Consider the following 72,089-nt stretch of genomic DNA (forward strand, 5'->3'; position numbering starts at 1 on the left):
TTTATTCGGTACATGTGTAACTGCAAAAGGTATTTTTATGTGCACTACCTCATCACGCACAAACTTTTACCCGCAGCAAGTCAATTTGACGGAAACATCTCTGGCGGAAAAATGTGCATATTTCTTTATGCCGATATTAGAATATTCACATGAATATCTGTCGTCAATTGGATGGAAACCTAGCTCGTGAGGGAGAAATTACTACCCCAGTGCATAAAGCAATTATCTCAGAGTAATCGTCCCACTCTGCTGAAAATGAGGTTGGATTGATGGCAGCTTATGATAGGGTAAAGTGGAGTGTGAAGTAATCAGGCATAAATCTAATGCCATCTGGACCATTATGTTCCAGTCAAACATTACATAGGCCTCAATGCACTAACTCAGTTTTTCCTAACTCCAGTTCTCAAGAATCCCCAACAGCACACATTTTTGTCGTGGCCCTGGACAAACACACTTGAATCCCTCAATGAGTTGAATCAAGTTTCAATGTCACGTGCACAAGTACAGTGAAATGCCTTTCTTTCAAGCACTAAACCCAACAATGCAGTAATTAGTAAATGTAATACAAAACAATTACATAAGGTAAAACAAAAGCACACAAAAAAATAAGAACAGGAGAAAGTAAGTAAGTATACTATATACAGGGTCAGTTCCAGTAGCATATTTACAATGTGCAGGGATACTGGAGTGATAGAGGTAGATATGTATAGAGGTAAGGCTTGATGGTTAGTTGACAAGTGGAATCAGGTGTTTGTCAGGGCTAAAATGTGAATGTGTACTGTCTGGGGAGTTGGGAAACACTGGATTAGCTCACTGACAAATTTCATGGGCCAAGCACATGTTGTTCCAAAGGGTGAGAACCAAGCTGATTATGTAACCTCAAAACAGATCTGCCTCTTTCATTAGTATTTTCTGTAATAAGAACAGTAAGTACACCAGCATTGTTCCACTGTCCTGTTGTACATCACTGTGTATGTACTTGAGATTGTCTTAATTATGATAAAAACAACTATGAATCTGAAGCAAAGAGACTAGAGAGTAGTGGTGTTGTTTTGTAATGCTGCAAAACATGCTTTATTCAACACAAAATAATACATCAATGGTAAAAAGGAGGACAGAAGATGAGGAAAAATCACATCCTAACTGGAGTCTGACTCTCCCTCTGACACTGACCTGCAGCGGGGAAAGAGAGATTCTGTATTTGGATTCTAGTGTTTCTGTGCAAAAAGGAAAAGACATGTACTTCCAGCTCAAGCATTACAACACTACCGTAAGTTTTAATACACAGAAATATTACACACAGGAAATTGAGATGAGTGCAAAACGTGTAGTCTTTTTGACAGAGAAATAACTTGTAACATGCATTGTGGGAAACACTTCGAGGCAACAACAATATCTAATGCATGATCTTTAAGATAGTGTGCTCATGTTCAGAGTCTGTTTTGGTTACTGCAGGGCTGTGTGTATTATTCATACATTTATTCATACAGTACTCTCACAGTTTCATTCCTATAAAACATTTGTCATGTGCATTTCCAAAGTCCAGTTGACTGAAACATAAGGCACTGGCATCTTTGGCTATAAGACGTTAAAATCATTCTGACTGAGTAGTTAGGTTGCACACACACATGTACACACACCAGTTTGAAACCTCTTCTGGTAAGAAATTAACTTCAGGACATGAGGGGCACAAGGGTTGTCTGTAAAGTGAAACTGATGTCAGTATGCTGCTAACAGTATGGCTTCCTCCACTGTCCCTGTCCCCATACCAGGGGACTAGCAATCCTCTGCTCACAAACACACGTTTGACCTATGCAAAAGGATCATTTCAAGCAAGCTGTGGAGTGAGCTTACGCTACGTTCTTGACTCCGTTAAACAGTCACAAATGACTCTCAGGCATTACTTAATGTAACACTGATATCAGATATTCACCTCTGATGATTTCTGGTCATGGGCCCTCATAATAAAACACCAGTCAAGTACATTTTTGGGACCAAAAAGCAAATACATTTCACCATGTTCAGCGTCTTAAGGTACCTTTTCAACAGTCATTTAAATACATTAATACTTCTTCAAAGACATCTCTGGACCACAATAGTGTGTTTGGGATTCAAAGCTACAACAAAAGCAATGAGTGGTGAAACATCGCTACGGCAACAGCCAACAGCGACAACTTCCTGCGTTGAGTGGAGGGTACAGGAGTGATAAGAAAGAGTAGTGGGGTGTTTCTTCATCATCCCACCATGACCAAAGTGATCCTCACTCCAGTTACCTCATCTTGTCTCGCCTCATGTCCTCTCAAAGACCCACAGACATCTAGCCATTTGATCTGAGGAAAGTGGTTCTGTAGGGGTTTGGCCTTGACATTATTTTGCCATGGCAATGATATAGCTAGCATACACAGGGACACCAGTCAACCAGGCCGGTAGGAAGTAATGTAGATATGCTGTACTGTAGTGGCCATCAATGGTGCCCCTTACTAGGACACCAGTCAGTCTCTGGGTAGAGGAGGCAGTGGACAGTCTTAAATCTAGAGAGAGAGACAGAGGGCAGACGGAGGGAGAGAGGAGAGATGGAGCCAGAAAGAGATTGAGGGAGAGAGATATTGAGGGGAGGGAGAAAGAGAGAGAGAGGGCAGATGGAAGTAGAGAGAGGGGATACGGACGGGGAGAGAGAGGGAAATGGTATGACAAAGAAAAGAGTTGGTGGAGAGAGAGGGGATAACCATTCACATGTCACTCACAATTCAGCAGAGGTTAAGCAAACCAGTGTCATGTAATTTTCTTGTGCCAGACAATGTTGGGTAAATGTTCAATGGATGTTAGGTGGATGTTGGGAGAATGTGTGTTTACCGTGACGGGTCCTCCACCAGAGAGAAGGCTCCTCCAATGCTGATCACATTCCTCCTGTTCTCAAAACCCCCGTAGCTCAATGTGACCTAGACACACACACACAGTTTGTCTTTGATGACTGAAAACAATTGGGAGCTGTTGTATTTCTTTCTCTCTCTGTCTCCCTCTATTTCTCTCCCCACCCCTACCTGCTCCAGCACGGTGTCCGTGGGAAGCCTCTGCAGGTTCTCCAGGTGGGAGTGGAATAGGTGTGTGTGTGTCAGTGTCACCTCCAGCAGCGCCTCGATGATGTAACCCATGGTGCAGTCGTCAGGGAGACGGATCTTCTCCGCCGTGCTGATGAAGTTCCCCAGACTGGGGGGAGGAGGAGGGGAGAGGAAAAGAAAGGAGAGAGAGAAGGAGGGAAGAGGTAGTGAGTGAACTGCTCAAAACAGTTTGGCGTAATAGCTTAAAGGAAAGATTCCCCCATTTTGAATGTTGTAATATTTGTGTATCTCTGAGCGATGTTCTATCGATTCCCAAGGTCTTTTCATGTTTACTGTATCTACAGTATATGTAGCAACGGTTTTAACAACAATTCTAATGGATGCAGCAGTTGGAAACTACCCAACAGGGGGGTAAAAATATGACAAAAGCAGGTATACTGAGAAAGAGGCTTTGGAGGAAATGTTTTGGGAGTCAGACACAGATGCTGAGGGCGACCTGGACCAAGATTACTGACTCGGCTGAGAAAAATGTTTTCTAGAAGGATTGGATTCCGTTTTAGATCTGTAAGTAAATTATTTTGTAAACTTTCTATACTATATGTATTTAGTATGTTTTATATAGTTGTGGTCTGCTTATTTGTGCTTTGTATTTACAGTATAGCGGTGTCCTGTCCTGTGTATCCTATATCCTGTCTATCATTCCAAAGTACTTACATGTTTTATACACACTAATCGCTCAAAAGTTTGGGGTCACTTAGAAATGTCCTTGTTTTTGAAAGAAAAACAATTTTTTTGTCCATTAAAATAACTTCAAATTGGTCAGAAATACAGTGTACACATTGTTAATTTTGTACATTTTTATTATTTTTTATTTTACCTTTATTTAACTAGGCAAGTCAGTAAAGAACAAATTCTTATTTTCAATGACGGCCTAGGAGCAGTGGGTTAACTGCCTTGTTCAGGGGCAGAACGACAGATTTTTACCTTGTCAGCTCAGGGATTCGATCTTGCACCCTTTCAGTTACAAGTCCAACGCTCTAACCAATAGGCTACCTGCCGCCCCAAAATGACTATTGTAACTGGAAACGGCTGATTTTTTTAAATGGAATATCTACATAGGCGTACAGAGGCCCATTATCAGCAACCATCACTCCTGTATTCCAATGGCACGTTGTGTTAGCTAATCCAAGTTTATAATTTTAAAAGGCTAATTGATCATTAGAAACCCTTTTGCAATTATGTTAGCACAGCTGAAAACTGTTGTTCTGATTAAAGAAGCAATAAAACTGGCCTTCTTTACACTAGTTGAGTATCTGGAGCATCAGCATTTGTGTGTTCGATTACAGGCTCAAAATGACCAGAAACAAAGACCTTTCTTCTGAAACTCATCAGTCTATTCTTGTTCTGAGAAAGGAAGGCTATTCCATGCAAGAAATTGCCAAGAAACTGAAGATCTTGTACAACGCTGTGTACTACTCCCTCCACAGAACAGAGCAAACTGTCTCTAAACAGAATAGAAAGAGGAATGGGAGGCCCCGGTGCACAACTGAGCAAGAGGACAAGTACATTAGAGTGTCTAGTTTGAGAAGCAGATGCCTCACAAGTCCTCAACTGGCAGCTTCATAAATAGTACCCACAAAACACCAGTCTCAATGTTAACAGTGAAGTTGCGACTCCGGAATGCTGGCCTTCTAGGCTGCTAAAAGTTGGATATATTCTGTGTAACCAAATTCTCATGACCTTTGTTACTTTGTTTCTAAAGGTAGGCTACCTGTGTCCCACTGTTTGCTTTGTATAGGCTAGTATATTGCTTTTACAGAACAGTAATGTTGTTTTGTTATGGTCTACTTTTTGGTGTTTTGAACTGTATGTATAGCCTACACACAGTATAGGTCTATGTAACTGTGTCCTGTTTGTGCCATATAATTCAAATTAGTTTTCCACTAGGAGGCAGGGGAGTACTGTGCCCACCCCTGCCAGGCCCACCCAAACAGATTGAGCAAAAACACATTATTGATGGCTGAAAACAAAAATACTACTCTGCCTTGCCCCCCCCCCACACACTATTTGCATTGTGTCTGTGTGTGTTTCACACCTCTGTGTGAGGCACTTTCCAGACAGTGTCCAAATAATCTTATTCATTATGATCTAAAAAGCAAAACTGCTCCTAGATCAGCACTCCTACTCTGAGATACTTTGTGGACAGAGGTGAGCTTGCTGCACTCACCTGGCCAGTTGTGAAGGGCCAGTCTACAATCTCGCTGGCCTGTATACTGAAGAAGTTAGACATTTAGAGTTAGTCTCTGAGAGAGGGCTGTGAGATGCCAAAAGTCACCAGCAGGGAATGTGTAACACAGTTTAGGCTGGGTGTCATCTTTCAGTATATTGCTTTTATATTAGAATAATGCAGTTTTGTAAAATTTGTCAACTGCAATATTGATCCTATTATATTCCTGTATTTTATTCCCCACAGAGAGGATGATCAGGATGATGATGTTTGGGAGGTTGAAAGGACACTTGGATGTCCCCTGACACCACCACAATGTTTGGAAGAAGTTGATATGGTAGAAATGTTGTTTTTATACCTCTTATTAAAACATCTGTAAAGTTATAGCTGTTGTTTCTATCAATCACATTTGTTTCCCAGAAGTGTTTGACTTGTTGTGGAAGGCATCTGATGAGTTTCCATCTCTATTCATCAATCATTTACTTATAGCTTGTCCATGAAAGATTACATAAAAAAACACTAAAAAAACAGTTACTTTGTGTGTGCTTGATCTTGTGTGATCTGAACTGTGCCATTCCTATGTTCTGACCATGTCCTTATCAGGTGTGATACCAAGTTCATGCATGTCCTTATTTAACTGCTCATTAAAAGCAGTTACTTTTGGGTGTGTCTATTTAGGCGGAAATCTACATTTTTGCCTTTACATTTAATTAACCTTTAACAGCCACAATAATATGTGCATCTGAAGAACATTGAAAATGTTAAACTGTTAAAACTCACCTAGCCCATGGACTCATCTTGAGGGCCAGACCACGACTGATACAGAACCCTGCTCCTCCTGTAGCAAACCAGAACTTCACTGACACCTGGGAGAAGAAAACAAGGGTCAGAGAGAACGAGAGAGGGTCAGAGAGAATGAGAGGGTTAGAGAGAGACAGGAAGGGAGGTATAGACAGAACGACAGATGGAAGGAATGGAGAAAGAGACAAACGCACTGACACTGGATGTACTCACAGATCCGTCACTCTTGACCCTCTCTGCGGCCTCTATGGGGTGGTCGAGGCTGGGCCTGCCCAGGTAAACATCCTGCGTGTGATGGTAGGAGGACAGCAGCTTCAGCAGACTGGGTACAATCACATAGTTATCATCATCCATATGGCAGAACCACCTGGGGGGGGGGGTAGATGCAAGCCATTACATAAACAGTTATTATAAAGTTATAAAGTGTTACTGACACAGTGATGGTGTTCATCAAGTAACAAGTACAGGACATGGGACTGGAACAAATGTGTCCATGTTTTCAAATAATGCCTATGATTGGCAGAGGGATGTGGAGACATATAGTCCTATTCATCTGTTGGCCTCCTTAACCAACCACACAGAGAATCTAAGATATACACTACATGACCAAAAGTATGTGGACACCTGTTTGTCGAACATCTCATTGCAAAATCATGGCCATTAATATGGTTAGTCCCCCCTTTGCTTCTATAACAGCCTCCACTCTTCTGGGAAGGCTTTCCATTAGATTTTAAAACATTGCTGCGGGGACTTCAATTTCAGCCAAAAGTGCATTAGAGCACTGATGTTGGGCGATTAGGCCTGGCGCACAGTCAGTGTTACAATTCATCCTAAAGGTGTTTGACGGGGTTGAGGTCAGGGCTCTGTGCAGGCCAGTAAAGTTCTTCCACACCTATTTGTATGGACCTCGCTTTGTGTGCGGAGGCATTATCATGCTGAAACAGGAAAGGGCCTTCCCCAAACTGTTGTCACAAAGTTGGAAGCACAGAATGGCCTAGAATGTCATTGTATGCTATAGCGTTAACATTTCCCTTCACTGGAACTAAGGGGCCTAGCCCGAACCTTGAAAATCAGCCCCAGACCATTATTCCTCCTCCACCAAACTCTACAGTTGGCAATATGCATTGGGGCAGGTAGTGTTCTCCTGTCATCCGCCAAACCCAGTTTCCACTGCTCCAGAGTCCAATGGCGTCAAGCTTTACACCACTCCAGCCGACGCATGGTGAACTTAGTTAGGCTTGTGTGCAGCTGCTCAGCCATGGAAACCCATTTCACGAAGCTGCCAACAAACAATTCTTGTGCTGACGCTGCTTCCAGAAGCAGTTTGGAACTCAGTAGAGTGTTGCAACCGAGGACAGACTAATTGTATGCGCTAAGCACTACAGCAGTCAGCGGTCCTGTTCTGTAAGCTTCTGTGGCCTACCACTTTGCGGCTGAGCCATTGTTGCTCCTAGATGTTTCCACTTCACAATAACAGCACTTATAGTTGACTGGGGCAGCTCTAGCAGGGCAGAAATTTGACGAACTGACTTGTTAGAAAGGTGGCATCCTATGACGGTGCCATGTTGAAAATCACTGAGCTCTTCAGTACGGCCATTCTACTGCCAATGTTTGTCAATGGAGATTGCATGGCTGTGTGCTCTATTTTATACACCTGTCAGCAACGGATATGGCTGAAATATCCGAATCCACTAATTTGAAGGGGTGGCCAAATACTTTTCTATATACAGTACTGGTCAAAGGTTTGGACACACCTACTAATTTAAGGGTTTTTCTTTATTTTTACTATTTTGTACAGTGTAGAATAATAGTGAAGACAAACCCTATTAAATAACATAAATTAAATCATGTAGTAACCAAAAAAGTGTTAAACAAATCAAAATATATTTTATATTTGAGATTCTTCAAAGTAGCCAGCCACCCTTTGCCTTGATGACAGCGTTGGACACTCTCGGCATTCTCTCAACCAGCTTTACCTGGAATGCTTTTCCAACAGTCTTGGAGTTCCCACATTTGATTTCATATGCTGAGCACTTGGCTGCTTTTCCTTCACTCTGCGGTCCAACTCATCCCAAACCATTTCAATTGGGTTGAGGTCAGGTTATTGTGGAGGCCATGTCATCTGATGCAGTGCTCCATCACTCTCCTTCTTGGTCAAATAGCCCTTTACAGCCTGAAGGTGTGTTGTGTCATTGTCCTGATGAAAAACTAATTATAGTCCCACTAAGCACAAACCAGATGTGATGGTGTGTCGCTGCAGAATGCTGTGGTAGCCATGCTGGTTAAGTGTGTTTTGAATTCTTAATATATCACAGACAGTGTCACCAGCAAAGCACCCCCACAACATCACACCACCTCCTCCATGCTTCACGATGGGAACCACACATGTGGAGATCATCCGGTCACCTACTCTGCGTCTCACAATGACACGGCGGTTGGAACCAAAAATCTCACATTTGGACTCATCAGACCAAAGGACAGATTTCCACCGGCTAATGTCCATTGCTCATGTTTCTTGACCCAAGTAAGTCTCTTCTGATTATTGGTGTCCTTTAGTAGTGGTTTCTTTGCAGCAATTCAACCATGAAGGCCTGATTCACGCACTCTCTGAACAGTTGGTGTGGAGATGTGTCTTGTTACTTGAACTCTGTGAAGCATTTATTTGGGCTGCAATTTCTGAGGCTGGTAACTCTAATGATCTTATCCTCTGCAGCAGAGGTAAGTCTGGGTCTTCCTTTCCTGTGGCAGTCCTCATGAGAGCCAGTTTCATTATAGCGCTTGATGGTTTTTGTGATTGCACTTGAAGAAACTTTCAAATTTGTTAACATTTTGCAGATTGACTGACCTTCATGTCTTAAAGTAATGATGGACTGTAATTTCTCTTTGCTTATTTGAGCTGTTCTTGCCATAATATGGACTTGGTATTTTACCAAATAGGGCTATCTTCTGTATTCCAACCCTACCTCGTCACAACACAACTGATTGGCTCAAACGCATTAAGAAGTAAAGAAAATCCACAAATTAACTTTTATCAAGGCACACCTGTTAATTGAAATGCATTCCAGGTGACTACCTCAAAGCTGGTTGAGAGAATGCCAAGAGTGGGCAAAGCTGTCATCAAGGCAAAGGGTGGCTACTTTGAAGAAATATATTTTGATTTGCTTAACACTTTTTTTAGTTACTACATGATTCCATGTGTTATTTCATAGTTCTGATGTCTTCACTATTATTCTACAATGTAGAAAATAGTAAAAATAAAGAAAAACCCTGGAATTACATTTTAGTCATTTAGCAGACGCTCTTATCCAGAGCGACTTACAGTAGTGAATGCATACATTTCATACATATCATACATTTTTTTCTCCGTACTGGTCCCCTGTGGGAATCGAACCCACAACCCTGGCGTTGCAAACACCATATTCTACCAACTGAGCCACACGGGACCACGGGAATGAGTAGATGTGTCAAAACTCAAAATAGGCCTTTTCTCAGCATTAAAGAAAGAGACGTATTTCTTTACATTAGACAGGCAGTCTCCTGAAACTAGGGGGGCTCAGTACTCTTCACAAAGGCAGCAGGATTAAAGGCCCAATGCAGCCGTTTCCCAATATGAAATCATTTCTGGGTAACAATTAAGTACCTTACTGTGATTGTTTTCAATTAAAATCTTCAAAAGGAAACAAGAATAGCTTCTTACCAAGGAGACATTTCTCAAGCAAGAATGTTGCTAGGGCTGTCTAGAATCGGTCAGAGTGGGGAGAGGAAAACTGAAAACAAGCTGTTATTGGTGGCAGGTAGCCTAGTGGTTAGAGCGTTGGGCCAGCAACTGAAAGGTTGCAAGATCGAATCCCCGAGCTGACAAGGTAAGAATCTGTCGTTCTGCCTCTGAACAAGGCAGTTAACCCACTGTTCCTAGGCCGTCATTGTAAATAAGAATTTATTTATCTGACTTGCCTAGATAAATAAAGGTTAAATAAATAAATTGGCAGAGAGCTTTAGAACACTTTTTATTGGTCTATTAACTAATTTACTGCCTGGAATGTCACCAGTCAGGCCAAAACTCCATCCCTCCAAAACAAGCTGAAACTTCAGGTGGTCTTTTCAAACAGCTCATCATTATGTATGGAAATACAATAAATATAAAACACCGGAAAATCATGTTCTGACTGCACTGGGCTTTAAACACAAAGCAAGTGGGACTTCTTCAGGTCTCTGATCAAGGCAGGAGTAAAAATGAACTTCTTCTGAATTGGCTTCTTATTGGCCAATTATAATGAATGACTTAATCTATAGTTAAGTTGTTAGCATGTGATGGGGAATAACAGGTGTAGCAGGCATGGCTACTCATGCTCACGTAATGAGGTAGACTCGCCTGCGAGATCAAAATCAGTGTCAGCCCAAAAGGGAATTTCCTCTTGGTGTTATGGTCAAGACGTGGGTTTCTCCCGTGAGAGACCTGGGTTCAAATCCCACCGGTTACACAGGCAGTAAGGTAAAGTGTGACTGAACACTCACTTCCTCTGTGACTCGATGAACTTGTCGTATTCCACAGACATCTTACAGCACAGCGCCTGCCGTGTGTGTGCTGCTGAACAGTTAGTGTTGATGACGTTAGCCCCTGACAGAGAGAATAAGAAAGGGTGTTGAGCCTACTTATCTTACTACTGAGACAGTTATAACGGAGTATCAAATACACATATCCCTGATAACATATTATGAGCCTCTCTAAGAACATCAATCACAAAGGTACAGTGACACAATAATTGCTCTCCTATTTGTACTTCCATTGTCCACCTTTGGAAGAGTGTATCGTCTTACCTGCTCTCCTCCTCAGCTCCTGATCCTCCCCATCTGTGAATATAAAGGTCTTGAGGACACAAACACAGAGAAAGAGAGATGGTGTTAAAGGAACTCAATATAAAGGTCTTGAGGACACAAACACAGAGAAAGAGAGATGGTGTTAAAGGAACTCAATATAAAGGTCTTGAGGACACAAACACAGAGAAAGAGAGATGGTGTTAAAGGAACTCAATATAAAGGTCTTGAGGACACAAACACACACAGAGAGAGAGAGAGAGAGAGAGAGAGAGGTGGTGGTGGTAACGGAACTCAAACGTACAACCTTGAATTTGGGCAGAAACACCTGGAAAGGATTCTTACTGCTAAAGACTGCCAAGGACTACCTAGCAACACAACAACCAGCAGGCAAAGACTGCTAAGGACTACCCAGCAACACAACAACCAGCAGGCAAAGACTGCTAAGGACTACCCAGCAACACAACAACCAGCAGGCAAAGACTGCTAAGGACTACCCAGCAACACAACAACCAGGGGATAAAGCCTGCCAAGGACTACCCAGCAACACAACAACCAGCAGATAAAGACTGCCAAGGACTACCCAGCAACACAACAACCAGCAGATAAAGACTGCCAAGGACTACCCAGCAACACAACAACCAGCAGATAAAGACTGCCAAGGACTACCCAGCAACACAACAACCAGCAGATAAAGACTGCCAAGGACTACCCAGCAACCAGCAGGTAAAGACTGCCAAGGACTACCCAGCAACCAGCAGGTAAAGACTGCCAAGGACTACCCAGCAACCAGCAGGTAAAGACTGCCAAGGACTACCCAGCAACACAACAACCAGCAGATAAAGACTGCCAAGGACTACCCAGCAACCAGCAGGTAAAGACTGCCAAGGACTACCCAGCAACCAGCAGGTAAAGACTGCCAAGGACTACCCAGCAACACAACAACCAGGAGGTAAAGACTGCCAAGGACTACCCAGCAACACAACAACCAGGGGATAAAGACTGCCAAGGACTACCCAGCAACACAACAACCAGGGGATAAAGCCTGCCAAGGACTACCCAGCAACACAACAACCAGCAGATAAAGACTGCTAAGGACTAACCAGCAACCAGCAGAAAAAGCACAGCAAAAACCTAAATACCACCCAACCTACAACTGATTGAGTAGATTTCCAATCTGTAGCTACTTCCCAGGCCAATAATTAATTGAACAATATTACAATCATCTCTAGAGATTTTACTAGAAGATACGGTATTTTACTATATGAAGGCTCAAATGCTTAGTTGGGACAGGACAGACGTCCCGGCAGCAATTTCAATTTAACGGAGGTGTGAAGTGAGAGTTGCTAATGCCCTTAAATACAACAATGGCAGCAGAGCACCACAGCCTCCTCAACCCAAATGAACAGGCCTCACACCCCTACGCAGAGGCCACACCACTATGCAGAGGCCACATCCCTATGCAGAGGCCACATCCCTACGCAGAGGCCACATCCCTACGCAGAGGCCACATCCCTACGCAGAGGCCACATCCCTACGCAGAGGCCACATCCCTACGCAGAGGCCACATCCCTACGCAGAGGCCACATCCCTACGCAGAGGCCACATCCCTACGCAGAGGCCACATCCCTACGCAGAGGCCATCAAAGTACAGTTCACGCCAGAATTTAAAAATTATCCTGCATGTAAAAAGTACAAATAGAAGCTCCACAAGGAATATCCAGAGACACTATTTGCTAAACAACCTCATCTTCCACACCGACCAGTCCCTGGCACGGCACAGGGCCATAAGAGCACACTACCCCTCTGTCAAGAGAGAGGGTATTAATTCAGGGTGGAACTCAGAATACTGGACATTGAGGACACCGAGACAGCCTGTTTCAACCTGTACAAGTCTGGAACAGTTATGGTGCAGGGAAACCTCAAACCGTTTCAGCAGGACTTTCACAGGATCAAAGAGAGAGAACAGCAGGAGAAGCTCAATTGTGGTGACGAACCCACCATCCCGAGCGAGTCGGATCACACCCGCTCCTCAAACAGCCCCGCAGACGAGCAGCCCCAAGAGGAGAGCCAAAACATGCAAGCCGAGATCAACCACTCAGATTTCTTTTTACATGACTTAAAAAAACATAAGCCTATGCAACATTAACCAATTAAAAAAAGTTCTGTAGCAATGAGGTTTGTGCAGTAGGCTATAGGCCCATTATCACTGCATATTGGCTATGCTTGAATTGCCCTGCCTGTTTTTTTAGGAGAGAGTGGTCAGCTCAAGATATTTTGATTGACTGTTCTGGTTGCCTAGTGATGGACTTAAGTCCTGCTTCAGAAGTTCTTTACAGGCAAGTAAAATGTCAGTTAAAATTACGAGAGAAGGTTTTGTGTCGGCATTTAAAAAAAAAAAGTAGTGTAGCCTACCCTAACAGACAGACAGACAAACATGCCATAGCGCTTTCAAGGGGCCACATTCCATTATGTCTGAAAAGCGTAATTGATACAGGCTACCGGTAGCCTACTGTAATTTCATACGATGCTAAAATGAGGGTCACAATTCCAGCAGCTGTCGCACGCTGGGTCTGCACATAGTCAATGGTAGGCTTCAATAGGACTCATACAGTAGGTACACCAGACTATAGCTCATCTTTTGGCAGTAGTGCTGGAGACTACTTTATCACTGACCTCAACCCAGAGTCTCAGAGCGTTCAAGGTCAGCCAACTGACACCTATCAGACCACAGCAAAATCACAACCTACCGAAAAACTATTGGCCAACAACAAATCCAATCCCTCCTAGACAACTTCCTGGACAAAATGTTTCCCTGCTATAGTGAAGGAGTAAACTTAGCAGTAGGAAGCCTGAACAGTATATTTGACCTATCAGCTAACATATCACATTTAAATATTCAAGCAGAAAACCTAAGAAAACTAACAACAATTAAAAATGGTTTGCTGAAGAATGCTTCAAACAAAACATTTTGAAAACTATCCAACCAACTACCCAGAAAAACATAGCTTAGTCCTTCACTATGGTGAAGCACTAGAACAGGCCAGAAATACACTAAGAAAGAACAAGGAACAACATGACAGATAACAGCTCAATGTGACTGAAGAAAAAAAACTACGAAGAGCTACAGTGAGGGGAAAAAAGTATTTGATCCCCTGCTGATTTTGTACGTTTGCCCACTGATAAAGAAATGATCAGTCTATAATTTTAATGGTAGGTTTACTTGAACAGTGAGAGACAGAATAACAACAAAAATATCCAGAAAAACGCATGTCAAAAGTGTTATAAATTGATTTGCATTTTAATGAGGGAAATAAGTATTTGACCCCCTGTCAATCAGAAAGATTTCTGGCTCCCAGGTGTCTTTTATACAGGTAATGAGCTGAGATTAGGAGCACACTCTTAAAGGGAGTGCTCCTAACCGCAGCTTGTTACCTGTAAAAAAAGACACCTGTCCACAGAAGCAATCAATCAATCAGATTCCAAACTCTCAACCATGGCCAAGACCAAAGAGCTCTCCAAGGATGTCAGGACAAGATTGTAGACCTACACAAGGCTGGAATGGGCTACAAGACCATCGCCAAGCAGCTTGGTGATAAGGTGACAACATTTGGTGCGATTATTCACAAATGGAAGAAACACAAAAGAACTGTCAACATCCCTCGGCCTGGGGCTCCATGCAAGATCTCACCTCGTGGGGTTCCAATGATTATGAGAACGGTGAGGAATCAGCCCAGAACTACACAGCAGGATCTTGTCAATGATCTCAAGGCAGCTGGGACCATAGTCACCAAGAAAACAATTGGTAACACACTACGCCGTGAAGGACTGAAATCCTGCAGCGCCCGCAAGGTCCCCCTGCTCAAGAATACATATACATGCCCTTCTGAAGTTTGCCAATGAACATCTGAATGATTCAGAGGACAACTGGTGAAAGTGTTGTGGTCAGATGAGACCAAAATGGAGCTCTTTGGCATCAACTCAACTCACCGTGTTTGTAAGAGGAGGAATGCTGCTTATGACCCCAAGAACACACTCCCCACCGTCAAACATGGAGGTGGAAACATTATGCTTTGGGGGTGTTTTTCTGCTAAGGGGTCAGGACAACTTCACCCCATCAAAGGGACGATGGACGGGGCCATGTACCGTCAAATCTTGGGTGAGAACCTCCTTCCCTCAGCCAGGGCATTGAAAATGGGTCGTGGATGGGTATTCCAGCATGACAATGACCCAAAACACACGGCCAAGGCAACAAAGGAGTGGCTCAAGAAGAAGCACATTAAGGTCCTGGAGTGGCCTAGCCAGTCTCCAGACCTTAATCCCATAGAAAATCTGTGGAGGGAGCTGAAGGTTCGAGTTGCCAAACGTCAGCCTCGAAACCTTAATGACTTGGAGAAGATCTGCAAAGAGGAGTGGGACAAAATCCCTCCTGAGATGTGTGCAAACCTGGTGGCCAACTACAATAAACGTCTGACCTCTGTGATTGCCAACAAGGGTTTTGCCACCAAGTACTAAGTCATGTTTTGCAGAGGGGTCAAATACTTATTTCCCTCATTAAAATGCAAATCATTTTATAACATTTTTGACATGTGTTTTTCTGGATTTTTTAGTTGTTATTCTGTCTCTCACTGTTCAAATAAACCTACCATTAAAATGATAGACTGATCATTTCTTTGTATGTGGGCAAACGTACAAAATCAGCAAGGGATCAAATACTTTTCCCCCCCACTGTACCTATCCAAAATGGAGATGTACGGAAAAACCCCTTCTCCAACCCTTTCAGCCACATAACAAAGAACCAAGAACAAAAGCATATAAATGATAATTTACTAAACTTAGAATCAGTAATTAAAGACTACGAAAACAAACTGGATTCTCTAATTGCATTGAATGAGCTACAGGATAAAATACAAACCCTCCAACCCCAAAAGTCCTGTGGTGTTGATGGTAACCTAAACAAAATGAGAAAATATAGAGACCACAAATTCAAATTGGCTATTCTTAAACTCTTCAACATTATCCTCAGCTCTGGCATCTTCCCCAATATTTGAACCAAGGTCTGGTCACCCAAATGAGGAAATGTTGGAGTCTGCTGTTGATGATACTGCAAAGGATTATTCCGAGATTGGAATCTGTATCAACAGCACTGTCACTATTGGGATCAAATTTGTCTCAACTTTGTTTGGAATTTGTGGTTTGTATATTTTCCTATTTAATTGAGTTTACCATCAACACCACAGACCTTTTTGGGTTGGAGAGTTTGTATTTTGTCCTGTCCTGTTGTAAATACTTGTACAGTCGCCAGTTTATCTTCACGTTTGCTTATAAAAAACACATCTTCCTCATATTGGCTCCTCACTGTTCCAATCCAAACGCATGGCCAACCTCACACTGTACGACAGAGCACGTATACACCCTGCACACCCTTATTGACTAACAAACAAAAGCAAAGACTTCTCATGCTTTGTTGATTAAAAAAATAAGTTGACTCCATTTGGCATGAGGTTCTGCTATACAAATTGACACAAACAACAAGTGAGCAGTTAAAATGGCAATAAACACAGGGGGTGAGACAGAGACGCAGCTTGAGCCCCACCCTCTTCAACATATACACTGCGTGTACAAAACATTAGGAACACCTTCATAATATTGAGTTGCACTCCCTTTTTCCCTCAGAACAGGCTCAATTCATCAGGGCTTGGACTACAAGGTGTTGAAAGCGTTCCACGGGGATGCTGGCCCATGATGACTCCAATGCTTCCCACAGTTGTGTCAAGCTGGCTGGATGTCTTTTGGGTGGGGGACCATTCTTGGTACACACAGGAAACTGTTGAGCGTCAAAAACCCAGCAGCATTGCAGTTCTTGACACATTCAAACCAGTGCACCTGCCACCTACTACCATACCCCATTCAAAGGCACTTAAATATTTTGTCTTGCCCATTCACCCTCTAAATGGCACACATACACAATCCATGTCTCAATTCTCTCAAGGCTTAAAAATCCTTCAATAACCTGTCTCTTCCCCTTCATCTACACTGACCTCAATAAGGAATCATAGCTTTCACCTGGATTCACCTGCTCAGTCTTGTCATGTTTTGTACACTCAGTGTATATCAACGAATTGGCAAGGGCACTAGAACAGTCTTCAGCATCTGGCCTCACCCTACTGGACTCAGAAATCACATGTCTACTGTTTGCAGATGATCTAGTGCTTCTGTCCCCAACCAAGGAGGGCCTACAGCAGCACCTAGATCTTCTGCACAGATTATGTCAGACAAATCTCAGTAAGACAAAAATAATGGTGTTCCAAAAAAGGTCCAGTGGCCAGGATAACAAATACAAATGATAGAGACACCGTTGCCCTAGAGCACACAAAGAATTATACCTACCTCAACACCACAGGTAACTTCCACAAGGCTGTGAACGATCTAAGAGACAAGGCAAGAAGGGCCTTCTATGCCATCACAAGGAACATAAAACTCGACATCCCAATTAGGAACTGGCAAAAAATTGCTTCAATCAGTTATAGAACCCATTGTCCTTTATGGTTGTGAGGTCTGGGGTCCGCTCGCCAACCAATAATTCACAAAATAGGACAAACACCCAATTGAGACTCTGCATGCAGAATATACAAAAATATACTTTGTGTACTACGCAAAACCCCAAATACATGCAGCGCAGAATTAGGACTATACCCACTTGTTATCAAAATCCAGAAAATATTCGTTAAATTCTACAACCACCTAAAAGGAAGCAATTCCCAAACGTTCCATAACAAAGCCATCACCTACAGAGAGATTAACCTAGAGAACAGTCCCCTCAGTCAGCTGGTTCTGGGGCTCAGTTCTAGGGCTCACAAAAACAAACAGACCCCACAGAGCCCCAGGACAGCAACATAATTACACCCAACCAAATCATGAGAAAACAAAAAGACAACTATTTGACAAACTGGAAAGGGTCAACTAAAAAAACAGGGCAAACTAGAATGCTATTTGGCCCTAAACAGAGAGTACACAGTGGCAGAATACCTGACCACTGTGACTGACACACAATTAAAGAAATCCTTGACTATGTACAGACTCAGTGAGCATAGCCTTGCTATAGAGAAAGGTCGCCGTAGGCAGACCTGGCTCTCAAGAGAAGACAGGATATGTGCACACTGTCCACAAAATGAGGTGGAAACTGAGCTGCACTTCCTGACCTCTTACCAAATGTATGACCATATTAGAGACACATTTCCCACAGATCCACAAAGAATTTGAAAACAAATCAAACACTGATAAATTCCCATTTCTGTTTGGTGAAATACCACAATGTGCAATCACAGCAGCACGATTTGTGGCCTGTTGCAATGAGGAAAGGGCAACTACTGGAGCACAAACAACAATGTAAATACCGCCAATATCTATCTGTTTATCTTCCCCCACAATTCGTACTACAACTATTTGCACATTTCTAAAACACTGTACATAGCTGATAATAGAACACTTGAAATGGCTATCTTTTTCAACCTTTTAGAGAGAGAGAGGAGAGAGGAGAAATGTGGCTTGCACAACCATGTCCTAGACCTGCTGATTCATGGGTCAAACAATACCCAGACTATTCTAAGTCAGACAACACTGGCCCCTTTCTCTCTCTCTCCTTTACCCTGCTAGCCTCAACCATGTCTCTCTCTCTCTCTCCTTTACCCTGCTAGCCTCAACCATGTCTCTCTCTCTCTCCTTTACCCTGCTAGCCTCAACCATCTCTCTCTCTCTCCTTTACCCTGCTAGCCTCAACCATGTCTCTCTCTCTCCTTTACCCTGCTAGTCTCAACCATGTCTCTCTCTCTCCTTTACCCTGCTAGCCTCAACCATCTCTCTCTCTCTCCTTTACCCTGCTAGCCTCAACCATGTCTCTCTCTCTCCTTTACCCTGCTAGTCTCAACCATGTCTCTCTCTCTCCTTTACCCTGCTAGCCTCAACCATCTCTCTCTCTCTCCTTTACCCTGCTAGCCTCAACCATCTCTCTCTCTCTCCTTTACCCTGCTAGCCTCAACCATGTCTCTCTCTCTCCTTTACCCTGCTAGCCTCAACCATCTCTCTCTCTCCTTTACCCTGCTAGCCTCAACCATGTCTCTCTCTCTCCTTTACCCTGCTAGCCTCAACCATCTCTCTCTCTCCTTTACCCTGCTAGCCTCAACCATCTCTCTCTCTCTCCTTTACCCTGCTAGCCTCAACCATGTCTCTCTCTCTCCTTTACCCTGCTAGCCTCAACCATGTCTCTCTCTCCTTTACCCTGCTAGCCTCAAGCATGTCTCTCTCGCTCCTTTAGCCTGAACCATGGTTCCTCTTTCCTTTCCTCCTCCCTCTCTCTCCTTATTGTCCCTTACCCCTTCCTACTGTCATTTATTCTTCCCTCCCTCCCTCTTCTCAGTCATCTTCCCTTCATCCTGTCCCTCATCCCCCCTTCTTTTATAATTCAGTTGTCTCATCTCTGCCTCGGCTCAGAGGCATGCCCTCTTTTTCCTGTGTGCCCTGAGAGACGGAACTGGTGGAAAACTACACAGGACACCACAGGCACACACACAGGCACACACACACACACACACACACACACACACACACACACACACACACACACACGAGCCAGGCCTGGCCATGCCAGGCAAACAAAGGGATTTCACCATTAGGACAATGGTGGCTTTAAAACAGTAAAAGAGTTTAATGGCTGTCATAGGAAAAAAAACTGAAGATGGATCAACATTGGAGTTACTCCACAATTCTAACCTAATTGTCAGAGTGAACAGAAGAAAGCCTGCACAGAATACAATGATTCCAAAAGATGCATCCTGTTTGCAACAAGGCACTAAAGTAATACTGAAAAAAAAAAAAGTGTCAAAGCAATTAACTTTTTGTCCTGAATACAAGGTGTTATGTTTGGGGCAAATCCAATACAACACATTACTGAGTACCACTCTCCATATTTTCAAGCATAGTGGTGGCTGCATCATGTTATGGGTATGCTTGTAATCGTTAAGGACTGGGGAGTTTTTCAGGATTAAAAAAATAAACAGAATGGAACTAAGCACAGGCAAAATCCTAGAGGAAAACCTGGTTGTCTGCTTTCCACCAGACAGTGGGAGATTAAGTCACCTTCAGCAAGACAATAACCTAAAACACAAGGCCAAATCTACGCTGGCATTGCTTAGCAAGAAGACAGTGAATATTCCCACATAAAATTGAAATAATTCTTAAAACTATCATTATGGGGTATTGTGTGGAGATGGGTGATATATATATTTTTAAATCCATTCTGAATTCAGGCTGTAATAAAATGTGGAATAAGGGGTATGAATACTTTCTGAAGGCACTGTACATTCTCTGACAGGCTGTTGAAACAACTCACATGCACGCACCCACACACACACGTCTTTCAAAGTTGCTATACCGTGCAGGTGAAAGCTTCCAATCCCTTCATTCTACAGTAACTTTCATCCTTCTCTCAAGTCCTTTTCCACCAACTTTATTATGAACACTGTAGAAGGATTCCTAGAAAAAGTTTCCACATTTGAAAGACCCAGAGAGTAAAGCTGTGACTCAGTGTGGTTCCATTTCTCTTATTTCTTCAGGGAAACCCTCCCACTTATACAGAGAGAAGGTTAGCCTTGAGATTGTGTTCACTCAGCAAGATAGGGGCTGTAGAGAAATGGCTGCTCTCAATGGGTTTTAACAGGCCCAAATAAACCCAGCAGGCATCCTTTAAACGTTCTAGGTAGATATTGCCCATAGTCACAGATCTAGGATCAGCTTACCCACCATAAATCCTAACCTTAACCATTAGTGAGGAGAAACACAAAACATACCTTAGATCAGTGTCTTGTAGCAACTTCATACTACTCCATAAACCCTGCATGAGCCAGACTGACTGAAAGCTCCCTCTATAGATCCCACTACTCTTCAAACCATCTGGGTTTCCAAACAGTAAAACAACTGAAGAGCCTGACAGATCCACATGATCTACAAATTAGTAGAACAACCCAGCTGTTGCTCTTAACAGATGCTCCTAAAATTGCCTGTTGAGTGGCTCAACCTTGTTGACCTAAAGCCTATGAGAACTACACCAGTTTGAGCCAACAGTTAAAATGGTAGGTAGGTTGTCACACTTGGGCAACAAGACTTTTAGTCAATAGTTGTGCAGGTGGTTAGTAGACAGTAGACACACAGTGGGCCTTCAGCACAATGCAGTCTTTGAACAGTCATCTTCTGGGCTGTCCCAAATGGCATCCCTACGGCCCTGGTCAAAAGTAGTGCACTATAAAGGGAATAGGGTGCCATTTGGGACACACAGCTGGAGCATCCTGGGAGGTAGAACCTTTTTATGTCAACACAAAAGGAGCTGGTTAGAGACGGTGGTCCAACATCTGTGACGTTAGTTACTGAGCAAATTGGGCCACTGTGTTTGGTCCTGTTAATGTGCAGCTGAACACTGGAGCTCTTTGTGTTGTAGGGCCTCACTGCTGATCTGTTTTATAGGCTCAGAACAGAACGGTGATATTAACCACAGTCACATTCTCTCTCTGACTCAAATGGTACCCTATTCCCTATATAGCGCACATGTAGTACATCAGGGTCCATATGGTGCTATTTGGGACGCACATCGGTTTCTGGTTGGTCCCTAAACTTCAGTGGCTGTGCTAACACCCCTGCTGTTTACTCAAGCAGTGCAAAAGTGTGCTGGCATAAAAAGGTAGCATAGGTGTGAAGCAGAGTACTTTATGTGCGTTTCAAGATGCAGTGTGTTTAAAGTGTTCTGGGTGTGAAATAACCATAAGTGTGAAAGTGTGTTTTAATGTGACTTATGTTGGCTATGGAAAGAGTATGAAGTAGCCCTTCACTCCTTTCTCTTCAAGTTAATCAGAACGGACAAATGGGAACCCATTCCAACTTTAAACACAACTCTACGCTACACACCATTTAACACATGGGAATCTTTCATTCATGGAAAACTTCTGGATCTACCCCATGACACAGTTCTGGATCTACCCCATGACACAGTTCTGGATCTACCCCATGACACAGTTCTGGATCTACCCCGTGACACAGTTCTGGATCTACCCCGTGACACAGTTCTGGATCTACCCCGTGACACAGTTCTGGATCTACCCCATGACACAGTTCAGGATCTACATGACAAGTTAGATTACATGAAAGTTCAGGATCTACCCATGAAAGTTCAGGATCTACCCCATGAAAGAGGAACCCCATGACACAGTTCTGGATCTACCCCATGACACAGTTCTGGATCTACCCCGTGACACAGTTCTGGATCTACCCGTGACACAGTTCTGGATCTACCTGAAACACAGGATCTACCCGTGACACAGTTCAGGATCTACCCCGTGACACAGTTCAGGATCTACCCCGTGACACAGTTCTGGATCTACCCCGTGACACAGTTCTGGATCTACCCCGTGACACAGTTCTGGATCTACCCCTTGACACAGTTCAGGATCTACCCCTTGACACAGTTCTGGTTCTACCCCTTGACACAGTTCTGGTTCTACCCCATGACACAGTTCTGGTTCTACCCCTTGACACGGTTCTCCCCAGCTGTGCTCTTTAGCCTGTTGATATACACACCTATATGTACAAATTACCTTTACTAACCTGCACCCCTGCACATTTACTCGGTACCGGGCTCCCTGTATATAGCCTCGTTATTGTAATTCTACTGTGTTACTTTTACTTTATTTAGTAAATATTTTCTTAACTCTATTTCTTGAACTGCACTGTTGGATAAGGGCTTGTAAGTAAGCACTTCACAGTTGTATTCCTGTTGTATTCGGCGCATGTGACAAATACAATTTGATACAGTACCAATCAAAACTTTGGACACACCTACTCATTTAAGGGTTTTTCTTTGTTTTTACTATTCTCTACATTGTAGAATAATAGTGAAGACATCAAAACTACGAAATAACACATATTGGAATAATATAGTAACCAAAAAAAGTGTTAAACAAATCAAAATATATTTTAGATTCTTCAAAGTAGTCACACTTTGCCTTGACAGCTTTTCACACTCTTGGCATTCTCTCAACCAGCTTTACCTGGAATGCTTTTCCAACAAGGAGTTCTCACATATGCAGAGCATTGTTGGCTGCTTTTCCTTCACTCTGTGGTCCAACTCATCCCAAACCATCTCAATTGGGTTTAGGTCGGGTGATTGTGGAGGCCAGGTCATTTGATGAATGGATCCCTGGGTGTGGACCGCTGATATATAATATATTCTACAGCCTCCTATAGATCCCTGGGTGGGGACCGCTGATATATAATATATTCTATTCTTCCTGCCCCTATCCCAACCCCTTTACCTAAAGACATGTCCCCTCTCCCCAACCCGTCCAGCACCCTCTCCCCCTCCCTTCCCAGTTCACCCACCCAACCCTTCTCCCACAGATTCCCAATGCACCCCTATCATCTGAAGTGGAGGTGGGGGTGGTGGAGGAGGAGGGGGGCAGATTCCTGTAGAGTGAGAGAACAAACACAGCAGTGTGTTCCTCCTACTCACGTCTCCTGCTCTCCTCTAGTTGCTCAGGAACTTCCTCCCTCTGGGAACCCAGGGTCTACCACCACACACACATGCTTCCCAACCCTACTGAGACACACCCAGGGCATACAACCAGCAGCTGCCATGCCTTTCCACCATTCCTACACATACACAAGCTGTCATGTGCTTAACCTTTCCATATCCCCTGCCAGCCATGGTTCCTCACACACACACACACACACACACACACACACACACACACACACACACACACACACACACACACACACACACACACACACACACACACACACACACACACACACACACACACACACTTCAGATCCTATGGCCACTGAGCCACCGTTCAGTAGAACATCTGTCCTTCTATACCATCTCTACTCCAACATCTGTTCTGTCCTTCTGTACCTCTCTACTACTGTCTACTCCAACATCTGTTCCTTCCTTCTATACCATCTCTACTACTGTCTACTCCAACATCTGTTCTGTCCGTCTGTACCACCTCTACTACTGTCTACTCCAACATCTGTTCTGTCCTTCTATACCACCTCTACTACTGTCTACTCCAATATCTGTTCTGTCCTTCTGTACCATCTCTACTCCAACATCTGTTCTGTTCTTCTATACCATCATGTGGTTTGCTAGAAGTTATAGAACCAGATCCAAAGAGTCAATTGATTCCAAATGGCCTCTATGCTCTTGACGCGCTTATTTTCGTTCTGAACCACATGAGCCGATACTCTTGGCAATGGGCAAGTCCATGTCAACAGAATTATGCTGACTCAAAAATGTATACCAAACAAAAATAACCTCTATATGATATGTTCTATATGATACAGTATGTTCTATATGATACAGTATGTTCTATATGATACAGTATGTTCTTTATAATACAGTATGTTCTATATAATGTGTTCTATATGAGACAGTATGTTCTATATGATATGTTCTATATGATACAGTATGTTCTATATAATGTGTTCTATATAATACAGTATGTTCTAAATGATACAGTATGTTCTATATGATACAGTATGTTCTATATAATGTGTTCTATATAATACAGTATGTTCTAAATGATACAGTATGTTCTTTATAATACAGTATGTTCTATATAATGCAGTATGTTCTATATGATATGTTCTATATGATACAGTATGTTAAATATGATATGTTCTATATAATACAGTATGTTCTATATGATACAGTATGTTATATATGGTATGTTCTATATAATACAGTATGTTCTAAATTATACAGTATGTTCTTTATAATACAGTATGTTCTATATGATACACTATGTTCTATATATGTTCTAGATGCTACAGCATGTTCTCTATGATATGTTCTATATGATACAGCATGTTCTATATGATACATTCTATAATACAGTATGTTCTATATGATACAGTATGTTCTTTATAGTACAGTATGTTCTATATGATATGTTCTATATGATACAGCATGTTCTATATGATATGTTCTATATGATAGAGCATGTTCTATATGATACGTTCTATATAATACAGTATGTTCTAAATGATACAGTATGTTCTTTATAATACAGTATGTTCTATATGATATGTTCTATATGATACAGCATGTTCTAAATGATACGTTCTATATGATACAGTATGTTCTATATGATGTGTTCTATATGATACAGTATGTTCTGTATAATGTGTTCTATATAATACAGTATGTTCTAAATGATACAGTATGTTCTATATAATGTGTTCTATATAATACAGTATGTTCTAAATGATACAGTATGTTCTTTATAATACAGTATGTTCTATATAATACAGTATGTTCTATATGATATGTTCTATATGATACAGTATGTTAAATATGATATGTTCTATATAATACAGTATGTTCTAAATTATACAGTATGTTCTTTATAATACAGTATGTTCTACATAATACAGTGTGTTCTATATGATACAGCATGTTCTATATGACACAGTATGTTATATATGGTATGTTCTATATAATACAGTATGTTCTAAATTATACAGTATGTTCTTTATAATACAGTATGTTCTACATAATACAGTATGTTCTATATGATACACAATGTTCTATATATGTTCTAGATGCTACAGCATGTTCTATATGATATGTTATATATGATACAGCATGTTCTATATGATACATTCTTTATAATACAGTATGTTCTATATGATACAGTATGTTCTTTATAATACAGTATGTTCTATATGATATGTTCTATATGATACAGCATGTTCTATATGATACAGCATGTTCTATATGATACAGCATGTTCTATATAATACAGTATGTTCTATATGATACAGTATGTTCTTTATAATACAGTATGTTCTATATGATACGTTCTATATGATACGTTCTATATGATACAGTATGTTCTATATGATACGTTCTATATGATACGTTCTATATGATACAGTATGTTCTATATGATACGTTCTATATGATACGTTCTATATGATACAGTATGTTCTATATGATGTGTTCTATATGATACAGCATGTTCTATATGATATGTTCTATATGATACGTTCTATATGATACAGTATGTTCTATATGATGTGTTCTATATGATACAGTATGTTCTATATGATGTGTTCTATATGATACAGTATGTTCTATATGATACAGTATGTTCTTTATAATACGGTATGTTCTATATAATACAGTATGTTCTATATGATATGTTCTATATGATACAGTATGTTCTATATAATGTGTTCTATATAATACAGTATGTTCTAAATGATACAGTATGTTCTTTATAATACAGTATGTTCTATATGATATGTTCTATATGATACAGCATGTTCTATATGATACAGCATGTTCTATATGATACAGCATGTTCTATATGATACGTTCTATATAATACAGTATGTTCTATATGATACAGTATGTTCTTTATAATACAGTATGTTCTATATGATACGTTCTATATGATACGTTCTATATGATACAGTATGTTCTATATGATACGTTCTATCTGATACGTTCTATATGATACAGTATGTTCTATATGATACGTTCTATATGATACGTTCTATATGATACAGTATGTTCTATATGATGTGTTCTATATGATACAGCATGTTCTATATGATATGTTCTATATGATACGTTCTATATTATACAGTATGTTCTATATGATGTGTTCTATATGATACAGTATGTTCTATATGATACAGTATGTTCTTTATAATACGGTATGTTCTATATAATACAGTATGTTCTATATGATATGTTCTATATGATACAGTATGTTCTATATGATACAGTATGTTCTATATGATACAGTATGTTATATAATGTGTTCTATATAATACAGTATGTTCTAAATGATACAGTATGTTCTTTATAATACAGTATGTTCTATATGATATGTTCTATATGATACAGCATGTTCTATATGATACAGCATGTTCTATATGATACAGCATGTTCTATATGATACGTTCTATATAATACAGTATGTTCTATATGATACAGTATGTTCTTTATAATACAGTATGTTCTATATGATACGTTCTATATGATACAGTATGTTCTATATGATACGTTCTATATGATACGTTCTATATGATACAGTATGTTCTATATGATACGTTCTATATGATACGTTCTATATGATACAGTATGTTCTATATGATGTGTTCTATATGATACAGCATGTTCTATATGATATGTTCTATATGATACGTTCTATATGATACAGTATGTTCTATATGATACGTTCTATATGATACGTTCTATATGATACAGTATGTTCTATATGATACGTTCTATATGATACGTTCTATATGATACAGTATGTTCTATATGATGTGTTCTATATGATACAGCATGTTCTATATGATATGTTCTATATGATACGTTCTATATGATACAGTATGTTCTATATGATGTGTTCTATATGATACAGTATGTTCTATATGATACAGTATGTTCTTTATAATACGGTATGTTCTATATAATACAGTATGTTCTATATGATATGTTCTATATGATACAGTATGTTCTATATGATACAGTATGTTCTATATAATGTGTTCTATATAATACAGTATGTTCTAAATGATACAGTATGTTCTTTATAATACAGTATGTTCTATATGATATGTTCTATATGATACAGTATGTTCTATATGATATGTTCTATATGATACAGTATGTTAAATATGATATGTTCTATATAATACAGTATGTTCTATATGATACAGCATGTTCTATATGATACAGTATGTTATATATGGTATGTTCTATATAATACAGTATGTTCTAAATTATACAGTATGTTCTTTATAATACAGTATGTTCTACATAATACAGTATGTTCTACATAATACAGTATGTTCTATATATGTTCTAGATGCTACAGCATGTTCTATATGATATGTTCTATATGATAGAGCATGTTCTATATGATACGTTCTATATAATACAGTATGTTCTATATGATACAGTATGTTCTTTATAATACAGTATGTTCTATATGATATGTTCTATATGATATGTTCTATATGATAGAGCATGTTCTATATGATACGTTCTATATAATACAGTATGTTCTAAATGATACAGTATGTTCTTTATAATACAGTATGTCCTATATGATACAGCATGTTCTATATGATACGTTCTATATTATACAGTATGTTGTATATGATATGTTCTATATGATACAGTATGTTCTAAATTATGTGTTCTATATGATATGTTCTATATGAGGTATTCCCAAACTCGGGGGTACACGCAATGCCGTCGGGGGTACGCCAAATAAAAATGTGATTCACAAATTTTGTCAAAAATAAAATAAAAATCTTCACATTTTCAAGCAGTACATTGATACTTTCCAACGGAGCTATACATACAGGGTTTTTTTCTCGCCAGAGTAGCCTTGTTTCACTGCCAAAAATTATACCATCTAGTGTTCAGCGAAATAACAACACAATGTCAATTACAGGTAGCCTAGTCAAATAATTAACATCCAATCACATTAACCGTTACTCTCTCACGGAAACCTTCACTCTTGCACAGACATTTAGAAACGAAACATGACTGTTTGAAAATAAGCCACAGGAGTTTTTGGAGTGAGAATAAAGAAGACTTTCAAGTAGTAAGACATGTATAAAAGCATCAAATACCATTAATAATAAGGGGCTAGAAGCATCTTATATGGTGAGCTACCAAGTGGCTGAGAGAGGCAAGCCCCATACTATTATGGAGGACTTAATTCTTTCGGATATGGCTGGGACAATGCTGGGAGAAAAGACCAAAACAACTATACAGACAATGACTTCATCAAACAACACTGTTTCACGACGCATCAGTGCCATGGCAGGAGATGTTTTAAAACAATTACTGCTTCGCATACAAGCCAGTGAATTATAAGCGTTACAGCTGGATGAGTCAACAAACGTGGCGGGCCTGGCACAGCTCCTGGTATATGTCCGCTACGTTTATGGGGGGTCAATTTACATTTACATTTACGTCATTTAGCAGACGCTCTTATCCAGAGCGACTTACAAATTGGTGCATTCACCTTATGATAATTAAGGAAGACATCCTCTTCTGCAAACCACTAGAAACCAGGACAACATGAGAGGATATTTTTAAAGTACTGGGCAGCTTTGTGACATCCAATGGACTTTGGTGGTCAAGATGTGTTGTACTGTACTGATGGCGCAAAAACCATGACAGGAAGATATTGTGGAGTGGTAAAGCGCGTGCAAGCAGTTGCTCCAGACGCCACTTGGGTACACTGCAGCATTCACCGAGAGGCTCTTGCTGCCAAGGGAATGCCTGACAGCTTGAAAGATGTTTTGGACACTACAGTGAAAATGGTTAACTTTGTTAAAGCAAGGCCCCTGAACTCTTGTGTATTTTCTGCATTATGCAATGATACAGGCAGCGACCATGTAACACTTTAACAACATACAGAAGTGCGCTGGTTATAATGGTTATAATATTGGTTATTCTTCAGGATTGGTGGGTCCCCTGCGGGACGGTTGAGCTAACGTAGGCTAATGCGATTAGCATGAGGTTGTAAGTAACAAGACAATTTCCCAGGACATAGACATATCTGATATTGGCAGAAAGCTTAAATTCTTGTTAATCTAACTGCACTGTCCCATTTAGAGTAGCTATTACAGTGAAAGAATACCATGCTATTGTTTGAGGAGAGTGCACAATTTTGATCATGAAAAGTTATTCATAAACAAATTAGCCACATTTGGGCAGTCTTGATACAATATTTTGAACAGAAATGCAATGGTTCATTGGATCAGTCGAAAACTTTGCACATACACTGCTGCCATCTAGAATCTAAATTGCACCTGGGCTGGAATAATACATTATGGCCTCTCTCTTGCATTTCATAGAAGGTACAAAACAAAATACAAGAAAATGGTTGGTTGTTTCTTTGTATTATCTTTTACCAGATCAAAGGTGTTATATTATCCTACATTCCTTTCACATTTCCAAAAACTTCAAAGAGTTTCCTTTCAAATGGTACCAAGAATATGCATATCCTTGCTTCAGGGCCTGAGCTACAGGCAGTTAGATTTGGGTATGTCATTTTAGGCTAAATTGAAAAACAGGGTCCGATCCTTAAGAGGATTTATCAAGAGGTAAAGTACTGACACGTTTTTTAAATTGAGAGACAAGCTTAAAGTTCGCTTTACTGACAATCATTTTCACTTGTCTGACCGCTTGCATGATGACGAGTTTCTCAAACGACTGGCCTATCTGGGTGATGTTTTTTCTTGCCTGAATGATCTGAATCTAAGATTACAGGGACTCTTCGCAACTATAATCAATATGCGGGACAAAATTGAGGCTATGATTAAGAAGTTGGAGCTTTTTTCTGTCTGCATTAACAAGGACAACACACAGGTCTTTCCATCATTGTATGATTTTTTTGTGTGCAAATGAACTCAAGCTTACGGACAATGACAAATGTGATATAGTGACGCACCTGAGTGAGCTGGGTGCGCAATTAAGCAGGTACTTTCCCGAAATGGATGACACAAACAACTGGATTGGTTATCCCTTTCATGCCCTGCCTCCAGTCCATTTACCGATATCTGAACAAGAGAGCCTCATCGAAATTGCAACAAGTGGTTCTGTGAAAACTGAATTTAATCAGAAGTTATTGCCAGATTTCTGGATAGGGCTGCGCTCAGAGTTTCTTGCCTTGGCAAGTCGCGCTGTTAAGACACTGGTGCCCTTTGCAACCACGTACCTATGTGAGAGTGGATTCTCGGCCCTCACTAGCATGAAAACTAAATACAGGCACAGACTGTGTGTGGAAAATGATTTAAGACAGACTCTCTCCAATACAACCTAACATTACAACCTAACATGTCAAGCACACCCTTCTCATTAACCTGAGCAAAATTATTGATTATTATTTTATTATTATTTGTGCCCTGGTCCTATAAGAGCTCTTTGTCACTTCCCACGAGCCGGGTTGTGACAAAAACTCACACTCATTCTATGTTTAATAAATGTATGGTAGAGTGTGTGTGTGTGTGTGTGTAGCAGGCTTACAATGATGGCAAAAAACTACATTTGAGAGTGCGCTGACCCTGGTGCTAGAGGGGGTACGCAGCTGTAGGTTGAATGTTTGAAGGGGTACGGAACTATAAAGTTTGGGAACCACTATTCTACATGATGTGTTCTATATGATATGTTCTATATGATACAGAATGTTCTATATGATACAGTATGTTCTATATGATATATTATGATACAGTATGTTCTATATGATACAGTATATTCTATATGATATGTTCTATATGATACAGTATGTTCTATATGATTTGTTCTACATGATATGTTACATATGATACAGTATGTTATATATGATTTGTTCTACATGATACAGTATGTTCTGTATGATACAGTATGTTCTATATGATATGTTCTATATGATACAGTATGTTCTATATGATATGTTCTATATGATGCAGTATGTTCTATATGTGTTCTATATGATACAGTGTGTTCTATATGATGTTATATTATATATGATACAGTATGTTCTATATGATACAGTATGTTTTCAATGATTTGTTCTATATAATACAGTATGTTCTATATGATGTGTTCTACATGATGTGTTCTCTATGATTCAGTAGGTTCTATATGATAGTGTGTTTTATATGTGGTCTTTTTTTATTTAACTAGGCAAGTCAGTTAAAAACAAATTCTTATTTTCAATGACGGCCTACGAACAGTGGGTTAACTGCCTTGTTCTGGGGCAGAACGACTGATTTTTACCTTGTCAGCTCAGGGATTCAATCTTGCAACCTTTCGGTTCAGTCCAAAGCTCTAACCATTAGGCTACCTGCCAACCCATGATACAGTATATTCTATATGATGTGATCTATATGATACAGTATGTTCTATATAATATGATCTATATGGTAGAGTATGTTCTATATGATATGTTCTATATGATGTGTTCTATATGACAGACTATGTTCTATATGATGTGCTCTATATGACATGTTCTATACGATACAGTATGTTCTATATGATACAGCATATTTTACAGTTGAAGTCAGAAGTCTACATACACTTAGCTTGGAGTCATTAAAACTCATTTTTCAACCACTCCACAAATGTCTTGTTAACAAACTATAGTTGTGGCAAGTCGGTTAGGAGATCTACTTTGTGCATGACAGAAGTAATATTTCCAACAATTATTTCACTTATAATTCACTGTATCACAATTCCAGTGGGTCAGAAGTTTACATACACTAAGTTGACTGTGCCTTTAAACAGCTTGGAAAATTCCAGAAAATCATGTCATGGCTTTAGAAGCTTCTGATAGGCTAATTGACATCATTTGAGTCAATTGGAGGTGTACATGTGGATGTATTTCAAGGCCTACCTTCAAACTCAGTGCCTCTTTGCTTGACATCATGGGAAAATCAAAAGAAATCAGCCAAGACCTCAGAAAAGAAATTGTAGACCTCCACAAGTCTGGTTCATCCTTGGGAGCAATTTCCAAACGCCTGAAGGTACCACGTTCATCTGTACAAACAATAGCACGCAAGTATAAACACCATGGGACCACGCAGCCGTCATACCGCTCAGGAAGGAGATGCGTTCTGTCTCCTAGAGATGAACGTACTTTAGTGCGAAAAGTGCAAATCAATCCCAGAACAGCAGCAAAGGACCTTGTGAAAATGCTGGAGGAAACAGGTACAAAAGTATCTATATCCACAGTAAAATGAGTTCTATATCGACAACCTGAAAGGCCGCTCAGCAAGGAAGAAGCCACTGCTCCAAAACCCATAAACTATGGTCTGCAACTGCACACGGGGACAAAGATAGTACTTTTTGGAGAAATGTCCTCTGGTCTGATGACACAAAAATAGAACTGTTTGGCCATAATGACCATCATTACGTTTGGAGGAAAAAGGGGGAGGCTTGCAAGCCGAAGAACACCATCCCAACCGTGAAGCACGGGGGTGGCAGCATCATGTTGTGGGGATGCTTTGCTGCAGGAGGGACTGGTGCACGTCACAAAATAGATGGCATCATGAGGTAGGACGATTATGTTATTATGCAGCCGAGCGGAAATGGAGGAAAACTCGCCTCCCTGCGGACCTGGCATCCTTTCACTCACTCCTCTCTACATTCTCCTCTTCTGTCTCTGCTGCTAAAGCCACTTTCTACCACTCTAAATTCCAAGCATCTGCCTCTAACCCTAGGAAGCTCTTTGCTACCTTCTCCTCCCTCCTGAATCCTCCTCCCCCTCCCCCCCCTCCTCCCTCTCTGCGGATGACTTCGTCAACCATTTTGAAAAGAAGGTTGACGATATCCGATCCTCGTTTGCTAAGTCAAACGACACCGCTGGTCCTGCTCACACTGCCCTACCCTGTGCTTTGACCTCTTTCTCCCCTCTCTCTCCAGATGAAATCTCGCGTCTTGTGACGGCCGGCCGCCCAACAACCTGCCCACTTGACCCTATCCCATCCTCTCTTCTCCAGACCATTTCCGGAGACCTTCTCCCCTTCCTCACCTCGCTCATCAACTCATCCTTGACCGCTGGCTACGTCCCTTCCGTCTTCAAGAGAGCGAGAGTTGCACCCCTTCTGAAAAAACCTACACTCGATCCCTCCGATGTCAACAACTACAGACCAGTATCCCTTCTTTCTTTTGTCTCCAAAACTCTTGAACGTGCCGTCCTTGGCCAGCTCTCCTGCTATCTCTCTCAGAATGACCTTCTTGATCATAATCAGTCAGGTTTCAAGACTGGGCATTCAACTGAGACTGCTCTTCTCTGTGTCACGGAGGCTCTCCGCACTGCTAAAGCTAACTCTCTCTCCTCTGCTCTCATCCTTCTAGACCTATCTGCTGCCTTTGATACTGTGAACCATCAGATCCTCCTCTCCACCCTCTCCGAGTTGGGCATCTCCGGCGCGGCCCACGCTTGGATTGTGTCCTACCTGACAGGTCGCTCCTACCAGGTGGCGTGGCGAGAATCTGTCTCCGCACCATGCGCTCTCACCACTGGTGTCCCCCAGGGCTCTGTTCTAGGCCCTCTCCTATTCTCGCTATACACCACGTCACTTGGCTCTGTCATATCCTCACATGGTCTCTCCTATCATTGCTATGCAGACGACACACAATGAATCTTCTACTTTCCCCCTTCTGATAACCAGGCGGCGAATCGCATCTCTGCATGTCTGTCAGACATATCAGTATGGATGACGGATCACCAGCTCAAGCTGAACCTCGGCAAGACGGAGCTGCTCTTCCTCCCGAGGAAGGACTGCCCGTTCCATGATCTCGCCATCACGGTTGACAACTCCCTTGTGTCCTCCTCCCAGAGTGCTAAGAACCTTGGCGTGATCCTGGACAACACCCTGTCGTTCTCCACTAACATCAAGGCGGTGACCCGATCCTGTAGGTTCATGCTCTACAACATTCGCAGAGTACAACCCTGCCTCACACAGGAAGCGGCGCAGGTCCTAATCCAGGCACTTGTCATCTCCCGTCTGGATTACTGCAACTCGCTGTTGGCTGGGCTCCCTGCCTGTGCCATTAAACCCCTACAACTCATCCAGAACGCCGCAGCCCGTCTGGTGTTCAACCTTCCCAAGTTCTCTCACGTCACCCCGCTCCTCCGCTCTCTCCACTGGCTTCCAGTTGAAGCTCGCATCCGCTACAAGACCATGGTGATTGCATACGGAGCTGTGAAGGGAACGGCACCTCCATACCTTCAGGCTCTGATCAGGCCCTACACCCAAACAAGGGCACTGCGTTCATCCACCTCTGGCCTGCTGGCCCCCCTACCTCTGAGGAAGCACAGTTCCCGCTCAGCCCAGTCAAAACTGTTCGCTGCTCTGGCACCCCAATGGTGGAACAAGCTCCCTCACGACGCCAGGACAGCGGAGTCAATCACCACCTTCCGGAGACACCTGAAACCCCACCTCTTTAACCTGTTGGGTCTAGGGGGCAGCATTTGCACGTCTGGATAAAAAAAATGTACCCGATTTAATCTGGTTACTAATCCTACCCAGTAACTAGAATATGCATATACTTATTATATATGGATAGAAAACACTCTAAAGTTTCCAAAACTGTTTGAATGGTGTCTGTGAGTATAACAGAACTCATTTGGCAGGCAAAACCCTGAGACATTTTCTGACAGGAAGTGGATACCTGATGTGTTGTATTGACTTTAAACCTATCCCATTGAAAAACACAGGGGTTTAGGAATATTTTGGCACTTCCTATTGCTTCCACTAGATGTCACCAGCCTTTACAAAGTGTTTTGAGTCTTCTGGAGGGAGATCTGACCGAACAAGAGCCATGGAACGGTGATGTCCCATTAGACACCTGCGCGCTACTTCATGTTGGGTACCCTCGTTCCAATACGTTATAAAAGAGTATGCATTCGTCCACCTTGAATATTATTCATGTTCTGGTTAAAAAAGGCCCTAATGATTTATGCTATACAACGTTTGACATGTTTGAACGAACGGAAATATATTTTTCCCCTCGTTCATGACGAGAAGTCCGGCTGGCTTACATCATGTGCTAACGAGACGGAGATTTTTGGACATAAATGATGAGCTTTTTTGAACAAAACTACATTCGTTATGGACCTGTGATACCTGGAAGTGACATCTGATGAAGAGAATCAAAGGTAATGGATTATTTACATAGTATTTTCGATTTTAGATCTCCCCAACATGACGTCTAGTCTGTATCGCGAACGCGTATTTTTCTGGGCACAGTGCTCAGATTATTGCAAAGTGTGATTTCCCAGTAAGGTTATTTTTAAATCTGGCAAGTTGATTGCGTTCAAAAGATGTAAATCTATAATTCTTTAAATGACAATATAATATTTTACCAATGTTTTCTAATTTTAATTATTTAATTTGTGACGCTGACTTGACTGCCGGTTATTGGAGGGAAACGATTTCCTCAACATCAATGCCATAGTAAACGCTGTTTTTGGATATAAATATCAACTTGATAGAACTAAAAATGCATGCATTGTCTAACATAATGTCCTAGGAGTGTCATCTGATGGAGATTGTAAAAGGTTAGTGTATCATTTTAGCTGGTTTTATGGTTTTGGTGACCCTGTCTTTGACTTGACAAAACATTACACACAACTCTTGTAAATGTACTGTCCTAACATACTCTAAATTTATGCTTTCGCTGTAAAACCTTTTTGAAATCGTAAAACGTGGTTAGATTAAGGAGATGTTTATCTTTCAAATGGTGTAACATAGTTGTATTTTTGAAAAATTTGAATTTTGACATTTATTTGGATTCAAATTTGCCGCTCTTGAAATGCACCTGCTGTTGATGGAGTGCACCACGGGTGGCACGCTAGCGTCCCACCTAGCCCCAAGAGGTTAAGGAATACCTAGGATAGGATAAAGTAATCCTTCTAACCCCCCCCCCCATTAAAAGATTTAGATGCACTATTGTAAAGTGGTTGTTCCACTGGATATCATAAGGTGAATGCACCATTTTGTAAGTCGCTCTGGATAAGAGCGTCTGCTAAATGACTTAACCTCTTACATCTAGACGTTCCGCTAGCGGAACACCTGCTCCAATATCCAATGATGGGCGTGGCGCGAAATACAAACTCCTCTAAAATCTGAAAACGTCCATTTTTCAAACATATTACTATTTTACAGCATTTTAAAGACAAGACTCTCGTTAATCTAACCACACTGTCCGATTTCAAAAAGGCTTTACAGCGAAAGCAAAACATTACATTATGTCAGCAGAGTACCCAGCCAGAAATAATCAGACACCCATTTTTCAAGCTAGCATATAATGTCACAAAAAACAAAACCACAGCTAAATGCAGCACTAACCTTTGATGATCTTCATCAGATGACAACCCTAGGACATTATGTTATACAATGCATGCATGTTTTGTTCAATCAAGTTCATATTTATATCAAAAACCAGCTTTTTTACATTAGCATGTGACGTTCAGAACTAGCATACCCCCCGCAAACATCCGTTGAATTTACTAAATTACTCACGATAAACGTTCACAAAAAACATAACAATTATAGATACAGAACTCCTCTATGCACTCGATATGTCCGATTTTAAAATAGCTTTTCGGTGAAAGCACATTTTGCAATATTCTCAGTAGATAGCCCAGACATCACGGCTAGCCATTTAGACACCGACCAAGCTTAGCCCTGACCAAACTCTGATTTACTATTACAAAAGTTTGATTACCTTTGTTGTCTTCGTCAGAATGCACTCCCAGGACTGCTACTTCAATAACAAATGTTGGTTTGGTCCAAAATAATCCATCGTTATATCCAAATAGCGGCGTTTTGTTCGTGCGTTCTAGACACTATCCTAAAGGGTAAATAAGGGTGACGAGCATGGCGCAATTCGTGACAAAAGATTTCTAAATATTCCATTACCGTACTTCGAAGCATGTCAACCGCTGTTTAAAATCAATTTTTATGCCATTTTTCTCGTAAAGAAGCGATAATATTCCGACCGGGAATCTGCGTTTAGGTGAACAGAGGAAAGAAAACAAAGCATTCGGTCGACGCGGGCACGCGCCTGAGTCTCACAGTACTGTAACCAGCCACTACCCAAACGCGCTACTTTGTTTCAACTAGAGCCTGCAAAGCCACGATTCAGCTTTTTGCCGCCTTCTGAGAGCCCATTGGAGCCGTAGGAAGTGTCACGTAACAGCAGAGATCCTTTGTAATGGATAGAGATGGCAAAGAAGGCCAAGAAATGGTCAGACAGGGTACTTCCTGTACAGAATCTTCTCAGGTTTTGGCCTGCCAAATGAGTTCTGTTATACTCACAGACACCATTCAAACAGTTTTAGAAACTTTGGAGTGTTTGCTATCCAAAGCTAATAATTATATGCATATTCTAGTTTCTGGGCAGGAGTAATAATCAGATTAAATCGGGTACGTTTTTTATCCGGCTGTGAAAATACTGCCCCCTATCCATAACAGGTTAAATGTAATGTAAATGTAAATGTGGATATATTGAAGCAACATCTCAAGACATCAGTCAGGAGGTTAAAGCTTGGTCGCAAATGGGTCTTCCAAATGGACAATGACACCAAGCATACTTCCAAAGTTGTGGCAAAATGGCTTAAGGACAACAAAGTCAAGGTATTGGAGTGGCCATCACAAAGGCCTGACCTCAATCCTATAGAAAATTTGTGGGCAGAACTGAAAAAGCGTGTGTGAGGAAGGAGGCCTACAAACCTGACTCAGTTACACCAGCTCTGTCAGGAGGAATGGGACAAAATTCACCCAACTTATTGTGGGAAGCTTGTGGAAGGCTACCCGAAACGTTAGACCCAAGTTAAACAATTTAAAGAAAATACTACCAAAAACGAATTGAGTGAGTGTAACTTCTGACCCACTGGGAATGTGATGAAAGAAATAAAAGCTGAAATAAATCATTCTCTCTACTATTATTCTGACATGTCACATTCTTAAAATAAAGTGGTGATCCTAACTGACCTAATACAGGGAATTTTTACTAGGATTAAATGTCAGGAAGTGTGAAAAACTGAGTTTAAATGTATTTGGCTAAGGTGTATGTAAACTTCCTTCTTCAACCTGTATATGATACAGCACCAACTGTCAGTAAGAGTGATCATGATTGAGTCTTTGAATGAAAAGAATGAGATAAAACTGTCCAGTTTGAGGTTTTTTTGCAGCTTGTTCTAGTCGAGAGCTGCAGTAAACTGAAAAGACGAGCGACCCAGGGATGTGTGTGCTTTGGGGACCTTTAACAGAATGTGACTGGTAGAACCGGTATTGTATGTGGAGGATGAGGGCTGCAGTAGATCTCTCAGTTAGGGGGGAGTGAGGCCTAAGAGGGTTTTATAAATAAGCATCAACCAATGGGTCTTGCGACGGGTATACAGAGATGACCAGTTTACAGAGGAGTATAGAGCGCAGTGATGTGTCCTATAAGGAGCATTGGTAGCAAATCTGATGGCCGAATGGTAAAGAACATCTAGCAGCTCGAGAGCACCCTTACCTGCCGATCTATAAATGATGTCTCCTGTGCGGCAGCGTAGCCAAGCGTTGGACTAGTAACCGAAAGGTTGCAAGTTCAAATCCCCGAGCTGACAAGGTACAAAATCTGTCGTTCTGCCCCTGAACAAGGCAGTTAACCCACTGTTCCTAGGCCGTCATTGAAAATAAGAATTTGTTCTTAACTGACTTGCCTAGTTAAATAAAGGTTAAAAAAAATATATATAAAATCTAGCATGGTCATCTGAATCAGGGTTAGTTTGGCAGCTGGGGTGAAAGAGGAGTGATTATGATAGAGGAAACCAAATCTAGATTTAGCTTTATCCTGCAGCTTTGATTTGTGCTGAGAGAAAGACAGTGTAACGTCTAGCCATACTCCCAAGTACTTGTATGAGTTGACTACCTCAAGCTCTAAACCCTCAGAGGTAGTAATAACACCTGTGGGGAGAGGGGCATTCTTCTTACCAAACCACATGACCTTTGTTTTGGAAGTGTTCAGGACAAGGGCAGAGAAAGCTTGTTGGACACTAAGAAAGCTTTGTTGTCGAGCGTTTAACACAAAATCCAGTGATGGGCCAGCTGAGTATAAAACTATCATCTGCATATAAATGGATGAGAGAATATATATGATATATTCTATATTATAATCTGGGTGGTTCGAGCCCTGAATGCTGATTGGCTGACAGCTGTGGTATATCAGACCGTATACCATGGGTATGACAATACATTTATTTTTACTGCTCTAATTACGTTGGTAACCAGTTTATAATAGCAATAAGGCACCTCGGGGTTTGGGGTATATGGCCAATATACCACGGCTAAGGGCTGTATCCAGGCACTCTGCGATGTGTCGTGCATTAGAACATCCCTTAGCCATGGTATATTGGCCATATACCACACCCCTCTCGTGCCTCATTGCTTAATGATATATTCTATATCATCATGTGGTTTGGTAAGAAGAATGCCCCTCTTCCCACAGGTGTTATTACTACCTCTGAGGGTATGTTCTATATGATATGTTCAGAGAGAGAGAGAGAAAGAGAAAGAGAAAGAGAGAGAGAGAGAGAGAGAGAGAGAGAGAGAGAGAGAGAGAGAGAGAGAGAGAGAGATGTCCTTGTGTACTTTGGAAAAATGCTCTGTCTGGAGGACTTGGTAACAGTACAAGACAAAGGAGATGATCTACCCTGTGGACAAAACGTGTGTGTATATGTATGCCTACGTGTGTGTTCCTCCCTACCTGTTCTTTGGCTTTGGACACCCAGGTCTGGAACAGCAGATCCAATCTGGACTTGTGGTACTTCCTGGTGGTCTTCACCGCTATGAAAATGTCTTTAAGCTCCAGAGGGTTCCTGGGCTGAGACCCTCCAGCCCCCGTCACACCCCCAGCTCTGTGGAGGAAGTCCCCCTCTGACCCTGTCTGAGAGTCTGTATGCTTCCCAGTGCCCTGGGTGTCAGCTCGACGAGCTGTATACACCCAGTCCCCATCCACAGTCCTCTTGGTCTCTCTTGGTGTGCTCTGCCCCATAGAGTCACCATCAATCCCATTACGCCCCACTGTCACTTTCCCCATATCTGCCTGGAGAGGAACCACCAGACGTCCAGGGTGCCGGGCAGGCTTGTTGTGGGCCCTGGGCTGGGGCAAGTCCCCCTGATGCTGTGAGGGCTGGAGGGTGGGGATGAGGAGCAACAAAGCACAGAGAGCCAGGGAGAACAGGAAGCAGAGCTTGCTGACACCCATCGAGGAGACATGCATCCTGATTGGCCACTGAAGGGGCCTGTCAGCCGCCAGCGCCAGCTTTGCTCCACACACCGCCGCGTCCCATCTTCATAACCTCACACGGGAACCTGAAGAGACTTCAACACACAACATCATCATCGCCCCCAAGCCATTAGACTGATTCATAAAAATTGCCACAGGACAATTCACATTGACAACACCCCCCCGTACACTGCTGCTACTCGCTGTTTGTTTGTTACCTATGCATAGTCACTTCGCCCCCACCGACATGTACAGATTACCTCAACTAGCCTGTACCCCTGCACACTGACGCGGTACTGGTGCTCCCTGTATATAGCCTCGTTATTGTTATTGTTATTGTGTTACTTTTTATTTTTGGCTACTTGGTAAATATTTTCTTCTTCTTGAACTGCACTGTTGGTTAAGGGCTTGTAAGTAAGCATTTCACGGTAAAGTCTACACTTGTATTCGGCGCATGTGGCAAATAAAGGTTGATTTGATTTGATCATAAAATGACAGTGACACACTTGAGAAGATAATCTAGCTGGAAACTGGCTCCTGTACTGGGTTTACTGTAGCCTGGATGACAGACAGATCAGACTGTTTCTGCGTAAAAGGACCAAGTTTTCACTGTACAACTGTATAAATATTCTGTCCATCTCAAATGGCAGACGCTATTTCTTCTGTCTGACAACTAACTTTTGCTGAATTGGCAAAAACAGGCATGTAGAGTCTGGAAGTTCTCCTCTGTGCACATCGTCACTCATGCCCTGCAATTTGTCAGTCAGTTTATACGTGTCACATTAACTAGCAAGACTTACCTTCAGTGTGTGAGCAATTTCCTGTTTGCTGCTATTTTCAGAGGGAATGATACTTCAACTGGTAACAGATGTCAGTTGTAGGAAGCAGAGTGATGTAATCCAACCCTTTTTTTCTTTACTAAAATTAGCCTCCTTAGAGAAATATGAGCTCTTAGCACATATAGATATGTGGATATAGCATGAAGGAGAAAGAATGGTTTATGAATTAGATATTAATAATTTACAGGAGGGATGTAAATAAATAACCCTAATGCATAAAACAAATGTTAATGTGCCTAGTTTGGGTTTGTCTAAAACAGTCAAAAATAGAAACATCGTTTTTTTTCTCTGAAGATTATGCATCGAGAATCTGGCAGATTGGGGCACTGCCAATAGAAACAGGTCTGACTGCTGTGGGTTTGGTGATTTAAAAAAATGATGAATGCAAAAACCATGCGATTTAGCAACATTATTGGCTATTAAAAAGTCAATTTAAAGTTTAAAAGGATGTTTAGGAGTTGTTTTGTGTCCATTTCGTGCATGTAGGCTGTCCTACGGTAAACAAGAGAGGCAAGAGTCTGTGGTCTAATAAATTATTTAGAATTAGGCTACATTATATGAAAATGTAGCACTTCCTAGTCGATCTTGTGGCAATAATGTAAAATAACCCTAAGTATGCCGATTTACTTAAAACACGTATTCTGTGATGAAGAAAATAGCTACATTGTAGGCCTAATAACTTACATGGAAAGAAAATAAACCACATGGCTATGGTTTTACATCTTCCTCTGATGTGCAACTGCAACAACAAAACACCAGGGAACTGGTCACCAATAATGAATTAAGTGAGCAGAATCTGATCAAAGAAGAGATAAATAAAGGTTTCCGGGCGCTTTTAATCCTCTTCAACGATCGTCTCTTTTTTGTCTCATCGTCTTGACTTTAATTCGATCGGTCTCAAACTTTAACCATCGCTTTCAGTAGCTCGCTTATACGACCGCGATAAAAAAGTAGCCAAGGTGTGCACTCCGCAAGTCAAATGCAAGTGAATCAAACAACATCATGTGTTTCCATTGCGATTATAAACGGCTTCTGTTTCTCCGATTCCTCTCAAACCACCTACTATTAACTTCCTCTTCAAAATAAAATCATCTGAAACTGAGCGCCCTCTGGCTGGTGATGCTGACCTGGCCCTTGTTACAATATGTAACTTTTTGGGAGACCCGAACAAATTCACATAGAAATATGAGTTATAGATATTTCATTCACATTGAAAGCAAGTGTAAGAAGCGGTACTTCTGTTCTATGTGTGCTACTTCTATGCTTCCCGTGCTGACGTTTCGTTTTTGCGTCTTTTACATTCGGTTTTACACGCCAGCTTCAAACAGATGAATATACAATATTATTGTTTATGAAAATATACATTTCCCCGCGGTTTAGATCGTACACTGATTCTCTACCCGATGACTGCTTGTTTTGTCACAAACTGAAATTAGGCGAACTATCAGAATTTTTGCAACCAGGAAATGGCGGATCGATTTCTGCATAATAAATCTGTCCCTGTAGCGTAGTATCCTAGGGGTGTATTCATTACGCCGATTCTGTTGCAAAACTTGTCTTACACGGAAGCAAACTGTTTGGACAAATGATTACACCCCAGGCTACAGCTGTTGCCACTGTGTTGCTATTTTCGCTCTGGGTGGAAGGCTGTCGTAAACTATTTTGTGCTGACAATAGAGAAGTTGTAAGACCAAAAACTCGCGACAAAACCCCTAAAGTAGCGTGAAAAGTAAACATGTATTCATCGCAAGGTTGATCTCAAAATGTTATTATTTATCAATGTAAGTTATTCATGTCTTCCTTTATGAACTAATTCGTATCTTAACGGTTACAGATTAGGCTACCTATCAGTTTTCGACCATGTTTAATCTTTTTTTCGTCGGTATCTGACACATCTGGAGCGGAGCAGACGTCTTTACGTAACGATCCCTGCTGTGAACCCATGCGCCGGATGTGATAACCGCTGTTGATGCAGAACGACAGCAACTGGAAAAGATGCCTTTGCCTGTGCAAGTATTCAACTTTCAGGTAATTAATAATCGATTTGGATGCATTTTTACACAGCAACGGTGTGGCGGGGATGCACTTGGAGAAGGCTGTGCCCGCGTTTACCTGGGAGCGAGGAAAATTCGTTAAGCACGAGAGCCTCCTTGCAATGGTCAGTCGAGTAGCTAGTTAGGGCCGCTAGCTGTACTAGCAAGCTAGGCTAACTTTCGCAACTTCATATAGCTAAATATACAGCGTTATATTTCCATTAATTGTTATTCTATACCAACTAGGTGTTAGAATGATCTACTCGATTTTGAGAAAGGTGCCTATGCATTTCAGGAAGCTGTTCGCTGGTAATTTATGGCTTCAGTGCAGACACTTTTGACAGTCATGGGGTATTTAACTAGCTAGCTCGTTAGCTAAGTCAGCTAGTAGTTTAGCAAACCCTTTTTTAAATTGTACATTGTGTCTCCAATGTAAATATCCAGTAGGACATGAGCGACCTGGCCATTGTGGGAGTGTAACGTTAGTGTTAGTGTACCTTGTTAACCTGGTTGCAGACTAGGGCTCACCCCATTTAGTCGACTGGTCGAATGTTTGGTCAATAGGCTGTTGGTCGACCGACATGTAGTAGAGCAGCAGCAAAAAAAAGAAAATGTGTGTGTGTGTGTGTATATATATATATTTATATTAGTACCAGTCAAAAGTTTGGACACACCTACTCATTCAAGGGTTTTTCTTTATTAGTAGTCTTTTCTACATTGTAGAATAATAGTGAAGACATCACAACTATGAAATAACACACATGGAATCATGTAGTAACCAAAAAAGTGTTAAACAAATGAAAATATATTTTATATTTGAGATTCTTCAAAGTAGCCACCCTTTGCCTTGATGACAGCTTTGCACACTCTTGGCATTCTCTCAACCAGCTTCACCTGGAATGCTTTTCCAACAGTCTTGAATGAGTTCCCACATATGCTGAGCACTTGTTGGCTGCTCTGCCTTCACTCTGCAGTCCAACTCATCCCAAACCATCTCAATTGGGTTGAGATTGGGTGATTGTGGAGGCCAGGTCATCTGATGCAGCAATCCATCACTCTCCTTGATCAGCCTGGAGGTGTGTTTTGAGTCATTGTCCTGTTGAAAAACAAATGATTGTCCCACTAAGCGCAAATCAGATGGGATGGCGTATTGCTGCAGAATGCTGTGGTAGCCATGCTGGTTAAATATGCCTTGAATTTTAAATAAATCACAGACAGTGTTACCAGCAAACACCATCACACTTCCTCCTCCATGCTTCATGGTGGGAATTACACATGCGGAGATCATCCGTTCACCTACTCTGCGTCTCACAAAGACACGGCGGTTGGAACCAAAAATCTCACATTTGGACTAATCAGACAAAAGGACAGATTTCCACTGGTCTAATGTCCATTGCTCGTGTTTCTTGCCCCAAGCAAGTCTCTGCTTCTTATTGATGTCCTTTAGTAGTGGTCTTTGCAGCAATTTGACCATGAATGCCTGATTCATGCAGTCCTCTGAACAGTTGATGTTGAGATTTGTCTGTTACTTGAACTCTGTGAAGCAATTATTTGGGCTGCAATCTGAGGTGTAGTTAACTCTAATTAACTTATCTTATGCAGCAGAGGTAACTCTGGGTCTTCCTTTCCTGTGTCGGTCCTCTTGAGAGCCAGTTTCATCATAGTGCTTGATGGTTTTTGCAAAATTTTCTCATGGACTGACCTTCATGTCTTAAAGTAGTCTTTCCTGTGGCTCAGTTGGTAGAGCATGGTGTTTGCAACGCCAGCATGGTGTGTGTGCAACGCCAGGGTTGTGGGTTCGATTCCCACGGGGGGCCAGTACAACAACAAAAAAAATGCATGAAATGTATGCATTCACTACTGTAAGTCGCTCTGGATAAGAGCGTCTGCTAAATGACTAAAATGTAAATGTAAAAAATGTAATGATACATTGTCATTTCTATTTGCTTGTTTGAGCTGTTCTTGTCATAATATGGACTTGGTCTTTTACCAAATAGGGCTATCTTCTGTATACCACCCCTACCTTGTCACAACACAACTGATTGGCTCAGACGCATTAAAAAGGAAAGAAATTCCACAAATTAACTTTTAACAAGGAACAACTGTTAATTGAAATGCATTCCAGGTAACTACCTCATGAAGCTGGTTGAGAGAATGCCAAGAGTGTGCAAAGCTGTCATCAAGGCAAAGGGTGGCTACTTTGAAGAATCTCGAATATAAAATGTATTTTGATTTGTTTAACACTTTTTTGGTTAACACATGATTCCATGTGTTATTTCATAGTTTTGGTGACTTCATTATTCTACAATGTAGAATTTTTTTTTTAAATAAAGAAAAACCCTTGAATGAGTAGGTGTGTCCAAACTTTACGCTGGTAATGTACATGTACATAAATAAGACAGATCCTGCTTCTGTTGCCTGTTTGAGTGTTTGTTTAATGTGACATTTTTTCCACACATCTGACTTCCCCATTTACCTCATTAGCAACCAGTAAACATACCCCTGTTTCAAGTTTGTCATGTCCTCTGCATCCATTTTGCTGTTACGGCGTTCCGAGTTTGTTATAACCAATTTATTGATGTGATTATGATGGGCTATAGGTCAGGCCCTATTGGTCACATCCATGCAACGCTTACATGTGTCATGTAATGAGAGCAAAAGTTGAAGGAATAGGGAATGTTTTTCCTAAACAAATGAGGGATTTCAGTAACAGAACCTTTCAGTCAGAAATGGCTGTAATTATGTTGCGGCTTCAGCAACACGGACAGCACGATTAACACTGGTGGTCACTGCAGCAGGGAGGAAAGAGTGACAACGGGTGCTAGTCACACAGTCACTCGCTGTCTTTTTTTTTTTTTACCCAGAGCAGCAAGTCTGAGCCCAGACCGGTGCAATCAAATCAACTGCTTATCAGACTCCAGACTTTTTTAGTCGGGGACAGCCCTATTGCAGTCAGTATTCCCCTCATTGATTGTTCCACACTGTTATATGACACTTTTCAGTGTATGTCCTCTCTTCCTCAGGGGGTTGTGGAGCCCATGCAGATAGATGCTGACCCACAAGAGGACCAGCAGAATGCACCAGATGTCAACTATGTGGTGGAAAACCCCACGCTGGTATGAATCTACCCAGGGTTTCCCCCTACTAATATTGTAAAGGCCCACTTGTTTCATGTAGACTGGACTCCAATACAACACAAATTACACGTTTCTACTGAGATAAAATGAATCTCACTGAGGTGTGTGTGTGTGTGTGTGTGTGTGTGTCGGTCTTTCTCTCTCTAGGACCTGGAGCAGTATGCGTCCAGCTACAGTGGTCTGATGCGCATTGAGAGGCTGCAGTTCATAGCAGAGCACTGTCCCCAGCTCCGGGCTGAAGCCTTGAAGATGGCCCTGTCCTTTGTCCATAGGACCTTCAACGTTGACGTGTATGAGGAGATCCACCGCAAACTCACAGAGGCCACCAGGTACGTGTAGCTGTAGCTCGGGCCTAGCTTAGCCTGTTGTTGGAAAGTGTCTTCAGTTGTGTTCGTTGAGTGTTTGATTCATTTGAGGTGTGTGTGTGTGTGTGTGTGTGTGTGTGTGTGTGTGTGTGTGTGTGTGTGTGTGTGTGTGTTCAGAGAGGTCCAGGTGGCTACAGATGCCGTTGTGGAGGGCGGGGCAGTGGATCCCCCTCCTCTGGACACAGCGTGGGCCGAGTCGACCAGGAAAAAAGCCCTGCTCAAACTGGAGAAACTGGACACTGACCTGAAGAACTACAAAGGCAACTCCATCAAAGAGAGCATCAGGTGGATTGGAGAAGCTACGGTTGTTAGCACCAAGTAGATAATAAACCCGATTTGAATAATCCTCACCTCCGAGAGGATCGGCCTGAGTAAGGTGCTGGATTGATTTCTAAATATTGATCACTTAGAAGTAATCACTGAGTAGTTGACAAGTAGTACTAGTTTTTAATGTAAGGTAATTTGCAATGAAAAGTTGTAAAGTTCATTTGTAGAGCAGTCACTCTGCATAGTGTTTTGTTCAGGCCAAAGGGGGAGAAACAGACATTTTCCCTTCCTGCCTATATTTGACATTTAAGTCATTTTGCATATGCTCTAATCCAGAGCGATTTACAGGAGCAATTAAGGTTAAGTGCTATGTTCAAGTGCACATCGACAGATTTTCCACCTAGTCGGTTACTGGCCCGACGCCCTTAACGGCTAGGCTACCTTCCACCCCTCTGGTACTGACCCGAACCCTCTCAATACTATTTATGTTCCCTTCAGGCGAGGTCATGATGATCTTGGGGACCACTACTTGGACTGCGGTGACCTCAGCAATGCCCTCAAGTGCTACTCCCGAGCCCGAGACTACTGCACTAGTGCCAAGCATGTCATAAACATGTGTCTTAATGTCATCAAGGTATGTCATCATTATAGTTAGTGGTCAATGTTCTGATGTATTCTTTTTTGTCCAGAGAGCAGAAGGGATATATTGTTTTTAAGGGCGCCGATAGAGAGGGCAGCCGAGCTTCTAGCCCCAAGGCAATTTTTTTTACAAGAATTTCGCTTCACATTTCGCTGCAATAACATCTGCTAAGCAGGTGTATGTGACCAATAAGATTTGATTTGATATTCCTCTCTCATTCTCTCTCCCTCACTCGCTTGAACTCTTGCTTTCTCTGTGATCTGATTAACTCCACTGACAAACAGTAGAGGGCAGTCTTGAAATTTGTGTCCTATAGGGTGTCTTACTGAAATGTGTGTTTTCATCTATCAGGTTAGCGTCTACCTCCAGAACTGGTCCCACGTCCTTAGTTATGTGAGCAAAGCTGAATCCACTCCAGAGATAGCAGAGGTAAGTTATGGGTTCCTCTGAGAGAACTTAAGTCTTCTGTCTTCTAAAAGACAAACCCAGAAGTGTTCTTCTTTACTGAAGGAATGTCTTCTTTACTGAGGGAATATCTTTGTTCTTTTTGTTTCAGCAACGAGGGGAGAGAGATTGCCAGAGTCAGTCAGTCCTCACCAAATTAAAATGTGCTGCAGGTAATTCACTCTTTGTTGTGCTACAAAGAGATGTACAGAGAATTTTCCAGTGTTAAATTAACAATGAGGGCTCTATTTTCAAACATACTGTTATCAAACGCATGCTCTTTGGCAATTTCGACTTGTAAAAGCCAGCGCTCTGTTATTTTCCTATTCTGGCACCAGGGTTGGTAAGTCACCGGTCATATCAGCTTGCTTGCGCTAGGGTTGGAGTGGTGGAAATATTTGAGGTGTGTCCTTAAATGTGCGCCAATGTGCCAATTTCAAGCGGCGCTACTGGTGATATTTAAGACTCACCAAAAGCTGGTCTTAGCTGTAACGCAATTGGTTATGGCATCAATTTTGCCAGCGGAGGCGCACAGTAGCCTAGTCTTCCACTTTCCTCTTTTGCACCTAACTGTCAAATCACAGGAATTACGATCACTGTCATTGGTGCTGAATCCACTTGTAGACATGGCTATTAGCCTGTTCGTTTGTTTACCTTTCACGTGGCGATGTCACTAACAGGCCATATCAACGGCTATGGTAGCCTAATCTTATTATAACATTTGGGCAATGTCCAATTGTCCATGGCTCGAACATGTGGTGCATTTTCAAAATGCGAATGCAATGTGTGTAAGCTAATATTTTCATATGGAAGCCAATTGGCTACATGTTTGTTATAACTATGCCTGTTGAAGGGTTAGTGCATACTATTGAATAAGCTATATTCAGTGGATAGGACAAGCATCCATGCCTCCTGCCCAAGCTCTTAGGGCTACGTGTGCACACAGTGCCTTATGCTCATGGCACAGGAGATGTGATTTATGACATCATGCTTCTGACACGATCCTATTTAAAAAATATTGTTGTTCATTTAAAAGACTGATTGCTTTTGTTTAATTTGATTAACTTATAAGAAAGATTTACCATCCATGGGTTTATGGTGAGAACATACATGGCTCGAATGCAATGCTATTTCTGGAGAAGTACAAATATGATCGCCAAGATGGTTCCATGATGTTTATAAAACATACATTTATAGCAGTAAATGAGTGGACGTTCCCCCGTTCTCTTTATATTGGCTCTTTATCCAGCTCCTGTGAAAAGTTTGGCTGTGCATAAAACCCTTCATAGTCTGCCTTTATGGTGTCTAAATACAGTTTCAGTCATTACCTTTAAACAACTTAAATATTTATTATAATTTGATTATAATTGTACACTGTTTTTTTAGGCCTTATCAATAGCCTAGTGAATTTAATCTTACTTATTGACTATGTTTGCCATGTCCAGACTACAATTTACCACAGGACTAGCCCTTATATCAGTGTGAATGCAATTAGAACAATGTGGACTGCAAACATGTTCAAAATATTTTGCAAATATGGGGCAGGCTATTTAACGAACTAGGCTATAACGGACTAACATTTGAATTGGAGTTGATGACAACGCAATACATAAGACTGTAAATGCACAACTTGAAGCAACCACATATTTAGCCATGGAGCACGTTCTGATTGGCCACTGAGGGGCCAAACCTCGACACACCTACAACAACTTGTTTATTCATCAAAACCCAGCCCTTTCGCACCACCGCCAACTTACCTAACCAGAATTCCGGTTGCAAAAATAGCTAAAATATTTGGGTATCTGTACTTCACCATTTACATTTCTGACAACTTTTACTCTTACTTTACTACATTCTTAAATAAAAGAATGTACTTTTTACTCCATACATTTTCCCTGACACCCAAAAGTACTCATTACATTTTTTATGCAAAGCAGGACAGAAAAGTGTCCAATTCACACAGTTATCAAGAGAACATCCCTGCTCATCCCTACTGCCTCTTATCTGGTGGACTCACTAAATACAAATGTTTCGTTTGTAAATGATGTCTGAGTGTTGGAATGTGCCCCTGGCTATCCGTAAATTTAAAAAAAAGAAGAAAAAAAATTCTGACTACTGGTTTGCTTAATATAAGGAATTTGAAATGATTCATACTTTACTTTAATACTTAAGTATATTTTAGCAATTACATTTACTTTTGATACTTAAGTATATTTAAAACCAAATACTTTTAGACTTTTACTCAATTAGTATTTTACTGGTTGACTTTCACTTTTACTTGAGTAATTTTCTATTCAGGTGTCTTTGCTTTTACACAAGTATGACAATTGGGTACTTTTTCCATCACTGACCAAGTCAGATCCTAAGCTATTATGTCAACATTAAAATGCTATTCTTTAAAGGCCCAATGCAACCATTTGTATTTCAAATCGTTTCCAGATAACAATGAAATACCTTACTGTAATAGTTTTCCATTTAAAATAGACAAAAATAAAAAAATTAAAATAAAATTAATTTTTTATTACATTTCAAATTACAATACAATAGCAAATAAAAATAGGACATCACTACAAGTATATATTTTACTTAAGAAACATACCATAACATTCAAATAAAGCAAATAAATAAAAATCACTACGCGTTTCAAAGTTAAAGTACCTCAAATAAAATAAATATAATAAAGTCAGGTGTTACAGTGGTATACACCTATGATAGAGTTGTAAGAATACGTAGATGTTTTGTTATTGACTAATTCTAGAGATTTTACTAAATATTTGATTTCAAGTCAAAAATATATTGCATTTCGGGACAGATTTCAAATGTTTGTTTTTGTGTATGTAAAATTTACCAGAAAGAATGAAGAACATAATGACTAATTCAGTAGCTTTGTCATTTGAATAATAACATATTACAAATGTTATTTATTAATCAATTTACCGCCTGGTGATGTCACCAGGCAAGCCAAAACTCCCGGCCATGCAAACAGGCTGATTAGAAGGTTCTTTGTACATTTTATTTTCAACCAGCAACTCTCAGGAAATAACACTGATCTAATCTTTTCACACTTTTTAAAGTGTTAGTTTCATCAGCTGTTGCACAATTTTATACAAAACACAGGAAAAACTGGGCCTTTAACACAATAGAATACTTATTTAATATGCCTTAATTTTAGGTCCTAGTTTTACCCTAATAAAGTGGCCTGAAATTCATGTCTTACAGGCCACAGCATGCCTGCGAGTCACATTATGCTGGTTTGCAAATTGATGTGTAATTCCTATTGAAATCCAGCCAGAGTGGGGATATCTAAACTTTGGCAAAAATTACCCACAACCTGCATTCACAATGACGGCCAGGGTTGGGAAGACTAATATATGAGACTACCTAAAGCATCTAAACTGGAACAACCATTTCAGTAACAAGTAATATATTGGATTAGTTAAGAAAATGTATGTCCTTTTTATATTTGAGTAGCAAAAGATTGAGTAATTAATCAATGTGCAAAAACATTGATATTGAAACAAACAAAAAAAAAATCTACCTGCAAAAGAGCATGCTGGGAAATATGACAATGATGCGTGTAGTTTTGATTCAACTCTAGTATTAACACCAAAACTGGGGTTATTTTACACCAATGAGTGTTCATTTAACACACTGAAAAATCAACACATCGGTAACAATGGCCAATTTGGTGTGTACAACAGTGGAAGTTTACATACGCTTAGGTTGGAGTCATTAAAACTCGTTTTTCAACCACACCACAAATTTCTTGTGAACAAACTATAGTTTTGGCAAGTCGGTTAGGACATCTACTTTGTGCATGACACAAGTCATTTTTCCAACAATTGTTTACAGACAGTTTATTTCACTTATAATTCACTGTATCACAATTCCAGTGGGTCAGAAGTTTACATGCACTAAGTTGACTGCCTTTAAACAGCTTGGAAAATTCCAGAAAAACATGTCATGGCTTTAGAAGCTTCTGATAGGCTAATTGACATCATTTGAGTCAATTGGAGGTGTACCTGTGGATGTATTTCAAGGCCTACCTTCAAACTCTGCCTCTTTGCTTGACATTATGGGAAAATCAAAAGAAATCAGCCAAAAAATTGTAGACCTCCACAAGTCTGGTTCATCCTTGGGAGCAATTTCCAAACGCCTGAAGGTACCACGCTCATCTGTACAAACAATAGTACGCAAGTATAAACGCCATGGGACCACGCAGCCGTCATGCCGCTCTGGAAGGAGATGCATTCTGTCTCTTAGAGATGAATGTACTTTGGTGCGAAAAGTGCAACTTAATCCCAGAACAACAGCAAAGGACCTTGTGAAGATGCTGGAGGAAACGGGTACAAAAGTATCTATATCCACAGTAAAACTAGTCCTATATCGACATAACCTGAAAGGCCGCTCAGCAAGGAAGAAGCCACTGCTCCAAAACCGCCGTAAAATAGCCAGACTACGGTTTGCAACTGCACATGGGGACAAAGATCGTACTTTTTGGAGAAATATCCTCTGGTCTGATGACGCAAAAATAGAACTGTTTGGCCATAATGACCATCGTTATGCTTGGAGGAAAAAGAGGGAGGCTTGCAAGCCAAAGAACACCATCCCAACTGTGAAGCACGGGGGTGGCAGCATCATGTTGTGGGGGTGCTTTGCTGCAGGAGGGACTGATGCACTTCACAAAATTGATGGCATCATGAGGGAGGAAAATGATGTAGATATATTGAAGCAACATCTCAAGACATCAGTCAGGAAGTTAAAGCTTGGTCACAAATGGGTCTTCCAAATGGACAGTGACACCAAGCATACTTCAAAAGTTGTGGCAAAATGGCTTAAGGACAACAAAGTCAAGGTATTGGAGTGGCCATCAGAAAGGCCTGACCTCAATCCTATAGAAAATGTGTGGGCAGAACTGAAAAGGTGTGTGTGAGCAAGGAGGCCTACAAACCTGACTCAGTTACACCAGCTCTGTCAGGAGGAATGGGCCAAAATTCACCCAGCTCTGTCAGGAGGAATGGGCCAAAATTCACCCAACTTATGGTGGGAAGCTTGTTGAAGGCTACCCGAATCGGTAGACCCAAGTTAAACAATTTAAAGGCAATGCTACCAAATACTAATTGAGTGTATGTAAACTTCTGACCCACTGGGAATGTGATGAAAGACATTAAAGCTGAAATAATTATTATTCCTACATTTCACATTCTTAAAATAAAGTGGTGTTCCTGACTGACCTAAAACGGGGACTTTTTACTAGGAGTAAATGTCAGGAATTGTGAAAAACTGAGTTTTTAAATGTATTTGGCTAAGGTGTATGTTAACTTCCGACTTCAACTGTAAGTGTTTTCACCCGTTGTTCTCTAGAAGGTGTAAAAACACTAACAGATGCCAACCTTCAACAAACACGCTAACAGATGCCAACCTTTAAAGGTTGCAGACGCTCATGCTAATCATTTGTTTAAATGAAAATGGATTAGTTTTAAACCGACTAATCCATTGTACTTTTACCCGGTATTCTCCCCACACACTCTTCAGGTTAATTTGATCTCTCGTTGTTCCTCCTCCCCGTCTGTCTGTGGTTCTGTCCCCCAGGCCTAGCAGAGTTGGCCTCCAGAAAGTACAAACAAGCAGCCAAGTGCTTCCTGCTGGCCTCCTTCGACCACTGTGACTTCGCTGAGGTTAGTCTGCCTGTCTGTGACTTCGCTGAGGTTAGTCTGCCTGTCTGTGACTTCACAGAGCGCCTGTCGGCTTGCCTGTCGTCTGTCGGCTTGCCTGTCGTCTGTCGGCTTGCCTGTCGGCTTGCCTGTCGTCTGTCGGCTTGCCTGTGGTCTGTCGGCTTGCCTGTCGTCTGTCGGCTTGCCTGTCGGCTTGCCTGTCTGCAACTGCCTGTCTTTCTGTCTGTGTAGTACCTTAAAGGTGAAGTCTGTGACTTCCCTGAGTTGTCTTTTTAAAAGTGAACTCTGTACCTTCGCAGTCCCCTGTGGCCGGAGAAAGTAAGAACATGCATAAAAAACTAAATGTTGCTGTTGATGAATGTAGAGTTTTCCATAATGTGTTACTGTTTATCAACAATTGCTACTAGACAAATGCTGATTATTGTTTCTGTTGATGTACCAATGTCCTGTACTGCATGGCGTTATTGATTGCGTGTGTGCGTGCATCTCCAGCTCCTGTCCCCCAGTAATGTAGCTGTGTACGGAGGGATGTGTGCCCTCGCCACCTTCGACAGACAGGAGCTGCAGAAAAACGTCATCTCAAGCAGGTGTGTGCGTGTGTACGCCTGTGTTCTTCTGTATAAACTGTGTGGGTTCATGTATAGTATTGAGATGTCCTTCCATCCACCATCTTTGATTCATGTCTTTATGTCCTCCCAGCTCCTTTAAATTATTCCTAGAGTTGGAACCTCAGGTCCGTGACATCATCTTTAAGTTCTACGAGTCAAAGTACGCTTCCTGTCTCAAAATGCTGGATGAGATCAAGGTGAGATTGATGTTTTAAAGATCTAAGATCAGTAATCAATACTAATGATGCATTGATGTGAATAACATAAAACAGGTAGCGTAGTTGGAAACAGGAATGAAACAAAGTAACTAAAGCAGGTAACATGATTTGATACGTTGAAAACAATGATGCATTTTCATTATGTTGATGATGTTCATAACACGTGTTTGAAAGCTGTCCTAAATTCAGACTGCCACTCTCTTTTCTCTCAGGATAACCTGCTGTTAGACATGTATCTGGCCCCCCACGTACAGACCCTCTACACACTGATCAGGAACAGAGCTCTCATACAGGTGAGACGGACGGGACAGAAACATTTTTCTTACAGTACTCCATATAATACTGGGGTATTCTGTTGTCTTCCTTGTACACTCACAACTACGTTTGAGTTCTAATAATCAATTTGTCAATCAAGGGTTCCCCCATCGACTTAAAAAATAGGTAATGATGCGTCTGGAGGGAAAGAATCAGATACCAAACTTCTCTCTCTGTCATACTTCTAGCTCAGGCAGTGATCAAAACTACATTTAGCTGAGGATTCTGAATGACTCTGACCCCGAGCGGCAAACATCTACAGGGGATAAGTCCCAAATGGCACCCTATTCCCTATATGGTGCACTACTTTTGATCATAGCTCTAGCTTGTCAATTGGCTGCCACTTTGGACAACCAGGGTTAACTGGACCAGCAGGTAGAGGATGGATAACCAGGGTTAACTGGACCAGCAGGTAGTGGATGGATAACCGGGGTTAACTGGACCAGCAGGTAGTGGATGGACACCCAGGGTTAACTGGACCACTATGCACTAAATTAGTTCTACTTGACATCTTGGTGTGCCTTTTCTGTTTTACCACAGTGGGGTGAGGGTGTGAGTTACGCTGGTGGAATGTTATAAATATGTAGTCAAAAAATGAACATGAACCATTCAGAGCAGGTTCTGTCCCCTGCTCCCATGGCCAGTATTATTGGGTGTGTTTGCAGGAAGGTCTGCTCTAATCTATACTGTTGTTTTGTTTAGGTATAGTGGTTTGGGTGAGGGGCGTGTGTGTGTGTGTGTGTGTGTGCCGACAGTATCTCTGTACTTTTCATGCGGATGTATGAATAAGATGTTAATGTGTGTGTGTCAGTACTTCAGCCCGTACGTGTCTGCAGACATGACTAAGATGTCCCAGTCCTTCAACACCACAGTGTTAGCTCTGGAGGATGAACTGACCCAGCTCATACTGGAGGGACTGATCAACGCACGTATAGACTCTCACAGCAAGGTAACGCACACGCACGTATAGACTCTCACAGCAAGGTAACGCACACGCACGTATAGAGTCTCACAGCAAGGTAACACACACGCACGTATAGACTCTCACAGCAAGGTAACACACACGCACGTATAGACTCTCACAGCAAGGTAACACACACGCACGTATAGACTCTCACAGCAAGGTAACACACACGCACGTATAGACTCTCACAGCAAGGTAACGCACACGCACGTATAGACTCTCACAGCAAGGTAACGCACACGCACGTATAGACTCTCACAGCAAGGTAACGCACACGCACGTATAGACTCTCACAGCAAGGTAACGCACACGCACGTATAGACTCTCACAGCAAGGTAACGCACACGCACGTATAGACTCTCACAGCAAGGTAACACACACTCAAGAGTCAAGACACATATCCACCCCCCATCTCTCTCACACACACATGCACACAAAATGAGCTCAGATCACGCTTTCATTGTCTTCTAATGCAAGACTTGTAATGCAACACGGTATGTTGATTTGACAGTGACACAAATGGTTTGTCACATCGCTCTTATCCCCAGCCTGTCTCTCTCCACCCTTCTCTCTTTGAGATGCCAAGCACGTTTCTCTACAGACAGACAGACAATGAAGTACTCTCTCTCCTCATCTTAGATCCTGTATGCGCGGGATGTCGATCAGCGTAGCCACACGTTTGAGAAGTCGATCCACATGGGCAAAGAGTTCCAGAGACGAGCCAAAGCCATGATCCTACGAGCTGCCGTGCTGCGCAACCAGATACACGTCAAGGTACCGCTGTGCATGGTATCTCGCAGGGGTTTTCTGACGGCCTTCTCTTTGCTCTTCTCCCTCTGGGATATGGACATCAATCATAACAGCCTCAAACAGCCTCCCTTTCAGTGTACTATCTTTCTGTCTCTTTCCCCTTTCCCATCTCTGCTTGCCCTCTGGTCCACCCCGTCCTCTCTCCAGGCTGTCCTCCCCCTCTCCTCTCCTCCTCCTCTCAGCCACCCACCACAGCTCCTTTCCACACGTCAGGGGTTCTGAAATAAAATACCTTAGATTCAGAGGAGTCTCTGTTCCTCCCCCCCAGTCGCTCCAAAAAATTTGCGCAAGTTATAGTCGCCTTCCATCGAGGCTGCTAGCTAAATATGCTAACGAGCGTTTTGTAAACTGATCTAAAATGCTTATTGTTATTTCTGCTCGGCATCAGACTCATTTTGTGCTTCTGTTGCACTTCTCCACTCTGAGAATTCACAAACGGACATTCTATCAGCTGCCACCTGATGTACAGGATGAACAAGGGTTTAGGGAGTACCATTTTCACTGCATAGGAACCATTTACCGGTGCTGCCTGTATATAGCTTTATTATTGTTATTCTTATTGTGTTACTTTTAATTATTACTTTTTATTTTAGTCTACATGGTAAATATTTTCTTAACTCTTCTCGAACTGCGCTGTTGGTTAAGGGCTTGTAAGTAAGCATTTCACGGTCAAATCTACACTTTTTGTATTCGGCGCATGTGACAAATAAAGTTTGATTTGGATTGCCTCAGATATATACTATATTAAATCAATGGCAAAAATGTAGGCTATTTTTAGGGCATAATCATTATTTATCTACTTAAATTGTAAATTATTAGGTGTATCACTTTGCGTCATTCTCAATTATGTAAATCCATTAAGTCCACGTGGCTGTTTTGTTTTTAAATTGGCAAATACGTTTAATCAAATTAAAATCACAACAAATGTAAGGTGTTTATAGAAACAACAAAAACAGCTCTGAGTGGAGGCTAAACGCCAGAGATGCAAAAGCAGCCTGCCGAGGGCTTAGCAGTCCACTGAATGGGGGCTACTCAGAGATGCAAATCACGTCTTGAACGGCAAACTGCACTCACCCGCTGGCGGTAGGAATTTATAGCCTTGGGCATAGCGACAGCGGAAAATAGCAAGCGCGGGGAAACTTATACTTTTTTTTTTAACTGGGTAGCTACACTGAACAAAAATAAAAGCGCAACATGTAAAGTGTTGGTCCCATGTTTTATGACCTGAAATAAAAGATCCCAGAAATTTTCCATATGTACAAAAACATAATTTTTCTATACTTTTGTGCACGGATGTGTTTACATCCCTGTTAGTGAGCATTTCTCCTTGCCAAGATAATCCATCCGCCTGACATTTGTGGTATATCAAGAAGCCGATTAAACAGCATGATCATTACACAGGTGCACCTTGTGCTGGGAACAATAAAAGGCCAATCTAAAATGTGCATTTTTGTCACAAGTTTTGCTGTGAAGTATATCTGTCTGTAATAAAGCCCTTTTGTGGGGAAAGACTAATTCTGATTGGCTGGGCCTGGCTCCCCAGTGGGTGGGCCTGGCTGCCAAGTGGGTGGGTCTATGCCTTCCCAGGCCGACCCATGGCTGCACCCCTGCCCAGTCATGTGAAATCAATAGATTAGGGCCTAATTACTTTTATTTCAATTGACTGATTTCCTTATAAACTTTAACTCAGTAAAATCGTAGAAATTGTTGCATGTTGCGTTTTGTTCAGTATATTTTCTGCCGATTGTGTTGCACTAATGTATTTTCTGTGAAGGAAAACGCCCCTCATAACTCTATTATGAAGAGAAAAAAAACACTGACTTTCAATATAAAACGCGACCCCTGTCAATACACAGCTGGACTCATCTGCTCCTGCGTTCTCCCATTGTGCTATTTAGTTCTGGGGAACTATGGAAAGCTTCATAATGTGACAGGTGAAATGAAGAACAGGATTTGCTTTATCTCCTAACGTATTGCCCAAGTTGACTTTAGGTATTTATTTAAAAAGTAGCTATTAATATCATTCTTTTTTGGGAAAACATCAAATAAATAGTTTCAGCGGTTTTGACAGTATTGAAAAACCATCGTGTGGCTATTTCCAAATACCCAAGCCTAATAACCATGGTAGCCAAAATAATGGCCCGCCCAGCAATTTTATACATGACCCTTAGCATGATGGGATGTTTATTACTGAACTCAGGAACAACACCTGTGTGGAAGCACCTGCTTTCAATATACTTTGTATCCCTCGTTTCCTCAAGTGTTTCCATTATTTTGGCAGTTAACTGTATGTGTTCTTACGTCTGGAAACTGGTAAACACATCAGCGTGCAAGAAGAGAATTAAGATATCTTTTTCCCTGCTTTGCTTATAGAGAATGTCCACCACTCAACCTTGTTTTTCCCTTCTCCTCTCTTTCTCTCCCCCTCTCTCTATCTCCCTCCAGTCTCCTCCCAGAGAGGGAAGCCAAGGCGAACTTAACTCTGCCAACAGCCAATCACGAATGAGCACCAACATGTGAACCTTCCCCTGAGACCTCTGTCTTACAGGAAGTTACCATGTCAGTGGGTTCCGCCAGGGGGACCTAGCACCCCTCCACCCCATCCTTCCATCTCTGAGGCTCCTCCTCCGACTCAGTGCTGCATCTGCCTGCTGAACGAAACATACAAACTGAAACGTCAACTTTAATAGGTTGCAGCTCAAATGGCACCTTTATTCAATATATAGTGCACCATGTTTGGCCCATAGAGCTCTGGTCAACTGTAGTGCACTATATAGTGAATAAGGGTGCCATTTTGGACGCAGCCTAGGACTTTGTTCATGTGAGAAGTGAACGTGATCGTCCGTGTAGACTGAAGACTTGATGAGCAATCGGTGTGTTAATGTTATAGTGGGAAGTCTGTGTGCGTGTGTGGCGCTATCTCTTCTCAGTAGTGTCCTCTTTTTTTTTTCCTTTGTATGAGATGCACTTTCATTTTTCTTTCTGATGATGACAGACTTTGAATTCACCGACTGAAGATTAAACAGAACACACACATACCTAAGAACCAATGTCCACAAGATCTGATTTTAAAATAAATATGTATGATAATCAGAAGCTTGGTCAGGACTTTTTGTCTTCTCTCAATGTCTTTTTTTACAATTTGCACAATAAGCCGATTTCTCTCACACACACACACACACACACACAGACCCCTCCTTAACATTGTTTATTTATGACCACTAAAGCACAGAATGCTGATACTAATAAAAACAATTTTTGAGGAAGATTGCAATGACTTTCAATGTTATGATTTGATTTGTTTTATTCGGATCCCCATAGTGACGCCTAGTCTTACTGGGGTCCGACATATAACGAAAAATACATTACGGATAAAAGACTTTACAATTTACATACATTTTAAAAAGCATGAACATGTAGTGAGTGTGCATCTATCAGTTGCCGGTGCTTAATTTGAGCCGGATCCCGCACTGTTTTGTTCTGGGACATATTTGGCTGGATCTGGTACCTCTTGGTTTGAAAAATAATTTAGACTTTTTGCAATGTAAAAATTCTAATAAAAGTGATCAAAGTTCATTTCGAGTAGCCTCTGTTCATTTGTAAAAAAATTTTTTTTGAAAAAATGTATATGAAAAAGTCGATTTTCAGCCCGGGACTGCTATTTTAAGGCAGGGTTTCAAACTCAAAGTAGACAGCCCTCGGCCCTAAACCCTCAACCCTTGAATGACGTTTTACATCGTCACATCTGAGTGTATCTCAAATGTCCCTTACCCAAGCAAGGGAGAGTGACGATCACAGAGGAAACGTCCTTGGTGGAAATCTTGAAGTTTAGCTTAATAAACAACCAACCTAAAGCTATTAATGTACCTTGTAAGTTAATGTAGCTAGCTAGCAATCCTGTCAGGTAGCTAGCTACAGTTACCCATAGCTGGCTAGCTAGTTTTATAGTTTGGTCATTTATTCCAATAAATTTCAGAATTCCAAAAACATGTTTATGAATCTAACTACGTTTTATAGGCTCTTCACTATGAGACTAAGACAATTTGCCAAAGCTAAAATCAATGTCTATATATATTTTTAATCAAGCTAGTTTCATACTTTTTTCTAACATGCCAAAAATTTAGCTAAATCGAGGGCCGGTGTATGGCGCCAAATACCTGCCAAAAGGTTGAACGTATATATCGTTAGGATTGTAAGAAAATCCATACGTAAATCGTTAGGATAGTAAGAAAACTCATGAGTGAAACGTGAAAGTAAATGTGAAATTTCATCATAGCAGATGCCACATTACTAACAAAAGTTTGTAAGCATAGAAAAGTACAGCATAAAAAAGATCTGTAGCCGAGTAAAGGGAGACCTAAAGTAAGAATTGAACGTGTAAATGTTCATTCATAGTCATAACATAGGGTTTGTACATTTACAGATCTATTTTAACATTATGGTCCATGTTTCACGCATGGCTTTGCTTACGATCCTAAAAATGTATTTATGGATTTTCTTACGATCCTAACCATATGTACGTTCAACCTTTTGGCAGGTATCTGTCTCCATACCGAGGGGGCAAAGTTAGTGAATTGGACCTCGACTTAAGATGGCAATCAAACTGCATCCGGTTTCGACGTGGATTCCCCCGAGGGAAAGTGGCTAGCACTAGGGCCGAGGGGATAAAAAATAACGTGTTTGGACTGCAGCCTGACATGCTGACCAATCAGGACACGCAGGTTGAAATATCAAAACGAACTCTGAACCAACTATATTAATTTGGGGACAGGTCGAAAAGCACTCAACATTTATGGCAATTTAGCTTGCTGTTGCTAGCTAATTTGTCCTGAGATATAAACATTGGGTTGCTATTTTACAAGAAATACACAAGGTTCTCTACTCTGAGAATCCACAGATAAAAGTGTAAACCGAGTTCGTTTCTAGTCAACTCTCCTCCTTCAGGCTTCTTCTTTGGACTGTATATGGCGATTGGCAACCAACTTTAAGGTGCATTACCACTACCAACTGGACTGGAGTGTGGACCTCAGTTCATCTTTCAATCACCCACGTGGGTATATGCTCCTAAAAACCAATGAGGAGATGGGAGAGGCGTGACTTGCAGCGCGTCAAGCATCACAAATAGAACCAAGGTCTATTTTAGCGCCTGGCTACGCTGACGCTCGTGAGCAGTGTGGGTGCAATGATTGAAGAACATGTATGTGTACATTTATTTTGGAACACTCAATCACGTGCCACCATCTGTGTGGTCAGCATGTGACATGGTTAGCCATGTTGATTTTATTGATCAGTTTGTCAGTGTCAAAGTAGCTTGTCACTTCGATCACTTGTGTGGTATTAAAAAAACTTTCTGCTAAAGTCTCCAGTCATGTAGAATTATATGAAATACCAAAATGTAGATGGCTCCACTCTACTGCTCTATGCCACTATGCAAATGCGATGATTGTTAGATTCTGGGTTAAACTTGGAACATTGTTATACTCAGCAGTATAGTATCTGAGGGGTGAAAGAGACTGGTTTTTACATCAGAAGTTAATGGTTATCTGTAGGAGCCAGATGGCTTTGGAATGTGTTGGGTGGACGGGAGGAAGTCACAGGATTGCTATAGGGGATACAGATGGACATCTGTGGATTAGGCAAATGAGGGGTTGAGGTCAGGTCAGATCCCCTTAAGGAAGAAATTATGGTTTATTACCCTATTACTTCGTCTTCCTGTCGAACCATAAAAGATGTAAGGATTGGAGAGAAGGAAGAGTGCCTAAATTGGAGTACCGTAAATTCCGGACTATAAGCCGCAACATTTTTCCCAGCTTTGAACCTCGCGGCTTAAACAATGACGCGGCTAATATATGGATTTTTCCCGCTTTCAAATTATTTTTTTTTTTTAAACACATTCTGTGACGTGCTCAGTTTTTTGCCGGCATTAAGCTTTCATTAGACCAATGAAATTGCCGAACGGGTTAAGGTCAAACAACTTTTCTGTTTACTGTTTAGATTAAATCGAGAGCTCTCAAACTTCCCATCATTCTGATTACGGTAGTCATTTTGTCACCCTCATCATGGCAAAGACACGGAGAAATGCATATGATGCAGCTTTCAAGTTGAAGGCGATTGATCTGGCTGTTGGAAAAGGAAATAGAGCTGCTGCACGGGAGCTTGGTCTTAATGAGTCGATGATAAGACGTTGGAAACAGCAGCGTGAGGAATTGACTCAGTGCAAAAAGACAACTAAAGCTTACTGCTAATTTTTTATTTTTTGTTACAAGCCGTGTTTCGTTAAAACCTATTTATTTTTGTTACAAGCCGTGTTTCGTTAAAGCCTATTTATTTTTGTTACAAGCCGTGTTTCGTTAAAGCCTGTGTAAAGTTCATTTGTTTCAATGTACCGGTAGGCACCTGCGGCTTATAGACATGTGCGGCTTATTTATGTTCAAAATATATATATTTTTTTTAATTCAGTGGGTGCGGCTTATATTCAGGTGCGCTTAATAGTCCGGAAATTACGGTATATATACTTGTGGTGGTGGAAACCTGTTTTGTCTGAATGCAGCTGTATTGACCCTCCGGTAAGAAATTAACTTGGTTAAGATTTCATAATGTCCGTTGAGTGTTTTACTCTGAGAATTAGAACCTAACAGCATTTAATGCTTTATTATGAAGCAAAAAAAATCTCATGCGTTCTGGTACCTCAGAACTCCCCAGGTCGCCCCCCCTCTTGTGCTCCCATACACACAACAAGTAGGTCACATGGAGAGAGGTGTTGTTTTATTTGTTTTTTGAAACCAGGTTTGCTGTTTTCTTGCGCTATACAAGATGGGAGTTCCATGCACTCATGACTCTTTATAATACTATAAGTTTCCTTGAATTTGATTTGGACCTGGGGACTGTGAAAAGCATTTATTTTTATTTTCCTTGTACAAGGTAATTAGATGTAGATCAGGTCAAGAGTGACCATAATTTAAGCAGAGGGCATGATGAGGAAACTATCTGATTTATTTTTCTCTTCGATTGTGATGTCATCTGATTCCTGCGCTTTGTTATATCTCCCACATCGAAACCTCAGGTACAAAATCACTGATCTCTGACCACTGATGGTGTACACTTCTTTCAATTATTTAAATGTATGAGAGAGATACTTAGTATGTGTATGTTTAAATTAGTATGTGTAAATTAGTATGTGTATGTTTGATCCAATTATTTTGTCAGCATAGTTTATCGCTATTGATCTGTATCAGCAGGTGTATTGGTATAGCCTGGCTGACACGACACACATGGTTCACAGCAAGGGAGAGCTTTTCCCCACTGGTATACGGAATACCAAAACAGATAGTAAAGGATTAGTTAGACTTGTTGGAAAATTACCAAGGTTACTTTTATAAATACTGAATTTCAGTGTCTGTGAAAGCTTTGTATGTATGTGGGGGAGGTTTGTCTTCCTGTCTATCTGGGAATCGCTCTTTCTGGTCTCTTTTCATCCTTCCCGTCTGTTTGTCAGTCTTCTATCTCTCCCTCTACCTGTCCTTCTTAACTGATCTGTTTCTGCCACAAATAACTGCAGAGTCGTAATAAAACATCTAGGGGACTGAGTTACTGACCTGTCCAGAACGACTACTGACCCATAAAATGTCTACAAACTTAACTTTATGCTCTTGTCCTCCCAGGACATTATTGATTTGTTTCGGATATGTCCTTTTCTTTTCAAACCACAGAGCCTTTTACAGGGTCAGGTCCATATTAATGACTCTCCTCAGAAATAGATCATAATCATGGTTTAATTTAAGGACAACTCTCCTTCCAGACAGGGGAGAGGTCTAGAGATTAATGTGGTTGTCAGAATCATTTATTTGTACTTCTTATTTAACCTTTATTTATCCAGGAAGTCCCATTTGAGGTCAGAATACCTCTTTTTACAAGGGAGACGTCTAAGAGGATTACACATCACCAATAGACTGTAAAACACAAATACTGGATTATATAATAGCATAACCATTGTGTAATCTTTTCACGACAGCACAATTTATTGCATTTATAGTTTTTTGTCATTTTTGTGTGAGATGTGTATTTAGTATGTACTATTCAGAGATGACAAAATATTAGGAACTTCCTAATATTGAGTAGCACCCCCTTTCGCCCTCAAAACATCCTCAATTCGTCGGAGCATGGACTCTATATGGTGTCGAAAGCATTCCACAGGGATGTTGGCCCATGTTGACTCCAATGCTTCCCACAGTTGTTGTTGACTGGATGTCCTTTGGGTGGTGGCACCTACTACCATACCCTGTTGACTTGCCCATTCACCCTCTGAATGGCACACATACACAATCCATATCTCAATTGTCTCTAGGCTTAAAAATCCTTCTGTAACCTGTCTTCTCCCCTTAATCTACACTGATTTGAAGTGTATTTAACAAGTGACATCAATAAGGGATCATAGCTTTCACCTGGATTCACCTGGTCAGAAGGGTTGGGTTAAAGGCGGAAGACACATTTCAGTTGAATGCATTCAGTTGTACAACTGACTAGGTATCCCCTTTCCTTTTCAGTCTGTGGCTCACAACCGGCCGTGATTGGGAGTCCCATAGGGCGGCGCACAATTGGCCCAGCGTTGTCTGGGTTTGGCCAGGGTAGGCCTTCATTGTAAATAAGAATTTGTTCTTAACTGACTTACATAGTTAAATAAAGGTTCTATAAAAATAAAACATTTAATGGAAAGAGCAGGTGTCCCTAATGTTTTGTCCACTCAGTGTATGTCCTATTTGTTTTCAGTGCATTCATTGTTTGTCTCCCTCGTGTTTTGTTTTATTCAACATGATCAAGGATACCCTGGCAGCCTGCCTCTATGTTTTAACATTGTTTTTTCGGTCATGTCTTATTTGTTACGGTGAGGTAGCATTGTTGAAATACAGAAACAGTCCGATACCCAGGCTACAGTTTATCCTTGCACTTCCTGATTTGGCCTCATTTTGAAGATTGGATTGCTCATGAAATGCTACCGGCCTTGACTGAAGCAAGAGATCTGTAAATAATGAGATGCTCATGTCTCCGCTCTAACAATAGGAGTCGTTGTCCCAAAGGTGGGAAGGCAGTCAACAAGCTTAAAACTTGTTGGGGCTAGGGGGCAGTATTTGCACGGCCGGATAAAAAACGTACCGATTTAATCTGATTACTACTCCTGCCCAGAAACGAGAATATGCATATAATTAGTAGATTTGGATAGAACACACTCTAAAGTTTCTAAAACTGTTTGAATGGTGTCTGTGAGTATAACAGAACTCATATGGCAGGCCAAAACCTGAGAAGATTCCATACAGGAAGTGCCCTGTCTGACAATTTGTTGTCCTTCTGTTGCATCTCTATCGAAAATACAGCATCTGTGCTGTAATGTGACACTTTCTAAGGCTTCCATTGGCTCTCTAAAGCCGCCAGAAAGTGTAATGGGGTGTCTGCTGTCTCTGGGCGAAGAACAGCAGGAGAATTTGTGAGTGGTCAGCCTGGGGACAGTGACACTGGAGATGCACGTTCATGAGAATTCTCCATTTTTTTCTTTCAGCCTTTGAATGAATACAACGTTGCCCGGTTGGAATATTATCGCTATTTTACGAGAAAAATAGCATAAAAATTGATTTTAAACAGCATTTGACATGCTTCTAAGTACGGTAATGGAATATTTTGAATTTTTTGTCACAATGTGCTCACACGTCACCCTTCGGATAGTGACCTGAACGCACAAACAAAACGGAGCTATTTGAATATAACTATGGATTATTTGGAACCAAAACAGCATTTGTTGTTGAAGTAGAAGTCCTGGGAGTGCATTCTGATGAAGAACAGCAAAGGTAATCCAATTTTTCTAATAGTAATTCTGAGTTTAGGTTGTCCCAAACTTGGTGGGTGTCAAAATAGCTAGCCGTGATGGCCGGGCTATGTACTCAGAATATTGCAAAATGTGCTTTCGCCGAAAAGCTATTTTAAAATCTGACACCGCGATTGCATAAAGGAGTTCTGTATCTATAATTCTTAAAATAATTGTTATGTATTTTGTGAACGTTTATCATGAGTAATTTAGTAAATTCACCGGAAGTTTGCGGTGGGTATGCTAGTTCTGAACATCACATGCTAATGTACAAAGCTGTTTTTTGATATAAATATGAACTTGATTGAACAAAACATGCATGTATTGTATAACATAATGTCCTAGGAGTGTCATCTGATGAAGATCATCAAAGGTTAGTGCTGCATTTAGCTGAGGTTTTGGTTTTTGTGACATATATGCTTGCTTTGAAAATGGCTGTGTGATTATTTTTGGCAGGGTACTCTCCTGACATAATTTAATGTTTTGCTTTCGCTGTAAAGCCTTTTTGAAGTCGGACAATGTGGTTAGATTAACGAGAGTCTTGTCTTTAAAATGGTGTAAAATAGTCATATGTTTGAGAAATTGAAGTTATAGCATTTTTTAGGTATTTGTATTTCGCGCCACGCGATTCCACTGGCTGTTGACTAGGGTGGGACACTAGCCCAGGGAAGTCAACTCCAAAATAAGCCCATAGCAATGCAACAGAGCTTCTGATAAACCTGTACGGTGTGCAGAGTTTGTTGTAACCTCTCCAGCTTGCTGATAATAAAGAGTGATTCATTTTAAGATTGGTTTCAGGTGTCCCTGGTGTTGAATTTCCACCACACATGTCTACAACTTCATCTGCAAGCTGTCAAACTATCGTAGATAAAGCACAAGCTAGAGTGCCCAAAATCACTTGCTAGCTAGCTAAGTTGCAACTCTGTGTTTGTCAATAAAGCTAGCAAGTAGTAGCTAGTGGGCACGTTGAAAAGCCAGACCACAATCAGCTTATCAAGTCACTGGCGAGTGGCAAGCAATAATTTATATATATACACTAGATGACATATAGGGGGCGCTGTGTTGAAGCCACTGTGCCTCCATATTGGCAAAACACGATTTGTGAAAAAATATATATTTAGGAAGTTATAGAAATGCATTTATTAATATCTACATTTGTTTTTGCCACATTTATTCTATTACAGAAAAATGCATATTTGTTTATTATTTTATGTGAGCTAATCTTAAGGATTAACCCCTTTTTTCAATTTTTTCCTAAAATGACATACCCAAATCTAACTGCCTGTAGCTCAGGCCCTGAAGCAAGGATATGCAAATTCCTGGTATGATTTCAATGGAAACACTTTGAAGTTTATGGAAATGTGAAAGGAATGTAGTAGAATATAACAAAATAGATCTGGTAAAATATAATACAAAGAAAAAACCAACATTTCTTTTGTATTTTTTTTGTACCATCATCTTTGAAATAAAAGAGAAAGGCCAAAATGTATTATTCCAGCCCAGGTGCAATTTAGATTTTGGCCACAAGATGGAATCAGTGTACAGTTGAAACCAGAAGTTTACATACACTTAGGTTGGTCATTAAAACTCGTTTTTCGACCACTCCACAAATGTATTGTTAAAGTAGAATTTTTTGGAGAGTACTAATGTTACTATCCCCACTACAACAAAAACATACTTTAATATATGTAATTTTGTCCTTGAAGCATTTAATTGAAAAAAACTGTAGAATTCCATTCATTCTACATTTTAACAGATGCTCTGATCCAAAGCGTCTTACAGGAGCAGTTAGGGTTAAGTGCCTTGCTCAAGGGCACATCGACAGATCAATTAGTTGGCTACTGGATTCAAACCAGCGACTTTTCGGTTACTGGCCCAACGCTATTAACAGCTAGGCTACCTGCCGCGCTATTCCTATGGAGAACTGCTCCTAATGGGGAGTGCCAATATTGCTGATTGGTGGATTCAAAGCCTCTCAATGGCCAAAACATACACTACATGACCAAAAGTTTGTGGACACCTGCTTGTTGAACATCTCATTCCAAAATCATGGGCATTAATATGGAGTTGGTCCCCCTTTTGCTGCTATAACAGCCTCCACTCTTCTGGGATGGCTTTCCGTTAGATGTTGGAACATTGCTGCGGGGACTTGCTTCCATTCAGCCACAAGAGCATTAGTGAGGTCGGGCACTGATGTTGGGAATGCAGTCGAGCCAGTCCAAGCACACCAAGACAGTCGTGAAGAGGGCACAACAAAACCTATTCCCCCTCAAGAGACTCAAAAGATTTGGCATGGGTCCTCAGATCCTCAAAGGTTCTACAGCTGCACCATCGAGAGCATCCTGACTGGTTGCATCACTGCCTGGTATGGCAACTGCTTGGCCTTCGACCGCAAGGCACTCCAGAGGGTAGTGCGTACGGCCCAGTACATCACTGGGGCCAAGCTTCCTGCCATCCAGGACCTTTATACCAGGCGGTGTCAGGGGAAGGCCCTAAAAATTGTCAAAGACTCCAGCCACCCTAGTCATAGACTGTTCTCTCTGCTACTGCACGGCAAGCGGTACCGGAGTGCCAAGTGTTACTTTTATCTCTTGATCTTATCTGTATTGTTTTTTAACTGCATTGTTGGTCAGGGGCTCGTAAGTAAGCATTTCACTGTAAGGTCTACACCTGTTGTATTCGGCGCAAGTGACTAATACAATTTGATTTGATATACTGGAAAGATGGGAACTATAAAAAGAAATCTAAACTCTGCTTGCCACTGGGTCGGGCACACATCTGAATATCTCAACCATTAGTTTGCCTAGAGTAGAAAATACATTTTCTGTTCTCGTATTCATGTAAGGTAGGCAGAATTATATATCATTTTTCATAATTACACCTGCTCTTATATTTTTGGGGCTTGAATTACTCCAGAGACCATGGGAAGCCAAATAGCAGATAAACCATTAACATATCACATACAGTTGTTATTTTAGCAATCAAACTTGTTCTGACCTGCCTTGAGAATAAAGCATTAAAGCACTGATTGTCCCCCCCGCCCACATTTTCAATTTGTTTGTTTTTTCCCTGAGCACTTCTCATGAATATGAGAGAACACAATATGCAGGCCAGTGTGGTGGAAGAAAATGTGGGCAGCACTCAGCTTCACCACCAGCATAATAATAAAGAACATTATGCTGGTTTCATTATTCTATGGATTGTTTTTTTTAATGTGGAAACCTACATAAAAAGTTCTGGGAAATGGGAGATAACTCTGAGAGATGGAGTTAGGTATAAGATGGTAAACAACGTAAGTATAGCAGGACTTGTAGGAGAAGCTGTCTACTGGCTGGACAGTGAGGTGGACAAGGTAATACCATTAGTTGAAGCTGTATGAAAAAGACAGAAAGAGAGAGTGAGAAGAGAGAGAGAGAGACTTGGAGTGAGAGAACTAGACAGTCAGGGAAACTGCAGAAGAAACTGGCCAGAAGAGAGAGAACGAGAGCGAAAGAGAGTGTGTGTGTGTGTGTGTGTGTGTGTGTGTGTGTGTGTGTGTGGGGGGGAGGAGGGGGAGGGGGAGATAGAGCAGACAGGTAATGAAAGCTGTGTGTTGGCATCCCAGGCCAGTTGAGTGTTTCACATCCAGCCCCTTCTTCCACTTTTCCAGCCTGAGAATAAATAGCATGATGAGAAGTCATAATGAGTCTAGTCAAATGTGCCAAGCTAGGCTTCTAGAGAAGACACACTTTGAATGCATATAATCCAACTCACAAATCAAACATTGTTGCATGAGTATAATGAATCCCAATCACTAACACTGTCTGTGTCCAGGGGCGAGTAGGAGGAAGTATCCCCTGGACTCTGGATCTGAAGTCAGTGATGCATTTCCCCTCCTAATGGTTAAGGTTAGGATTTGATGAAAGTAATTTGATCCTAGATTGTTTTGTACCTGCAGTATTCACCATGGAGAGAACAGTGAGGAGGACCAAAGCTTTGATATCTTCCTTGTTAGCCTGGGTGCCAAGTCTGGTTCTGCTCTAACCAACTTGTCTTTAGACAGGAAAACATGTAGCGATGTTGAATACAGAAATCGTCAGGTATCCAGGGTGATTAATGGTTATAGCTTGCTTTTATACAAAACATATTTGCTTTGAAAGTATTTTTTTGAAAGTAAATTCATTAGGCCCTAATATATGGTTTTCACATGACTGGGAATACAGATATGCATCTGTTGGTCACAGATATCTTAATAAAGGTAGGGGCGTGGATCAGAAAACCAGTCAGTATCTGGTATGACCATCATTTGCCTCATGCAGTGCGACACATCTCTTTCTCATAGAGTTGATCAGGCTGTTTGATTGTGGCCGGTGGAATGTTGTCCCACTTTTCTTCAATGGTTATGCAAAGTTGCTGGATATTTGCAGGAACTGGAAAGCGCTGATGTACATGTCGATCCAGAGCGTCCTAAACATGCTCAATGTCTGATGAGTATGCAGGCCATGGAAGAACTGAGACATTTTCAGCTTCCAGGAACTGTGTACAGATTCTTGTGACATGGGACCGTGAATTGTCATGCTGAAACATGAAGTGATGGAGGCCGATGAATGGCACGACAATGGACCTCAGGATCTCGTCACTGTATCTCTGTGCATTCAAATTGCAATAGATAAAATGGAATTGTGTTCGTTATCCGTAGCTTATACCTGCCCATACCATAACCCCAACGCTACCATGGGGCACTCTGTTCACAACGTTGAGATCAGCAAACCGATCGCCCACATAACGCCATACACACTGTCTGCCATCTTCCCAGTACAGTTGAAACCAGGATTCATCCATGAAGAGCACACTTTTCCAGTGTACCAGTGGCCAAACTGCAATCAGGTCAAGACCCTGGTGAGGACAACTTCTTTGGTTGTGTAAACCCACAGTTTCATCAGCTGTCTGGGTGGCTGGTCTCAGAAGATCCCGCAGGTGAAGAAGCCGGATGTAGAGGTCCTGGGCTGTCCTGGGTACACGTGGTCTGCTGTTGTTAGGCCGGTTGGAGGTTCCGGACTGTGGACCGCCGCCGGAAGCTCCGGACTGGGGAGGCGCACTGGAGGCCTGATGCGTGGAGCCGGCATAGGTTGCACCGGACTGGTGACACGCTCTTCAGGGCGAGTGCGGGGAGCAGGCACAGG

The 72,089-nt window shown here is 41.3% G+C and overlaps 2 protein-coding genes across 5 annotated transcripts; one reads left to right on the forward strand and one right to left on the reverse strand.

The window, feature by feature from the left end:
- Nucleotides 1–1,047: 1,047 nt before the first annotated feature.
- On the reverse strand, nucleotides 1,048–42,963 carry LOC106610281 (beta-1,3-N-acetylglucosaminyltransferase radical fringe). Of its 4 annotated transcripts, XM_014209550.2 has the most exons (10): nucleotides 42,283–42,963; nucleotides 41,560–41,709; nucleotides 40,238–40,854; nucleotides 10,906–10,954; nucleotides 10,603–10,705; nucleotides 6,301–6,454; nucleotides 6,067–6,152; nucleotides 3,042–3,207; nucleotides 2,854–2,939; nucleotides 1,048–2,531 (listed from the first exon to the last, which is right to left on the reverse strand). In XM_014209550.2, exons 3-10 carry the CDS (start codon nucleotides 40,751–40,753, stop codon nucleotides 2,465–2,467), a joined length of 1,227 nt encoding a protein of 408 aa, XP_014065025.1. In that variant the 5' UTR covers nucleotides 40,754–40,854; nucleotides 41,560–41,709; nucleotides 42,283–42,963; the 3' UTR covers nucleotides 1,048–2,464. The 4 variants fall into 4 exon arrangements, with proteins under 4 accessions (XP_014065025.1, XP_014065034.1, XP_045580396.1 ...); XM_014209559.2 differs by lacking the exon at nucleotides 41,560–41,709; XM_045724440.1 differs by having other exon boundaries at nucleotides 41,560–42,963.
- Nucleotides 42,964–43,581: 618 nt separating this feature from the next.
- csn1 (COP9 signalosome complex subunit 1) lies at nucleotides 43,582–60,167 on the forward strand. Its single transcript, NM_001173872.1, is given in 14 exon segments — nucleotides 43,582–43,626; nucleotides 46,655–46,747; nucleotides 46,916–47,097; nucleotides 47,251–47,418; nucleotides 47,899–48,034; nucleotides 48,392–48,469; nucleotides 48,597–48,657; nucleotides 54,077–54,162; nucleotides 54,652–54,746; nucleotides 54,859–54,964; nucleotides 55,198–55,278; nucleotides 56,112–56,249; nucleotides 56,904–57,038; nucleotides 59,520–60,167. Coding segments are annotated over 14 exon segments (1,467 nt in total). The 5' UTR covers nucleotides 43,582–43,593; the 3' UTR covers nucleotides 59,595–60,167.
- Nucleotides 60,168–72,089: the final 11,922 nt, after the last annotated feature.

Source organism: Salmo salar, chromosome ssa01 (genome assembly GCF_905237065.1).
Source record: "Salmo salar chromosome ssa01, Ssal_v3.1, whole genome shotgun sequence".
Lineage (NCBI taxonomy): Eukaryota > Metazoa > Chordata > Actinopteri > Salmoniformes > Salmonidae > Salmo > Salmo salar.

Excerpts from the sequence above, each read along its gene's own strand:
- LOC106610281 (XM_014209559.2), bottom strand. The coding sequence starts at position 40,753 with ATGCATGTCTCCTCGATGGGTGTCAGCAAGCTCTGCTTCCTGTTCTCC. Across the intron at positions 10,706-10,905 it reads GGAGCTGAGGAGGAGAGCAG|GGGCTAACGTCATCAACACT; the intron begins GTAAGACGATAC and ends TCTCTCTGTCAG. Across the intron at positions 2,940-3,041 it reads CGGACACCGTGCTGGAGCAG|GTCACATTGAGCTACGGGGG; the intron begins GTAGGGGTGGGG and ends GTGTGTGTCTAG.